At 38.1% G+C, this 72,089-nt stretch overlaps 1 protein-coding gene and 1 non-coding gene across 3 annotated transcripts; both read left to right on the forward strand.

The window, feature by feature from the left end:
* Positions 1–25,235: 25,235 nt before the first annotated feature.
* Positions 25,236–25,308, forward strand: TRNAS-AGA (transfer RNA serine (anticodon AGA)). The gene has a single exon. It is a non-coding gene; the product is annotated as a tRNA-Ser (tRNA).
* Positions 25,309–29,438: 4,130 nt separating this feature from the next.
* Positions 29,439–60,086, forward strand: PLSCR4 (phospholipid scramblase 4). Of its 2 annotated transcripts, XM_074369931.1 has the most exons (10): positions 29,439–29,592; positions 35,572–35,685; positions 42,610–42,637; positions 43,784–43,888; positions 49,071–49,306; positions 52,569–52,611; positions 53,685–53,911; positions 55,464–55,625; positions 56,971–57,129; positions 57,991–60,086. In XM_074369931.1, the coding sequence occupies exons 3-10, from the start codon at positions 42,631–42,633 to the stop codon at positions 58,045–58,047; spliced, it is 996 nt and encodes a 331-aa protein (XP_074226032.1). In that variant the 5' UTR covers positions 29,439–29,592; positions 35,572–35,685; positions 42,610–42,630; the 3' UTR covers positions 58,048–60,086. The 2 variants fall into 2 exon arrangements, with proteins under 2 accessions (XP_074226032.1, XP_074226041.1); XM_074369940.1 differs by lacking the exon at positions 35,572–35,685.
* The last annotated feature ends 12,003 nt before the right edge of the window (positions 60,087–72,089 follow it).

Genomic DNA, 72,089 nt, shown 5'->3' on the forward strand with positions numbered 1-72,089 from the left:
CTGTCCCTCCACCCCTCACTGCCCCCTCCATCAGACAAACTAAGGTTCAGGACCATGACGCCGGCCGCTGAGTGTCAGATACATCCGCACACCAGAAGAAAAAAGCCTGTTTACGAAAACTGAAAAACACAGAATTGAGTCACTTTAAAAGAAATATAATTTCATTATTAAAAATTCACATTACGTATCAAAGTGAAAAAATTCAATCATGAATAATCTAAGAAAATGGAGTTAGAGACACTTTGTTGAAATGTCTTATTTCAAATGTCAGCAATAGGAAAGAGGTAAAAACCCTAGGTAACCCCATAACTAGACACTATTAATGTCACCTGCTCTGGGCCCCGTTTTCTGGAAACTGGACATCTACCATCCATCCATATTTCATTTGGAGGCAACGAAGCTTTTATAAGATGCCCACCCACTTCTCTCCATTGTTGCTTGGTTTAGGGACCACTCTCTGCCATACAAACTCAGAAGAATAAAAAAAAAAAAGCCAGCTTATAATTAGTAAACAAATGTAATATAGAGAGGCAGAGGAAAGATATGGAGAGAGAAGATATATTTATTGGTTCTACCAAATTACTAAAGCTAGAAGCAGTACTTAGTTTCTGGGCCCTACCTCAAAACAATTAAATCCGGGTCTCTGCAGGTAGAGTCCAGATTTTTAAAAAGTTCTCCAGACTAAGGTGAAGACAGGGCTGAGAATCATGACTCTAGACAGATGCAGAGGCTCAAGTGCAACTCCCGTGTGGAGCTTAGGAGACACCCTAGTATCTACCTAATAAATTACCCTAATATAGTTTCTCTGCCAAAATTTTACAACACGTCATGTGTGCTGCAGAGAGATATCAAAGCAAACAGAAAATATATACCATTTCAATGCAATGTTACATTTTCTTAAGCTGGTTCAAAACTCAATTTGTCCTATACCTACAGTGTGATTCCTTTGACCAGAGGTTACAAAAAAAAAAAAAAAAAAAAAAAACCAAACCTAAGGAAAAGCCCTGTAGTTCTATATGAATATGCAAAATCTACATAATTGAATTGGTTTATTAGGAGTTGGAGTTTCAGGGCCCAGGCAAGCTAAATCTCATTCTATTAAAAAAAGACTTACTTGAGTTCAGAATGTAAGTCAATGGCAGAGTCCTAACAAAAACTCATTTTACTTCGCTGGCTGTTACAGCAAGCAAGCAGTTGGGGAAAGTGCTGTATTATTTTTAGTCCACATTTTTGTCTGCTTTTTTATTCACTGTCCACATTATCTTAGAGATAACGTTAAATGAGGGGAGAAAGAACCAAGAGGTGAATAAAAGGAGAAAATAAACATTTCCTTTGGTCTGCACTAACTTAACAGTGGATTCATTCAGCTTCAGATAATTCTGTGAGGAGGCCAAATTTGTCTACGTTCAATACATTTCCAAAATATATTCACATATACTATTTCACTTGATTCAAATGCTTTAATAGCAAAGTGTTTGTATACCTCTCCTTTTAAACATATTTGGAACATATGGGATCCTTAATCTATTCTTCCTTTCATCCTCCATTCTTTGCATCATCCTTGTCTGGCTGGTATTTTTCAGTTTCGAATATTTTTATTCTCATTCCTTCAGAACATCCATTCCCATGGAATTTCAGCATAGATGAGATAATCCAAGACTCTTGCCACAACAATTTACTTCTGCTTTCTCCACAAGTATAAGACAATACAATATTTTCCAGGCTTCTTCAAGAAACCAATGCCAACAGAGCTTCCAAAGTGTGATTATGTTTCCCAGATGCTGACAAAAGTGATGTTTTTTATCAAATGTACATGCCCTATATACAGGAAGCACATGTACTTTCATAGAGCATGCTCTAGGGGAAAATGAACATCAGAAATGGACACACTGTAACTGACTATACTTCAATAAAGGGAAAAAAAGAAAAAATAAAGAAAAAAAGAAATTTATTTTAAAATTTATCTTTTTTAATTCCAAAAAGAACCATTTTTCAAGCATTGAATTTGTTAGATTTGCTTGAAAACTTTTGGCTTCTTTTTCCGTTTCAAGATTAGGCCAAATTTTTCCTTTTTCTTTCTTGGATGAGCTTTTCACATTTTTCTTCTGGCGTTTACTCTAACTGCTTTATACATGTACATTAGAGGATTTAACCAGTTTTGACACAATTTTTTTACTCTTATTTTTATAAACTTCTTCTATTTAACTTGTCCCCAAATTCTCTGCATCCAAAGTAGGAAGGTGCAGTGTCCTATCACTTGGCTTTGTTATCTTTCTTCTTCCCCTGCCGAGGAAGGACTATCGGTGTGAAGGGCATCTTCACAGAATGCGTAGGTCCATCAATTTGCTTGGTCATAAAGATAATCATACTGGTAAGAGGCAATCAATCCAACATTTCCTTAATCCAAATGACAAAAAAAATCACCATGTCTCCGTGCTTTAATGAGTTAATTTTTCTCATTTTTTTTTTATGTTAACACAGAAACCAGGTACTTTCTCCTTCAAGGTCCTCTCTGACCTGTATCCGTCCATCTGCATAAGTTAACAACTTTCACTACAAACATGTTAATTAGACCTTGAAATCAGAGTCACCAGTGTTAGTAATTCTCTCTTGAAATATGGTTGGTGCACACTTTGTTTAGTTGGTTGTTTACAGTATATTTCAATTTTCTTGAATCTGCCATAAGAAACAGCAAAGGAAATTTGTTCTCTCAGTTCTTGAGATTGTTTAGAACTAATACATCATTTTACTTTTCTTGTGAAAAATTCTTTAGCATAAACACCTCAGCTTTTTCGTTTTGCTATTTTATTTCACTGCCTCCTTTTAATGCTTTATATGCCAGAATTAATGTCATTTTTCCTCTCTCTCTTAACTCTGTCCTGAATTTGCAAGAGCTGAAATTTCTCTTTTGATGCATTTTTAGTGTGTCAGAAACTTCATGGGTCTCTGCAAACCTGTATTTGTTTACAATTTGTTTACAATATGATTGCTCCAAGAGCTAGAGAAGTAAACATTGGTGGATGAAGAATTCTTTCATCTTCTTTTAGATGGATAGGTCAACTGCTTTCAAATAGGCTAGAACTTGCCCAAAATTAGTAGACAAGAAAGGTTTTAACGTACTCTCCCACTGGAGGAAAAGTATTACGTGCAAAAATTTTTCAGAAATTGTTTATTCTATCAGAACTTGATCAAAAATGACAACCAGGTAATCTAAACGAGTAAGACACAGAAGTAATGAAACTGGCAAGGTAAAAATATCCAAAAGAGAAGCGTTCTTTCCAATGTTACTTTTAAAAGCCTTTATTTGAAAAACTATTCAGTTGTGAAATACTCAGCAAGTACTTACTAACCACCTCCTGTGCCGGACTGTACTGATCCCTGGACACAGAGTTGAAGCTGCTGCCCTCATGGGGCTTGCAGTCTTTCCTCCTTAATCTTCACAACGATTTTTTGAAACATGAGTGTTGGCATTATTACACCAGTAATACAGAGATTCAGGCTCAAACTGGAACTTAAATCTCTATATTCTTTTGCCAGAGCTTTTGCAATATATAAAAATGCAATTTCATTGTCATTTAAAAAAATTGATATCAAGAATAAATCGAGGAAGAAAAGAAAATAGATGACACAACTTATTTTGCTTCTTTTTACTTGGATAATTTATACTCTGAATTAATGTAATTTGGTGGCTTATTTTGCAGCAACCTCTGCTTCAACCAAGAGATCCACTGCTTCCCACTTGGATTTAATCCTTCATTCTACAAATAATTTAGTGCCAGATATGTATCATACACTATGTTTGGCTTCACTCCAACTTCTTCCAAGATAATGAAAGAACTAGCACAGACTTTCTGGAACCCAATTGGATACTGTTTGCACCAAATCCTTCTTCCCCAGTTTTCATCTCTTGGTGCATCTGAGAGTTACATTTCATCTCACCCAAGCTGAACGGCATGAGCTCTGTTGGGTTTACCTTTATGAAGCTGCAGTGTTCCTGCTTCTGTGGCATCATCAACCTACGTCTCATGAATTAGGTGATATCTCCATTATTTGGCCCAATATAAAAGTATTATCTGCCCTCCAGTGTAAAATAGTTACCTATCAACTCCAAAGGCCTTTTCATACAATTAATGAACAGATCAAATGCCAACTTGAGACTTACTTTCATGAAACTGAGTTCCATATTTACAACTGAAATGGAAGAATCACCAGAGAGGCTTAACAGCAGATTGAAGTAAAGGTACATAACTTGAAGAGAGGTCCAAAGAAAATATCCAGTTCTAAGAAAAGAGTAAAAGAATGTGAAACAAGCAAAGCCGCAGTGATCTCTGGGACGATACCTAGAGTTCTCACATATATTCAGTTGGATTCCTAGGAATAGGGAAAAAATGGAGCAGAGAAGAAGTTTTTTAAAAATGGCTGAAATGTAACCAGATGTGGGGAAAAATATCCACTGACTTATCCAGGAAGCTCAGGGAACCCCAAGAAGGAAATATTCAAGGAAACCCACATATTATAGACTGACTGCAAGAAAGCCAAAGATATAAAGGTATCTAAAAAGGAATGGTAGCCTACTTGCCTTTAGATAAAAATGGAAGTGAAAAGTATAACATCTTTAAAGTTTTGGGAAATAAAGCACTGCCAACCCACAATTCTATATTTAGTCAAGATGAGTCTTAAAAATGAAAGCAAAATAAACATGTTTTCAGAAGCTCTTGCCAGCAGATCTACACTTCAACATACACAAAAGTAAACTCTTCAGCCTGAGGGGAGGTGATAGTATATAAAATACAAATGTCCAAGAAAGAATGAAGTGCACATGGAATTGTGTATATGTGGGTAAATATAAAAGCTATCTTTTTTACTTCTCTTATATACCTGTAAGAGACAACTGACCCTCTAAACCAAAATTATAACAATGTATATGGAGTTACCTTAGGTATGAGTGAAATACGACAAAAATGACATAAAGGATTGAGAAACCGAAACGTATTGTTGCAAATTTCTTTATTTTGTACTCAGTGATTCAATAATAATTCTAAGCAGACTGTGACAACATAAGAGCAACCAGTTAAAAATAATAACAAACACTAAAAGATGTAGCTAACAAGCATCAAGATTTAAAATAAACACTTAAAAAAAAAAGTTATCACCTGCCTTATTCAAGTTGGAACCAACATCACATCTTGACTTTGAGAAAGACTCGAGTTTGGATTGCCCGTAGTTTTGTGCCTTTTTGTTTGTTTTATACTTTGATACTATTTCTACATTTGAGAAATATCCTGTGCAAATTCTAATGAAAAACCATTTTTAAAATTTATTCTCACATGCTTACTGACAAACAGCACATATACAAAGGAAAATGGGAAGTTCCAGAACTCCACTCCCATAAGTCTTCTGATTTATCCAAACTTCTCCCATAGTGGGGTACTGCCAAATACCTTGCTCTCTGTGGGTGGCCTGGCAACTTCCCTCACTGTCTCCAGCTGCTAGAGAGCCGGCTTTTTCCAGTACATCATTAAAAAACTGGCACCAACGCTCAAAGTATCTACTCCCTAGAGGAAGATCACTGTTATGCTCTCCCTATTAAAAACAGAAAACAGCCGGAGGCAGAGTACCTCTGCCAGCGCTCAGCCCTTTACCCCAAACACATCTCTCCAGGAAGCTGTAAAAACAGGGGACTTGTGCTCCTGCTGACACTAGCCTGTGAGTTCCTGCCTGCACAGTGTGATGCTTGCTGCCACCTGCCCAGAGCCTTTGCAAGATAACCTTTAAGTCATTGTGAGATAACGGGAGCAGGAATTATTCATCTCACTTTACCAGTGAGAAACACAAAGTCAGAAGGATAGAGTGAAATATTCAAGGTCACATATCTTGATTGATGTGGCACTTGACCTTCCTATTCCAGGATAAATCATCAATGATGGAAGCTTCTTAATAATAACAGCTAACATATTACTTTGTACCAGATTGTCTCACAAGCACTTTATATTTATTGACACATTTCATCCTACAACAAATCTCTAGGACAGGAACCAGTATTACCCCATTTTTACAGAGGGAGAAACTGAGGCAAAAAAGAGTTTAGTGAGTTCCTTAAGGTCTCACTGATAGTTAAGGTGTGAAGCTGGAGTTCAAATCTAGGTGGTCTGGGTCCAGAGTCTGTGCTCTTATTCTCCAGCTGCACTTAAACTCACCTGCTATCCTAGGAACCCTTTTCCGGAGATGGGAGAGCTGTCCAACCAGCTTCCTGGGTCTCACAACCAGCTTATTCTGAGGAAAAAGGAAAGAAGGATGTCCCTGTCAGGGGTCATGTTGGGGTTCAGGGCAGCCCCAGGAGAGCACGGCAGGGTTTGCGTCCCAAGTCACTGGTTAGGGCAGGGTGTAAGGCCAAAGGCAGCAGACATATGGAGAGCTGATGAGATAAGTCAGTGGTCCTCTACCTATCAGATTCATTGAATACTTGATGACACCTATTTTTCATGTCCCCCATTAGGCATTCAAAGTCATGTAGGACACTGACAAATACTCTGTGCACAGCTGCCCTATGCACTGCAGGAGGTCCAACATCTTTGGCTCCTGTCCATTCAATGCCAGTAATGCCCCTATCAAAGTGACAACTGCAAATGCTCTCTCTCACACTCTCTCCCATTACCAGTATGAACTCTTGAGAGGTGGGTCATTCTGTGCTGAGAATCACCAATATATACCTGTGCAAAGCCTTCAAGGATGATCTAGACTCAGGAACCACAGGCAGCTCATCTGTACCCCACTGGGGTGTACCTCATATCTTTATGTACCTGGCCTAGAAGCAATTCCCAATTCCTGAGGGCATGCCCTAGACGCCTAAGCAAGAGCTCTACTTTTCCTTCACCTCTTGTTTCACAAGCCATGTATAATGAGAGATACTGGGCTCACTCCATGTTGCTGTAGCTTCACTGAAGGCTGAGTCCCAAGAAACAAAAATTGGAAGCAAAATGACCCTCTTACAGGAAGCAGGTAGCTGGCTGGAGTGCTGAGGTGGGCTGTATCCATGGACAGATTTCTGAAGAACCACTAAGGCAGGAGCACCCCCAGAGGTAACCCAAGTGAGAGAGCTGGTGAGCAGCTCTACGTCAAAGTTCTTGAAGACTGTCAGAAATCAGAGACAAAACACAAATGCTAAGTCTCCAGGGCAGAAGCAAGTGTAAAATGAGAAAAAGAATCAAAAGTCAGAAAACAGATGGAGATGGAATTTAAGAGTTAGCAGGCCAGGAACATGAGTAGGGATGGTCTGGGATGACAGCCAGACTATGGTCTGTTTGGGGCTCATTATTGCCTGGGAGTGATTACTGCGCAACTCTAAATATATCAAAAACACTAAATAGTACATTTACATTTTGAAAGGGTAAATTTTATGGTATGTGAATTATATCTGAATAAACCTGTTTTTTAGAGTTTATGGTTGAAGAAGATAAAAATAAAGAAGAATGAATGTGACAGGAACCTGTGTATCTAATAATCCTAAGATCCTTAGATGTTAACACACTATCTGTGGATGTATGGAATTGAAAGTGAAATAGCATCTCCAGCCAGGGCTTCTAGCAGCCACAGGTCAGGACATCTCAGATCCAAGCAAGGAGCAGAGGGATTAAGTGCACTAGTTTTCTTAATCTGAAAAGCATAATGTTATCAGCCTTTGGTAGGTGAAAGTAAGTTTATTTTCTAGTCTGAGGTATTCAGAGTTATCAGGAACATCAAAGAAGTATTAAAAATCTTATTTCTATGAATTTAATGATATGACTCATATAAAATGAATTCTTTAAATCATTATCTAAAAGATGTTCTTGTTCTACAATTATTTCTAAACACGTATCGTAGTTGAAGGTATGTCTCCATTTTTTTTTTCTTACCAGTATGATGTTTAGTCATGTCTCAATGTACTGAAGCCAATCATTTAAGCAAATCTCTTAAGACTTGGCTCAGGCCTAGCAGAGCACAAATAAATATTAAAATGTAAAATAAACATATAATGGATATTATTAGATCATGTTTAGCTCATGGCTAATTTTGTGGTAGATGGTATCATATTTGTTTCTGTGTCCAAGAACATTCTAAGTTTGTTGAAAATTTCTGTGGAGTAAAGGAATGGGAATGTGTAAACATAGTTAAATAAAACAGTGACTTTTATCCTCCTCTTTGGATATGTACCAAAGAAATGGAGAAAAAAAATTACACCACCAATTAGTACTGAAGCATTTAACAAATATGTAATCAGTGTACTGTTAGCTTTCAAAATGCATTTTCAAATGTTCTTGAATCTTAATATAATTAAAATGAGCTGAAAATCAGAACAATAGGACAAACAATATGTCTTTGGACACAATGCCTGAGCTATTTTCCATTTCTACTCAAGAATTCTCATAAAAGATACTATGCATTTGTCCATTAAAAATATGTAGTGAATCCAGTCACAAGCCAACCACTAAGAAGTGGCGTTATGCAGGTGCCAACTTGTGTACAGTCTTTGTCCCCACTGGGCTCAGAGTCTGCTGGGAAGATAATACATGAACCTACAAAGCTAATTGTAACACACTGTGTGAGGATGTTAAGGAGCTGCATTGGAGAATCCATAGAAAGAGAATTTAACACAGTGGGGTAAAGAAAGAATAGCCAGAAGGAGTTAGAAAGACTTTGGGAGTAAGGAAGGAGCCACGTCTCATGTAGGAGCTATCCAGGTAAAGCGCCAATATGGGAGCTGGAAGCAGAAAAGGATTCCAGAACAAGGGGATGAAACTAAACAAGGAACAGAAATGACAAACAGCATAGTGATTGGGGAGTTTGCTAGCAACTGAATTCTGATGAACACAGTGCTGGGAAATGATGGGGGAGAGGGTAACAAAGGCAGAGGGGACATGTGTGCATTCTAAGAGGTTGGGCTTTATCCTGCTTGTGTTAATGAGGCCCTGAAGGATTTCAACAATGGACTAATGGACTAAAATTTTTATGACTGTGTATAGAAAGTAGACAGTTTAAATACATTAGTAGTATTAAGGAAGAAAAAGAGGAAAATTATTTGAGAAATATTTGGAATACAAGATCTATACACAGACAACAATTAGGTTGTATGATTGTATGACAATTAGGTTGTGTGATCAGAAGTGGGTCAGTGAAAGAGATTTTTTTATCTGTAAATCATGGGTACATCTTTTTATTTTTTATTTAAATATAATTGATTTACAGTATTATATTAGTTTCAAGTATACAGCATAGTGATTTTGTATTTTTACAGATTACACTCCACTAAAAGTTATTGTAAGATAACGGCTATAATTCTCTGTGCTATACAATAAATCCTTTTTGCTTATCTATTTTATACATAGAAGTTTGTATCTCTTAATCCTATATGGCTAACTTTCCCCTTCCCTTTCCCTCTCCCCATTGGTAGCCACAAGTTTATTTTCTGTTTCTGTGAGTCTGTTTCTCTTTTGCTATACAGATTCTTTGTATTATTTTTTAAATTCCAAATGCAAGTGTTATCATCTAGTATGTGTCTTTCTCTGTCTGTGTTATTTCACTAAGCATAATATTCTCTAGATCCATCCATGTTGCTGCCAATGAGAGAATTTCATTCTATGACCGAGTTATACACACACACACACACCTTGTTAATCCATTCATCTGTTGATGAACACTTGGGTTGCTTCCGTATCGTGGCTATTGTAAATAGTGTGGAAATGAACATAGGAATGCATTTAGCTTTTCAAATTAGTGTTTTCATTATTTTTTGAATATATACCAAGGAGTGAAATTGTGGAATCATATGATAGTTCTATTTTTAGTTTTTCGAGAAACCTCCATACTGTTTTCTGTATTAGCCGCACTTATTTACATTTACAAGGGTTTCCTTTTCTTCACATCCTTGCCAGCATTTGATATTTGCAGACTTTTTAATGATAGTCATTCTGACAGATGTGAGGTGATATCTCATGGTTATTTTTATTTACATTTCTCTAATAATTAGTGTTGTTGAGCATCTTGTCATGTGTCTGTCAATCATCTGCATTTTTTTTTTTAATGTCTATTCAGGTCTTCTACCCATTTTATGATTGGGTAGGGTTTTTTTTTTTCATATTGAGTTACCTGAGCTGTTTATATATTTTGGATATTAACCCCTTCTTTTTAGTGATATCATTTGCAAATATTTTCTCCCATTCTGGAAGTTGTCTTTTCATTTTATCAATTTGTTTCCTATGCAAAGCAAAAGTGTTTAAGTTTAATCAGGTCTGATTTGCTTATTTTTACTTTTATTTCTTTTGCCTTAGGAGATAGATCCAAAAAATGATTGCCATTATTTATGTCAAAGAGTGTTCTGCCTGTGTCCTCTTCTAAGAGTTTTATGGTTTCAGGTCCTACATTTAAGTCTTTAATCCATTTTGAGCTCATTTTTGTATATGGTATGAAGAAATGTTCTAATCTCATTGTTTTACATGTGGCTGTCCACTTTATCCAGCACCACTTATTTAAGATGTCTCCCCTGAAGCTTTCCTGAATTCATTTATTAGTTCTAATATTTTTTGGTGGAGACTTCAGGATTTTCTATATAAAGTATCATGTCATCTGCAAATAGTGACAGTTTTTCTTCTTCACTTGCAATTTGGTTACCTTCCTTTCTCTTGTCTTACTGTTGTGGCTAGACTTACAATGCTATGTTAAATAGAAGTGGCAAAAGTGGACATCCTTGTCTTGTTCCTGAATTTAGACAAAAGATCTTCAGCTTTTTACGACTGAGTATGATATTAGCTGTGGGTTTGTAATAAATGGTCTTTATTAATTTGAGATATAGTCCATCTATGCCCATTTTGATGACAATTTTTATCATGAATGGATGTTTGAATTTTGTCAAATACTTTTTCAGCATCTATTGAGGTGAATGTGATTTTTATCCGTCTTTTTGTTAATGTGGTGTATCACATTAATTGATTTGCTAATATTGAATCATCTTTGCGTTCCTGGAATAAAATCAATTTCATCATGATGTATGATCCTTTTTATATATTGTTGGATTTGGTTTACTAATATTTTGTTGAGGATATTTACATTTATATTCATCAGAGATACTGGCCTATAAGTTTCTTTTTTTTTTTTTTTTGTAGTGTCTTTGTTTGGTTTTGGTATGAGGGTAGTGGTGGAATGAATTTGGGATTGTTCCATCCTCTTCAATTTGTTTCAGTTTTGGCAGGTTGCATGTTTCTAGAAATCTGTCCATTTCTTCAAGTTTGTCTAATTTGTTGGTATATAACTGCTTGTAGTATTCTCTTATGACTTTTTTGTATCTCTGGGTATCAGCTGTTATTTCTTCTCTTTCATTTCTTATTTTATTTATTTGGATCCTCTCTCTTTTCTTCATGATTAGCCTTGCTAAATGTTTATCAATTTTGTTTATCCTTTCAAAAAAATCAGCTCTTGGTTCCAGTGATCTTTTCTATTGTTTTTTAAATCTCTATTTATTTCCTCTCTGATCTTTATTATTTCCTTCCTTCTGCTGACTTTGAGCTTTGTTCTTTTTTTAATTCCTTCAGGTGGTAGTTTAGGTTATTTATTTGAGAGTTTTCTTGTTTCTTGAGGAAAATCTGTATCACTGTAAACTTCCCTCTTAGAGCTCATTTTGATGCATCTCATAGCTTTTGGAGTGTTGTGTTTCCATTTTTATTTGTCTCGAGGTATTTTCTGATTCCTCTTTGTTTCATTGCTGACCCACTGATAGCATGTTGTTTAGTCTCCAGGTGACTGGTTTTTTTCCCCCATTATTCTTCCAATAATTGATTTCTAGTTTCATACCATTGTGGTTGGAAAAATGTTTGATATAATTTCCATCCTCTTAAATTTTTGAGGCCCATTTTGTGGCCTAGTATGTGATATATCCCGGATAAGGGTCCATCTGCACTTAAAAAGAATGTCTATTCTGCTGGGTTTGGATAGAATGTCCTACAGATATCTGTTAAGTTCAGCTGGTCTATTGTGCCATTAATACCACTGTTTCCTTATTTATTTTCCATCTGGATGATCCATCCATTGATGTAACTGGGGTGTTAAAAATCCCCTACTATTATTGTATTATTGTCTCCTTTCACGTCTGTTAATATGTGCTTTACATATTTAGCTGCTTCTGTATTGGGTACATACATGTTTACAAATGTTATATACTGTATTTGTATTGATCCCTTTATCATTATATAATACCCTTCTTTGCCTTTTGTTATAGTTTTTCTGTTAAAGTCTATCTCGTCTGATAGAAGTACTGCTACCCCCACTTTCTTCTTGTTTATGTTTGCATGAAATATCTTTTTCCATCCCCTCATTTTCAGTGTGTGTGTGTCTTTAGCTCTAAAGTTAGTATCTTGTAGGCAGCTTATAGGTGGTCTTTTTTTTTTTTTTTCTTTTTCTAATCCAATCTGTCATCCTCTGTCTTTTGATTGGAGCATTTAATCATTGACATTTAAAATAATTATTGATAGGCATGTACTTAATGCCATTTTTATTACACGTTTTCTGGTTGTTTTTGTAGTTCTTCTCTGTCTATTCTTTTTTTTGTTTGTTTCTTCCTTTGTGGTTTGGTGAGTTTCTTTAGTAGTATGCTTGTGTTCTTTTCTTTTTAGTTTTTGTGTATCTACTGTAGATTTTTTATTTGTATTTACCACAGGGTTCATATATGTTGACCTATAACTATATCTACTTGTTTTAAACTGTTAGTCATTTAAGTTCAAACACACTCTAAAAGATCTACATTTTTTTACTTCTCTCACCCATATTTTGTGTTTTTGATGTTACATTTTCTATCTTCATGCCTATCCCTTAATTGTTTATTGCAGTTATAGTTACTTTTACAAATTTTTGTCTTTTAAATTCATATTGGCTTATTTAAGTAATTGATCATGGTCTTTTGAATTGGGATGTCACTGACATACTCAGATGGAAAAGTCCTGTAGGCATCTGAGTTTGTGAATCTGCAGCTGAGGAGAGAGCTTTCTGTGGGAAACAGAAGTTGGGGGATTTTGTTTATGTGAGTAATCATTGAAAACATTTTAAAAGATAAGATTATCCATCTCATCTTATCAAACAAGGATTTGCTAAGTAATGTGTCCTATGGAACATGGACATGTAAGGGTTATGTGGGAAATACCAGTTGTGAAAGAGACAAACATCTGCAAAAGTATGAAATCCAGAAGGATGTCATGTCAGGCAGCACAGAGCCACGGAGGATCAGTAAATAAAGACTGAATTGTTTCCACTGAATTTGGAAATACAGAGGTCATTGGTGGAGTATGCCAGAATCATTTCCATGGAGAGTTGTCAAGGCAAGCTAGATTGCAACTAATTGAGAAATAAATGGGAAAGAAGACAGTAGAAATGATTTTCAGTTGAGAAGAGGAGAAAAGAGACTATGGTGGATATAGGGGGAAGCAGACAACAGATGACTTCTCTGGATGAGAGGGGTAAGCTTAAAGCTTGGCTAATGGAAAGAAAACAAACAAACAGACAGACAAAAACAAAGAAGTTGAAGATATAGGACGTAAACAGGAGGGATTGGAGTGGAAAATTCAGAGCGACTGCCAGGACAAGAGAGAAAGGAGATAAGAGGACAGATGGTGTCTGGTGCATGTTCTCAATCCAAAAAGGAAATATCTGTTTGCTAAGGATCCACAGGTTGGCGCAATGTATTGACAAAGGTTGGTTAGTGAAGGTGGAGTTGGTTAGACCAGACTGCCACACCTGACTTTCCAATATCCCCAGACTTTGTGTATCACCAAGCTGTAGTTGGACTCATCACAGAGCTCTCTATGACTATGAAAACATACTTGCTTGAAACCATGAGCATGAATATAATCAAAACAACTAATATCCTTTCAGCACTTAATATTTGCTATGTATTATGCTAAATCCTTTATATGCATGGTTACCTCAATCTTTCAAACAACTTAGGGTGGTAAGATTTACTAATATTTTACTGTTACAGAGAAAGACATAAATAGGGGCACACACATGTCAAGTGGCAGAGCTGGTCTTGTCTGGGCACCTAAAATTTACTCACTGTTCACAAAACCACCCAAAAAGCTGGAAGTACAGAAATCTAAGGGATACAGAACATTTGCAAAGATGTAAAGCTGTATTACAAAATCCCTAGTTCCAGCTGACCTGTTAAGACAGCAAAGCAGACTTAGTTCAAAGTGTACCCTAATACTCAATTTGAAGATGTGTGGCACACACTCTTAATTCAACCATCAACGCAGAATGAAAGGAAGTTTTCTATGTCTTGAATATTTGTCACAAAGCAAAGATCAGAACTATCAGATAGAGCAATTAATGCTTTGTGTTTGTAAAGTTCATTTAAAAATAGTAACTTCTAAGTATTAAATGCTTATGGTATTCTTTTTCAAATTTTAAGTGACTTTATTTGGCGTTTATTTTGTGTTAATGTTCCCTTCTTTTTAATGTTTTCTGTATATAGTGTCTATATCAGGTAGAGATCATTTTTATAAGTTATTGAAATAATCTTGTCATAATATATTGGCTCATAATAATAATAAACTATGAAAATATATTTTTTACTAAAAACATCTGAAAGTTTAGTATCATATTATCACAGAAAATTATTCACTATTACTATGGTCACTTATTATTTAAAAGCATATAAATAAAATGTTATGGAAAATGTAGAATAATTTATTACTTCAGGAATTTCTGAGATTTCTTGGAAATTCCAATTTGTCATTCCTGAGTGATGAGTATTAGTATCAGTTGGGGATTAGGAAACATTATTCTGGATCATCAGCTTTCAAATCTTTTTAAGCAGCAGACCCCTTTATCAGACAAAATCCACCCTGGAAATAAGCAATAAAAAAGGAAAAATCAGGCTCTGGCTGAAGGAGACCAGAGAATAAAGAAACATGATTCTGACCTGAACTTTATGACCAAATTGCTGAGTGACTTGAGGGTCATCACTTTAGTGTCTTTAAATCTTGGTTTTCTTGTCAATAAACTGTGGTTGATATAGATGTCCTAGGCCACCAGGCTTGTGGGAGACAATTGAGATGTTGCTGCACAAGAGCTTTGCAAACCTAGGATGTCTTGTCAACTGTTAGATGCTAGGCAGACAGAGGACTTCTACACACCTGATACAACCCTTGTAATGTGACCCCCATGGGGAGAGCAAGGACTGGTACCCCAGACTCCATACCCTATCCTGACAGCTTACCTAGTCCCGCCTCCCTCCCTCCTTGCATCATGCCAGCACCTGTCCCTTTTAAGGGCTGGGGCTTCCAGATGTAAACAAGACCTTAGGTTTAAAGTGGAGTCATGCACTTTAAACATAACTAGTTCTGATCAGGCAGTAAAACACAGAAAATTTTATCCCTCACATAAAAGTTATAGATTATAAGAAGAGGAGTGTGAATTACGAGGAAGTTCAAAGTTTGCTAAAATAGGGGTCAGAAAGTTGTATTTCAGTCTGGAACTGCCATAAAACATGGAGGAACACTTCAGTTCTCGGCTCGACTTCAGAGTGCACATCTATAAAAGGCCAGGAGGGCCTGGATGACTCCACATTTCCACTTGGAGAATTCGTGCTACCTCATTCCCCAGCTGAACTCACACAGAAAAAGGAATCAATTTTGTTCATTTGTGTCTGGAGTGTTCTTGCTAAGTGGAGCTCTGACAATCCTCAGCTCAGGGAGTTCTTTTTGCGAATAACAGCTCTTTACTGAACAGTAATTGTTATTGTGTTTACTTTCCTTAACGTTTGTACCAGTTTTTTAAAAAAACATTATTACATGTAATAAAAAGCAATAAATGCTTGTTAAAATAAATGTAACTGATACGGAAGCGTATAAAGAGTAAGCTTCTTCCTCCCTACAATTCTATCCCCCTGTGGTAATCATATCATTCCAGACTTTTCTGTTTACACAAACATGAATGTGTATGTGTAATTTAGATGGGGTTTTTTTGGTTCTTGTTTTTGTTTTCTTAGAGAGAAGGGGTGTTTACTTGCTTCCCCCCTTTTTATGAGACCATTCTGTAATTTGCTGTTTCATCTCTATTTATAGGGGGCAGATTCTAAGTCAGTACATTTTTATAATGGCTGTTTTAGTTTGTGGATGTACCATAATTTGTTTATGTGTTTCTCTATTGATGAACACTTGAATCTTTATTAAACTTCTAGGGGCTGGCTAGGGGTCATGAAGGTCTGGAATTCTGTACAATGTATTTGACAGGCGCCCTTTGTGATTGCTCATGAGGCAGCCCTTTGAAGTTTCTGAAGAGTGGTAATGATTAGAAAGTGATATATTAAATAAAAATATGTTGTTCTCCCCTGAAAATTGTATTTCTTGTTTTCAGCTCTAACACATTGAGATGTAAAGTTACTTCTAAACAGTTTCAATACTTCAAGATAACTGGCCCACTATTTCCTTCCTAAATCTTCCTTTTTTCTGGAATAAATATTCCCTGCTTTTCAAATGAAGCCATATCCAGACACATTCTCACTCTGATGACTCTTCTTATTCTTCTTCTTTTTTTTTTTTGTGGTATGATAAACTTAATTTTTTCCTTTTGTTTTTTGTTTTATCTGCATTTTACAATTTTTTTGCAATGAACATATATGACATAACAGTTTTTAAAGACTATCATAAAAACAAGTAGAGATACATCTAAGAAATTGTTCTTCTGAAAATGATACTGAACTCATGTTAAAAACAAATTAACAAATATCAGAGGGGATTTTTTTTTGGAAATGAGATGGTGTGGAATTTTTTTTAATTTCTGGAGCCTCAATTCTTTCTTTTTTCAATGAAGGATTTTTTGTTTTTCATTGAAATGTAATTAACATAAATATATTAGTTTCAGGTGTACATAATAGCAATTCAATATTTATATATATTTTTAACTGATCCCCATGATAAGTCTAGTTACTATCTGTCACCAAACAAAGTTATTACTATATTCCCTATACTGTACATTATCCTCCATGGTTTATTTATTATATAGCTGGAAATTCATACCTCTAATCCCCTTCACCTATTTAGCTCCCCCACCCAACTCCCTTCCCCTCTGGAAACCACCAGTTTGTTTTCTGTATCTATTGAGTCGGTTTCTCTTTTGTTTTGTTTGTCCATTTGTTTTGTTTGTTCATTTGTTTTGTTTACAGAGTCCACATGTAAGTGAAATCATATGTAAGTGTCTTTCTTTGACTTATTTCACCCTCTAGGTCCATCCATGTTGTTGCAAATGGCAAGGTTTCATTCTTTTTTATGGCTGAGTAGTAGTCCATTGACCACACCCACACACACACACTATACATATAAACACATATATATACACACACACATATGTATCACATCTTCTTTAACCATTCATCCATTGAAAGACATTTAGGTTGTTTCCAATCTTGCCTATTGTGAATAATGCTGCAACGAACATGCAAGTGCAGATATCTCTTCAATATCCTGTTTTTCATTTCCTTTGGCTATATACCTAGAAGTAGGATTGTTGGATCAGATGGCAGTCCTATTTTTAATTTTTTGAGGACCCTCCGTACCTTTTTCCATGTGGCTGCACCAATTGACATTCCCACCAACAGCACACAAGGGTTCTTTTCTCCATATCCTCACCAACACTTGCTATTATTTGTTGTCTTTTGATTTGCTGCCATTCTGACAGGGGTGAGATGATATCTCATTGTAGTTTTGATTTGCATTTTCCTGAATACAAGATAAGGTGCTCAACATCAGGAAAGATTTTTAACGTAATCAGAGACCAAATGAGGACAAAATAGTAGGACATATACTTTTTTTCTTTCTTTTTAAATTGAAGTACAGTCGATCTACAATTGGGAGTTTAAGATTTGTAAATACTAACTACTATATATAAAATAGATAAATAACATGGGCCTACTGTATAGCACAGGAAACTATATATTCAATACCTTATAGTGGCCTATAATAAAAAGGAATCTACATATATGTATATAGATATATACACATATATAAATGAATCATTATGCTGATGACTCTTCTATAAGACACTTTCAATTCCACAATCCTATTTGAGATGAGGCTCCAAGAACTAAGTGAAACTTCAAACACATTCTGAGTATTGCAAAATACAGTAATACTAAGTGGCCTGCCTTGCTTGGACTAAACATCTCCTAATGTAGGCTGCGTTTGTGTCCAGCCACTTGAGATGGCTAAATCATACTGGGCATGGAGCCTACTGAACCACTTAGATTATTTATTTGGCATGAATGTTGGCAGCTTACTAATTAGAAGTTTGTTTTAAATGGATATCATATGATATAGTAAAAAGAGCTTTGGACTTAAAGTAAGAGTATCTGGATTGAATCCCTGCAAAAACATTCACAAACTCATTCAATAATATACAGTAAATGTATAAATTTATTATTTAACCTCTCACAGTTTAAGTTTTCTCATCTTTAAATCAGGCTTGATAAAGATTAAAGATGAAGTGTATCAAAAGGAGTTTGTAAAGACTTGTGTGATCACTAAGTATTGTTCTTTTCATTTTCATTAATTATTTTTAATTCCATCATGTGAGTTTTGCCCAACTATTTCTTTGCTAAAAGACTTCTGACAAGTGAAAGAGTTAGCAATTATATTAAAGATACATAAGCCAAAATTGTTGGACTATATTGAGAAGTAACTAGTGTCCCGTTCATGAAGAATTAAAATTGCTTTTCTTCAAACCATAATGATAACGTCATTTTTTCGATCTCATTTGGGGAAGAGAACAATTATCCTGACTCTGGGAGAAAGATGGGTACTTGACTTTCTAAGAAGAAATGCTTCAGATCCACTTAATGCTTCTTAAGCAGTGGTGGGGAGAAGGAATAATGGGTGATGCTCTTAGCTCCTCTCAGTAATTTCAGATTCTGGTAATTAGATGTACTGGTCGGGGAATACAAAACTCCCTTAAGGTCTCAGTGCAGCACAGTTGTCTTCAAAGGGCTCCGGTTCTTATCACCAATGTGTGTTGTTTACCAGACCAAACCCAGTTGTTTTGAGATGTAGAGAGTTGTTGGGGGTGCTAATATCCTGTAACATGATGGCTACTACTATGGCTTGACATAAGATGAAATGAAGCCAAGATGAGCACTTTTCTAATGTTCATGGAAAGCATGATGTGTCAGGGACACTGCTGAAACACCTCCCTCCTTTGACAGAGCCCATCAGAGGAGTGATGGATACAGACTTGTGGCTAAAGCACCCATGGCAGAAAATAAAACTGATTATGTGTGTGTGTGTGTGTGTGTGTGTTTCTAACAGGTCAAGTTGTAGCTTCAGAAGCTTTGAAAAGCCAAACTTAAATGCTTTTTAAATGGTGGGCAAAATGTAAGGAAGGACTAGTTTCAAGAACATTAGATGGGAAGGGATTATGCTTATAGTCAATTGGACCACAGTTACAAAGATGACAAAACTTTTGCTTAAAGATTAACAGATTTACTCTTACACCTTAGAAAAGCTTCGGGTGTATTTTCACCTAGGTAGTCAAAAGAGAAAAATTATATCCCTTTTTATCACCTAACGCGTCCACATTCCATATCCCCCATTCCTCCACCCTCTCTCACTGCCCCCCTAAAAGGCTATTCACCAAGTAAACTGAGGTCCAGGAACACGACAGCTGCCACTGAGCAGTGGCCATCTCTGCACCACAGAAGAAACAAGTCTATTCACAAAAAGTAATGAAGAGAACTTAACTAAAGGAAACATAATTACTTAATTAGTAAAAATTAAGTTTACCTATGAAATTGAAAATGCTTTTTCAAAAATATTACAAGGAAATGTAGTTACAAAAGTTCTGTTGAAATTTCCTATTTCACATGTCAACATAGGGAGTTAGAGATCCAAGTACCGTTAGGGTACTTGTCTCATAGAAGCTCATGGCCTCGGGAACAAGTCTGGAACTTGTTTTTTCTTTGCTGTCTCAACAGGTCAGTTGGAACTGAGGATTTTGTAATACAGCTTTTCATCTTTGCTAATTACATTAAAATGAATCTAGAACACAACTTCAGGAAAGTAAGTCTATACTTCATAAAAGTAGATCCAACAGACCTCATGACTTCACAGGTGTAAGAGATCACATGTTTCTGAATCAATCAGTTTTGTTATTTCTGGTTTTTTCTACAGGTCCAAAAAAAGTTGTGGGTTTTTTTGTTTTTTCTTAAGTTTGTGCTTTCAAATGGAGGCACTATTTCAAGACTTGCCCCGTATTTTGATTCCCCAGGAATCCAAACAAATGGCTCGAGGTAGATGTGTTAAAAATATGTGATAAATGAAATGATGACAGAACAATGACTGGACGTGTCTTACACCTTCCTTGTTCTATTCAGAGCTCTTAAGGCTAAATTTATTAGCTTTCCAAACTATGTATGAAAACATGTTGATATTTTTTGCTGTATAAATTCAAATTCAAACCTTTTTCAACTTTTCAAATTTTACGCTTTTAGATTCTTCCCCCTTGCCAAACACCCTGCAGACTCAGTTGAAATTATTGGCACCTTTTATAATTCCAACATGCCCTCTGCTTTGTGTAATATGATAACATTTCAGAGCACACCTAGTTGAAATATATACCAAGTATAAAATATTACAGATTCACACTTAATTTAAAATCTAAATAGGTAAGCCATATTTACAAAAGTAATCTGTGGAATGTAACATCATTTTGGGGATTTCCATGCCAACAGTTTGCTCTGTGGGTAAATAGGAATCACAGACTTCAATGTAAACACAAAACTATAAAACTCCTAGAAACACAGGAGAAAACCTAGATGACCTTGGGCGTGGTGATGCCTTTTTAGATGCAACATCAAAGACAAGACCCATGAAAGAAATCGTTGATAAGCTAGACTTCATTAAACTTAAAAATTTCTGCTCTGTAAAAGACAATGTCAAGAGAATGAGAAGACAAGCCACAGATAAGAAAATATTTTCAAAAGATGTATCTGATAAAGAACTGTTATGCAGGATGTACAAAGAACTCTCAAAACTTCACAATAAGAAAACAAATATCCCAATCAAAAAATGGGCCAAAGAGCTTAACGTGTATCTCACCAAAGAAGATATACACACAGCAAATAAGCATATGAAGAGATGCTCCACGTCACATGTCGTCCGGAAAAATGCAAATTAAAACAGCAATGAGGTATCACTACCCACTTACTGGTACGGCCAAAATCTAAACCACCGACAACACCAAATGCTTGGCAAGATTGTGGAACAACAGGAAAATTCATACATTTCTGGTTGAAATGCAAAATGCTACATCCACATTGGAAGACATTTTGGAGATTTCTTACAGCTTTGTGCTGATCTCAGTCTACCGTCGGTAGCAATGCCAGCAGCTAAAAATACCTGGAGACACTCACCTGGATCCCGGGTGAGCTTCCCATGGACACCTCTTCTTTCCAAACAGTGTAACAACTGGACTGACCCTTGTGATTCTTATTGCTGCAAGATTCCCTTCAGTAATAATCATTAGGATACACTGGGGAAAAAAAAAAAGAATGTATTACTCACAGGCCCTGGAGCGTACAAGGCATACCAGGGGGCACACAACGAGGTCACAGGTAGAGAGAAAGAGACAGGGAGAGTGTGGGCATGGGCCTGGGTTCTGCTTTTATTAGTGTCGTGGGTGGAGGGGTCTAGGGTTTTGATGACTCACTATTTATTGGTAAATTTAAAACATAAAGGTGAGAATTTGAAGCTCAGGAAGAGAGAAAAGGTTTGGGGTGGGGGGGAGCAGCACAAATGGCCAGTTATTTAAATCAACCCGGATCTCTAGAAAAAGGAAACCTCATGGTAGGAATGTGGGGCACATCCTGGCTCTTCATCTAGTCTTGTGGCTGGCAGTGTGATTATTTGAGATAACCTCTTTGAAGTAGATGTCTTGGCAATCAAAGCTTAAGTTAGGAACTTAACTAAGTTACGTTACAGAAAGAAAAGCCAACTCTCAGGGCTTACACTACACTTACAAAACTAAACATAATCTTCCGTACAACTATATGACACTCTGAAAGAGACAAAACTGGAGAAAGTGAAAAAGGCTAGCAGTTCCTGGAACAGGAGTGGACAGTGGGGAGAGAGAAACAGGCAGAGGCACAGAGGATTTTTAGAACAGTGAAAATACTCTATTTGATATAATAACGGATATATGTCATTATATATTTGTCCAAATGTAAGTGAGCCGGACCCCCTGGGGCCTTCCTGGATAGAGCCCTCCCCACCGTGTCCTCTGCTGCAGCTCCTCTCTGAAGTACCTAGACAACAGTATCTGAGGCACACTTCCGGAGTTCTTTTACAGATGCTAAAACCATCACCAAATGGAAGAAGTTAACTACTTGATGACCATGAGCACAGAGCCCCCCAGACCTACTGGAGCCTAAGGATTAATGCTAACCCCTGTGACATCGCCCTGTTACCTCACCATCAATCAATCAGAGAACTGTGCACAAGCTGAGCACATACCCTGAGACTCCCCTCCCCCGCCTTGCCTTTAAAAATGCCTCCTGAAACCCATGGGGAATTCTGGTGTTTTGAGCATTAGCTGCCCTGAATTCCTTGCCTTGTGCCTTGCAACAAACCCTGCACTTTCCTTCACAACCTGGTGTCAACAGATTGGCTTTACTTGAGTGGGCAAGTGGACCTAAGTTTGGTCGGTAACACAAACCTGCAGAATATATAATATCAAGAGTGAACACTAAAGTAAACTATGGAATTTGGGTGATCATGATGTGTCAATATAGGTTCATCCTTCTTAGTGAAAATATGTACCATTCTGGTGAGTGATGTTGGTAATACGGAAGGCTATGCATGTGTAGGGGCAGGAGGTGTATGGGAAATCTCTGTACCTCCCTCTTAATTTTGTTGTAAACCTAAAACTGCTCTAAAAAATAGTTCTATATATATATTTTTTAAAAAGCTCTGCAACTTACCCCACAAATTCACATTCTTCAATATATTCATAAAATGTCAGTAGCTGAGTCAGCAAAAAAATTAAATTAGCAAATAATTCACTTTGCATACAAACACTAAACAAAAAAGGGCTCCAGTAATAAGTTTTTAAATTTTTATCCACATTTAAGGATAATGATCAACTCTTAGGTCTTTAGCTACAACATTAACACTCATATCATTGAATCTAAAATCTCTTCTTCCCTGGCAAGGACACATAGCCTGTGAAAAGCCAAAGGTTTACCATAGCCCTCCAAATTTCCTTTTTCCCTCTATAAAGTATTCTCCTTCCTTTGTTGTGTGGGAACTTGCATGTGGCTCCCCATGGTAGCAGATCCCAAACTGCTGATCCAGAATAAACCCATCTTTGCTGGAGAAATACCTGAGTCTGTTTTAGTTCAACATTTATTAAGCCCACTTAGCTTCTCAGCCTTATGACTGAAATCAGATGTAGCCTATTAGGGTTAATTTTAATCTGTATTCTGTTAACCTATCATGTTACCGTTTTTTCATTGATTTTTGTCATGCAAAATTTGATAATCCTGCTCTTCTATGTCTACCTTCATGTCACTGATACAAATGTTGGGATAAATAAAGAATCCAAGAAGTCACTACCAGAGGCCAATCTCCAGGATGACAGAAATTCAATAATCAATATTTTCAGTAATTGTACCATGACAGAAATTTGGCTACCTTGGTCTCATAAAGGCAGCATTCCTTGCAGAAATATTGGCGACATGGTTACCCATATCTTTCAGAGAGTCAAGTTTAGAATGCCCATAATCTTAATAATGGCTAAAGTGGCAGGTAAAAGAATTGCATCCCAAAATTTCTGAACATATGGGCCATTTTAAATTTTATTTCTGCTGGAAGTATTGAAGCCACATTGCTTCCACAATATCCCAAATGATGAAATACTCCAAAAGCACATCTACTCTCAGTACAAACACTGGTAATTTCACCCTTGGCTAAAGTACAAGCCCCTATAAGAGTGTATAGTTTAGCCTGTTGGGCTGAAGTAGCCATAGATAAAGATGCTGCCTCAACCATATCAAGAGGAGTTGCAATGTCATACCTAGCACAATATTTGCCATTGTCACCTTTTAATAAAGTACCATCAGCAAACCATGAGAAGTCAGCCTTACTCAAAGGAATTTCCTGCAGATCATGATGAGGAGTCAGGAGGTGGTCCATCGGCATTAAGGGACACTGCCAGTGATGGAGGGGGAAATAGTAGCAGGGTTAAGGTTACTGCACCATAAAAGAGTTAAGTGAGGAGCAGCCAACAACAGAATTTTAATGGAGGTGAGGTAGTTGACTGAGAAATGTTGAGTGTAATGAGATTTCAGGAGAGGTTCTACTGCATGAAGTACAAAAATGATTATAGAGGATCTCACAGTGATTTTTCTTGGTGATCTTAACCAAAAGGGCAATGGTAGCAATGTCTCTAAGGCAAGGGGGTATCTGCATGCTACAGGGTCCAGTTGCTGGCTATGAGCTCCTATGGGTCAATGATAGTCCCTATGCTTTTGGGTGAGTACCCCAAGGGTATTCCCTCCTTTTCATATACGAAAAGGAAAAAGGAATCTGATAATTGGGGTGCCCTAGGGCAGGTAGGTTCATGTAATTCTCCTTTAAGGCCTGGAAGGCTAAGCTGTTTGGTTCCTCCCCAAAAATTGGGTCAGGGTTATTATTTTTCACTAAAGCATACAGAGGATTGGCCACAAGGAAAAATTTGGAATCCAATTTTGACAATATCCAACTATCCCAAGAAAACCTCACAGTTGGTATTTCATTTTGGGTTGGGGAATCTTAGGACACCACGAAGTCTACTTGAATCTAGGTGTAACCATTATTCAAGACACCCTAAATATCAAACCTGGGTTTGGGCAAATTGCAATTTTTCTTTGGAAATCTTATGTCCCTTTGGGGCTAAAAGCTTTAGCAAGTGGATGCTGTCTTCTTGTGAAAAGGCTTGAGATGGAGAGCGAAGAAGCAAATCATCCACATATTGCAACAAAGAAGAAACTCTAAGAAACTTTACGTCATCCAGATAAGCCTTTGGGATTTGAGAGAAATAACAAGGACTCTCTATATAACCCTGAGGTATTCATGTACAGGTGAACTGTTTTTCTTCCCAAGTAAAGGTAAAATGTAATGGCTAGCTTCATTAACTGAAATATTAAAGAATGCTCTGCATAAATCAATTTCAGTAAAAATTTACTTCAGGGGGGAGGGTATAGCTCAGTGGTAGAGTGTCTGCCTAGAATGCATGAGGTCCTGGGTTCAATTCCCAATACCTCCATTAAAAAAAAAAAAAACTTAATTACCTCCCCCCAAAATAAAAATTTTAAAAATATAAAAAGAATTAAAACAAACAAACAAACAAAAAAGAATTTACTTCAGGTGGGAATACTAAGGTAACACCTTGGTCCTAGAGAATCCAGGCGAAGGCTTTTCCAGCCACTTTCCAAAGAACAGCCCCTATTCCAAAGGATGGCTGAAGTGGCAAAGTTTCAGTGAAGCAGTTCCTGTTCCTGAAGGAATGGGCTGATACCTTCTCAGCCAGCCTTGGTTGAGACAGTTTGATCTCAAAATCAGATCCAAGTGCGAAATACATACAGATGTTTACATACAGAATAGGCCTTAGTGAGAAGGCAAAACCTTAAAATAGATCCTAAATAAAGCCTAAAGAGCTTTAAATGCAAAGAAGGCTTGAGTTCAGATCCAGGATAAAGGCGGACCTTCAAATTTCAGGGTTGGCGAGAACAGCAGCAAGCTCAGTAGGCTTAATGGTGGGTATCACACCTGTTTAATCACAAGACCCAGAGCCTTGGGGTTCTTCTCTGGTCCCCATAGGGACCACCAAAATGTTGACCTAAAAAAGACACACTGCCAGGTAGTTCTCTAGCAACTACTGGTTTATGTGGGATCAGCAGGGAATTGCATTTCAGGGTCAGGCAAGCCATGTGCAAGTCCCTGCACGACAAGGGGTGCAGAAAACTTTTACAGAGAGAAAAAGGAAGTGGGGAGGGCTACAGTAAACAAAGTGTCCGTGGCTTTTCATTGGCTTGGTCCTTGCCGGGAAAGAAGGGGAGTCTTTCTTCTTGTTGGGCTTTGCTATAGTCACAGGGCACAAGAGCTCCCTGTTCTTCTCTCCTGACTCTACTTAACTGAGGTTTCTGTTTGGTTCCTTTTTTTGTCTGTCTGTCTGTCTTTCTTTCTTTCTTTCTCTCTTTTTTAACATGAAGATGATTAAATTATATAGTCACAATGTGAGTTTGTGTTTCTAAATTCAAAAATCAGTTGCCCGTACAGACACCGTATCTGTAGCTTTAAAGAGCTGGCTTGATGATATTCCTATACATGTCTACTCAGATTGTATTGTAAATTGCCATGGAATGTGTTCCTGGGTGAGGCTCCCCTGAATTAGCCCTACACCAGCCAGGAGCATTCCTAAGAGAGTAAAAGACTTTCATTATAGGGGCTCTAGAAAGAAACAATTTTATTACAAAGATCTTTGTTTTCACTGATGATTCCTGGACAATGTGCCAGAGAAGCTAGTTCAAAATATAATAACACTTGAGTCAAGTCCATCCATAAGGAGAAATATGAGAATGAGAAACTTCACCCTAAAACATATTATTGCTGCCATCCTGTTCATATCTAATGCTGCCCAGAAACAGAAATGTTTCCCACCATCCAAATACTGTCCTCACATTAATTAGCTGGAAGGAAAGTTTATCATCTTGGTCTGTATTAAAATCCATAAACACTGTGGAAGCCATCAAGTTCTTTGACTACAAAAATATTGAAGGGAATCAGCATTTAAAACTGTGGACAATTCACCTTACATTGTTTGCTGGCAAAACTTCAAGCCATTACTTTAGTTGCTTGAAAGAGCCTCTCTCCTACCATCTCATTTCTCTCTACCCCCACCTTCAACCTGCTCTCACTTATTATCTTTGTGTGCTCCTTTGTTAAAATTCTTTGGGTTTCATTTCCCTTAACCTTTAAACATAGACCTTACTGGACTAAAGAATTGAGGTCAGGAAATAAAAGGTCATATACCAAATTCTAACAATTATAATAATTTCCCTAATATACAGTGGAAAAAACTGACTCCATGGTAACTAATTTTGGGGTTTAATTACCACAAATATAAGTGATTGATACGCCAATAAAGCTACTAAAATTGGGCCTCATTAGTAGAGCCCTATGGATTTCACTGTATTGTATAAATATCAGACCAAATACTAGAAGGTAATGAAACATTCTAAGGAAGGTAATCTCAGTGTAAGGAATCTGCAATCACGGCAGACAGAAATAGCAAAGAGAAAGAAGGGTGTTCAGTCTTAGGAATAAAATATGTGAGGAAAAGTGGAGAACTACTTACATGAACTTACAGGATTACTAATTAAAGTAAGAAATATATTCCTCTTTGGAACATAGAATCAAAGATATCCTATGGATATATATTTTGTTTAATAAAAAGAGCTTTCTGACAGTTTGGCTTACGTAGCAATGAACTCCTTTAAAATGCTATGAGCGTGTGATAATTAGGCTTTCAATAATGCTAAGGTAGCCTACATTGGAATAACTCTCCCACAGATAACTATGGAAGAAATATGTAAACAACTATTTGAAGACACTAGAGAGCAGTAAAAATCAAACAGAAACTGTAGGGATTTGACCAGTTTAAAGAAATGAATGATAATCACTGAGTGAGATCCACGTTTACAGCCTTGCCCCTGTGGGCATTCCCCAGTCCTCAGGGGCAGGGCAGGTAGAATTCAAGCAAAATACGCTCTCACATTCACTCGCGATGTCAGTGAAGAGATTTCAGGCTGCCAGGTTCGCTGTACATTGAGGGTAATCTCAGAAAGTAGGGTGAAGAACATTAATACCTACCTACAAACAGCCCTCAAATCCCTGACTGACGGGAACTATGCACGTGCTAGGGAGGCTCCAATGACGCCAGCAGAAAGTAGCAGGTGAAAGGACTGAACAGAGATTTCAGTTGCTGTGCACTGCAAGGAAATAGAGGTTGGAATTTGAGTACTGCCAAGGACATACAGCTTTGGTAAAATCTTCATGCATGTGATAGACTGGCCTTAACAAAGTATCAACCAAAGTTTCCAGAGGTTAAAGATAATCAGCCTTCAACTGCTTGCCAGAAAATAATGAATCTTCTTTCAGAGGAAGACAGAATTTAGAATCTCTACAATGTATTATCCACAATATCTCCAAAGCATAATGTTTCACAAGACATGTTTCACTCTTGAATTACTGGGGATCATTCATGTGACCATTGTGTATGTTTGCATTCATAAACTCAATGTCTGAATCACCTTCATTAATTTAAAACAAAGCTGATATTGTACAGAAACCACAATAAAGGTGTTAAAAAATTAAAAATAAAGTTTGGTGGAATTCAACACACAAAAAAGGTAATAAATAGTATATTTAGCTGTAGTTTGGGCGCCACTTTGTTTTATGCTTTCAGTACATTATTTCGGTATTTGGGTAATGTCCTGTGTAATTACTACTGAGAAATACAATATGAATTTTTAAAATTTGTTTCACATGCATACTAGCAAATAGCATACGTACAAAGGAAAATAGAAAGTTCCAGAACTCCACTCCCATAAGCCTTCTGATTTATCCAAACTTCCATAGTGGGGCACTGCCAAATACTCTTCCAATCTTAATGTAATTTACCTCTGTCCAGTTCTTAGTCTTTAAAAGGTAGGTACATCTAGATTCTCCCAGTTCCTGTCAGTGGATTGTGCTCCTCCCCATGGACCACAGACCTGAACCACATTAGTCTGAAAACACCATTAGTGTCTAATAACGGAACCTACCAAATGGCATTTTCTCCTAATGTCAGAAAACACTGGTAACATTGTTCCCGCGCCCCTCTTTCCTGGCGTGCTCCCTCCATCCCCCCAACATCAAATTGGCTCCTCCAATCCTGTGGAAAAGAAAACCGCCTGGGCCCCGCGCCCGAGTGTTTCCAGCCAGCACCGCCTCGCCAAGGCCAGCTCTCCGAGCCAAGGGCCTGGGGGAGGGACAGATGCAAATTATCAGGGCTCTTACGAGAGAGGTTTCTTCGTTTCCTTTCCTCTCCTGAAATCTCCCCAAAGCCCTGCCTCACAGGCTCTAGAACGTGCCTCTCTGATTAGAAGCAACCGCTGGCTTGCTCTCTTTCTTCACCTCACCTGAGAGCTGTGACAACTTGCTTTTCCTCATCTCCGGTCCTCGGAGTTCTTCACCTGGGAGCCGGCTCCAGAGGCGGCCCGCGCCTCCCCCTCAGCTCGACCCGCGGCCTGGAGCTCGGCGCGCGGGGGCGGGGCGAGGCGGGGGCCGGCGTCCCCGGGAGGGTCCGAGCCCTCGGGACCACGCCCCCGACCCCGCGCGCCCCTCCCCCTCGGGCTCTATTTTGTTTTTAATTTCAAAATCCTCCTCTTCCTTTCCTTTCCTCACCCTCCCCTTCCCTTTCCTCTCTCTTCCCCTTTCGGCTTCTCCGCGGATAAAATCAGACCCCAGGCCTGGCGTCGTGGGTGCCGAGCTGACGGCAGGCTGGGCGGTGAGTGGGGCCGGGCGGGGAGGGGTCCCGAGGAGATACCTCGGCCGGCGGGCGAGGGGCGCGCGGCGTCCTGGGCTGGCAGACCCCAGCCCGCCTCGCTCCCCGCGCTGCATCCTCAGGTGGTTGCCGAAGTCCCCGGGCGCCCAGTGCACGTCTACCCGGGGACGAGGCGGGCCCGGCAGCGAGCGGCCTCCGGGGCTGGGTCGAAGTCGGGGCCTCGTGGATCTGGAGTCGGCGGCTGAGGCCCCGGGACCCAGGCCGTGTTGGTGAGACGGTTCCGCCGGCGCAGAAGCGCGCTCCGCAGCACTGGCTGCGCTGCGCCTCTTTCCCGCGTCTCCTGCACGCGGAAGGCGCGTCTCCCGGGGTCGCCCGCCACCCGCGCGTTTCTGCCCCGCAGGCCGGGTCTCTGGCGGGCGCTCCCTCCGCGCTGCTCTCAGGGACCCGGGCCAGGCCGACTCAGGGCCAGGTAAAAGGGTTTGATATCACTGTACGAGTCTGGCGAGCGGAGGGGCGGGGGTAACTGGAGAGAGCCCGTCTCTCACTTGAACCTTCAGCAATCACACCTGGGTGTGATTTATTTCGGGGTGCAGTTGCTTTGTTTTTATAAAATAAAACGTTTATATTTCAAGACAGAATTTTCTTTCATTTAATTTTTGGTCTTCCCTTACGGTCTACAGTTTAGTTGAGTTCTAAATGTTATGTTGCACATATAAAATGTAGCCACCCAGACTAGTACGGATGAAGATATGATGCACTAAGGCTGGTTTCCCACCTACTTAAAGGGGTATGGCTTCAATATTTTAAATTGGGTGTTAACTACTTGAGGAGTAGAAAGATAACCTACATCTATCTCGCTATCACGGGCATCATTTCCGTACTCTGACACTGTTGAGTGGTATAGGCCAGAGGCATCAGACAGGAGAACACGTTAACATTCTGATTAGGAAAGAAAACAGCATTTTCACAATTTTGCTCATGGAGTGATTGTGTAACTTGAATACTTAACAGAAAACAACTGAAAATCTCACAGAAGCAGTAAGAAAATTTAGTGAAGTGTCAAATTGCGTCTAACCGTAATTTACAGATATTCATAGATGTTATTTATATAAATACGACTAGAAAATAGAAAATAAACCATTCGATTTAGCATGAAATAATACAAAATTGAAAAACCTATTTTTAAAAAAGACATAAAACATTAGGGACCTATTGAAAATGTATTAAATGTGTGTATGGGAATGTATAGGTAAAAGTATAATAAAACACGTAACATTTTTCTAGACGAAAATTTCTCTGAAAGAACATATAAATTAAATAGTTCTATCCGAATTTGTTTTTAAAGCAACTGTTTAGCTCAAGTGGAAAAACACGCTTGCCAGGAAGCTTTCAATTCAAAGAAAAATGTACATATATATGGAGATTTTACTATATAATGAAAGATATTATGAAACTATAGTGATTAAAAGGCCGTATTATAGGGAATAGGGTACTACCAGAATTGAGGAAACTGAAGAGACATTTAAGAATAAAAGGAAAGCAGACATTTGGTAAGCATACATTTTAAATCAGAGAATGGGGAAGAAATAACATTAAATTGATCTTGTTTGGACAATCAGGTATTCATTTGAAAAACCTAATAGTAAAACTTGAACTTTCCCTCACTATTAACATACAAGTGAAATCTAGATGGTTTACTAAGTTAAATCTTAATATATGAAACCTGAAAGTAAAAGAACACTTGAATGAACATTTGTGAGCATGGCATGTGGGAAAGCACTTTTGAGACTGATAAAAAAAAAACCTAGACCCCATTTAGATAGGGACATGATTCTCAATATTTGCATGAAAACAAAACCAAACATACAAATGGAAATTGTTAACAGAAAAAGAGCTAACTATACTAATATGCCTAGAACTCTCATTAAGAACTTCTACAATCAACAATCCAATTTGAGAAAAAAGTCAATTCAAAGTAAGAAAAATGCAAAGTATAAGTAATATGAAGATTGTCAGCCACACAAATTATCAAAAAAATGCAATTAAAGTAAGATTGTTTTGCCTGTTTTACTGATATTGAAAGTCTGTTAATACTCAGTATTGTTGGTAATTGATGAGAGAAATAATACTCTTAACAATCTCTTAGTGGGTATGTATTAGTAAAACATTTTATAGTGATAACTATTAAAATTTTCAAATATTCATTCACTAATTGGAGCATAGAATTCATCACGCTCCTTAGTGTGTAAAGATAGTCACAATAAGATTGTAATATAGAAAACTTGGCACAGTTCTATAACCATTGATTGGAATTTGATTACATAATTGTGCATCCAAAGGTGGAATAATAATAGTCTAAAACATATTTCATTATTATATTTGTTACAGACATCAGGGATCTTTGATGTTACACTACAATGTGCTGAAGGCTCAAATGATGGTTAGCATTTTTCAGCACTAAATTATTTTTTAATTAAGGTATGTTCCTTTTTTTAGACATAATGATATTGCACACTTGGTAGACTGCAGTATAATGTAAACATAACTCTTACACTCAGAAGCCAAAAAATTTGTGTGAGTTGCTTTGTTGTGATATTGGCTTTACTTTGATGGTCTGGAACTGAAACTGCAATGTCTCTGAGGTGTGGTATATTATTAGGTATGTTCATATTCCATTACATGGTTCTGTAATGTATGCATGTTTATAAGTAACAAGTGATGATGTCATAAGAGGAAAAAGTAAAATAATAAACAGTAAAGCTGCTGAGAGTGTAATTAGTAACATACAGAAGAATCACTTTATGAATAATAGAAGAAATACATGTTCTTTCACATAGCTTTTCATATTGTTCGCTCCATTTGCTTTCTCTTTCAGGTTCTTTCTTTGAAAATCCCTTTCTTTAGTATTGATTGCTGTTACCTTTCCTATAGGCACACAGTTGAAAAGTTTTGCCTGAGGGTTTTCACAACCTGTTAACTTTTTTATAAACAGAAAATAACAGTAATTTTCACACTCTATGTATTTCAGCAACATTGTACTAAAACCTCTTGCATCCTTCAGGATGGTGGAAATGCTATCTTTTAAAAAGGAAAATATCTGAAATTGGATTATAAAAAATAAAGAATGCATGGCAAAAAATGTAGTAGAAATTAATGACAGATTTTGAGAAAATATTCTTAACAGAAAATAAAATTTTAATACCATTCTTATAAGCAACAGGAAAAGAAAATTTCTTTAAAAACTAGCAAAGAGAAAAATGGGCACATGCCAGACAGGCATTTCACAGGAGATGAAAATAACTTTTAAGCATATAATAAAAACTGGTCAAGATGCGGACAATAAAACTGAAATGTTTTCACCTTTCAGATTGGCAGTGACAAAAATTTTGATTAAACATTGTGTGAGAAATGTAACACCTTTTTGTCTTATGGGTGAATTGATTCAGATTCTTAGTGTATACTTTGACTGTATACATTAAAATAAAATTGCTCAAAACTAGGATCCAGCAATTCAACTTTTAAGAATTTAATACACATGTATACAAAGAAGTAATATATAAGCTTATTTCAGCATTGTTTGTAATAGCATACATTTGGGGAACAGTTTAAATTTTCATCAAGCAGCCAGTTGAATTGGTGCAGCCATTAAAAAGAATAAGGTTATATTTATACAATGGAATACTACTCAGCCATAAAAACCGACAACATAATGCCATTTGCAGCAACATGGATGCTCCTGGAGAATGTCATTCTAAGTGAAGTAAGCCAGAAAGAGAAAGAAAAATACCATATGAGATGGCTCATATGTGGAATCTAAAAAACAAAAACAAACAAACAAACAAAAACAAAGCGTAAATAAAGGACAGAAATAGACTCACAGACAGAGAATACAGACTATTGTTACCAGGGGGGCGGAGGGTGGGAAGGGATAGACTGGGATTTCAAAATTGTAGAATAAAAAAAAAAAAAAAAAGAATAAGGTTATGGGAACTGAAATGTAATCAACATCAGGACAATTTTAATAAAGAACAAGGTATAGAATGGTATATAGAAGGCTGCCATTTGTGTTAAAAGGCATAAATATATTTTGTGTCTGCTTAGAAAACTTCTTGGAAGACAAAAACTAGTGTCTGGTTGCCTTTGAGATGGGAGAGGGGGATCTGTGTAGAAGGGGTCCTTTTGTGATACAAATCTATGTACTTTTCCAGATAACACATATTTAAAATGACTTTTTATACATGTAAAGCTTCTTATCAAAATGGTTTAATTGTAGGTCACACGACATCCTGTTTTGTTACAGATTTTAATACTGGAAGACTAGTCAGAAAATGACACAATAAAGCATTATCTGGTAATCTTCCAGAAACCATGATCGGCATGGTAATGTTTTTTTAATTGCATTATATAAAGATCATGATATTATTCTTCTGGTATTTTTTGTACTCCAAGTAACAAAAACATGCCCCCTCTGAAAGCTAAAATAGACCTGATATTCTCTATGTTTAATAAAAGTTATCAACTGTGACTATCAGTTTGCTCCCATTTAATCTCATTCTTTTATTTTAAAATAAAGCCAAATAACCAACTTTCAAGATTCTTCACGTGCTAAAAAGGGGAATATCCTACCATAGACATTTTGTTCGGCAAGAATAATGGTGTGACTAAACTAAGAAAAATGTTTGTATAAATTGTAAAAACATAATATAGATTAACTAGAATTTTCCAATATTTTAATTTTTCATAATGAAAATTAATCAGTTTCTTTCAAGTTTCTTGTAGGATTGATTTCATGCAAACGTAATGGAATCTATAAGATATTATATTCAAAGGAAACAAAAATATACCCCGTGATGTGGAGGAATAATTTAAGCTTTATAGGAGAAATTTCCTTAAAGGATGTAGCAGAGGATTTTACAGAGTGAAAAGCTTCATTTAAACAATATTTTTTGGATGCCTACCATGTGCAGCCACTGCTGTATGTACTGAGAGTACAAGAATAATATATTTTTTTAAGTTAAACATCTTTCTTTAGGAAGTTTACCTTCTAGTTGGGGGGGATTCCACCAAATTTAATCCTCTTTAAGGCTCTCATTTCAAACCTGTTTACTGCACCAGCTGCTGATTTCCTCTCTCCCGACTCTCTGTCTCCCTCCCAGGAGCCTCCCTCCACACTGCTCTGCTGACTTTTCTCCACTCTCTGCACTACGTGGCACCACCTCTAGGCCAGAAAGGGGTTTTCTTTTTGCCCCAGTGGCTTATTTGGCCATAATAGGCAGAGACCCCAGTCCTCTCTTTCATAAACATGATCTGCTTTGGGGCCAGCTTCCCAGAGAGAAAGGTTGGGGAAGTCCATGAAAAGCTTCCTCCTGAGCTCTGTTTATATCATGAGAAATCTAGCTGCAGGTATTTTTGTGAAATGCATTCCTCACCTACCTCATTACATTTACTAAAATACATAAACTGACTTAGTTTAAACCTTACAGCTAATGTTTCTGTTATCCATGTTAATGTCACATGTGAATTAGTCTAAAATCCACAAAACTTTTGCTGAGCCAAAACCGATTAATGTAAATGTCTCACCATTACTGTAAAAACATTTCAAACAGACCTACCCAATTATTCAGCAAATTCATATTCAAAGAGTAACATATCTGAACTAGTTGTTTCTGTTTTTTTGATTTTACCAAGTCTACGTCAGAATTGCTGTGCCTTACAGAGACAAGAAAAAGTAGCTCATTAAACTGTATATACAGTGGACCCTTGCACAACACAGGTTTGACCTGTGAGGGTCCCCTTATATGTGGATTTTCTTCACTAGATAGGAACTGTAGGACTGCATGATCCTCAGTCAGCTGAACCCTTGGATGCGGAGCTGAGGATAAGAGGACTGACTGTAAAGTTATACGTGGATTTTAGGCTGCTGGGGGTGAGCATCTTGATTCCTGCATTGTTCAAGGTCAACTGTGTTTTTCTATCTTACAGCTCTCCCCTACTTCAAAGGTAAACATTGAAGAGTTCTGGTGTGGCCAAAAGGATAAAAGGAAAGCCCAGGCAAGGTAGCAACGTGAAATAGCCTTGGGGAGCTGGATCGCCCTGGTAAATGCTGCCAGAGTTTCTCACTAACTGCATGCAGCCTTGGAGGCGAGCCTTTTAATAACTTGTCTGTGCCTCAGTTTCCACCTCTATTATAGTGTCTTTTACAAAGCTTCTTATGAAATTAATATTTGTAAACTGCCTAGGAAGATGTTTAGAAAGTGTCTTTGTTGAATACAATTGAAAGATAGGAGATCATCAATCCTGGGAGCTCTGATTTGATACATTAGCCACAAAAATAATAATCAGTTCTTGGACATCCAGCTTTTTTCATCCATCAGTATAAAGCTAAGAAATGTAAAAAGAAAAGGAAGCAAAAGAACACAATTGTGTAGTAAACTTACTGCAGAAATCTAGTTAGACCCTTAATGTGCAAGATTTGTGTGGGATCAGAGGCCATATTTCTGGATACCACTGTCAAATCTGATCTGAGCTAGTTTGTTCTTCAGCAGTGATTTCAAATAGGTGACCCTTGAACAACCTGACTATTTTAATATTCAATCCAGAATCCACAGGCAAGCTAAATAGAAACATAATGCATCTGTTGCTTGTAAACCTGCAATTTTAGGGTCTATTTCCCTAGGCAGCCATTAAATTTCCATTTGTCTTGATCTTGGTTCCTGTGAAGAAATGAATAAAAGTATCATATATTTTAACTAGCAGTAGGTATTTAAAGTGTCATCCTAAATTAGAAATAAATCCCTGGAAAGAATCAGGGTTATCTTGAAACAAAAGGACAGCTTTATTGTTCAAAACATTTGCAGACTGGGGATACACAGCCTTTGGGTGTAACAAAGTATGTTTTGGGGGGCGAAGTACTTTTAAAAGCAAAAACCTCAGAAGCCACCATTGGGAGACTTGTATGGGAATTGGATGACCCTTGCAGCCTGACCACAAATTTTTGTGATTAACTGGTGTCAGAGCTTCTCCTTAGGAACATTCTAGGAAAGACAGCAAAATCAGAAGTTCTTATAGTTGTCCCTGGTTTTTCTAAGAACTGAGCCCCAAGTCTGTCATGGCTGTATGGGTCCATTTTATTTGGGGTCCCTCTTAGCCACACCCAGTCCGTTTTCTATGTTCTTTCTTCAAACAATTTATCTGATTTTTTACTTTTCCTGAGGGGATTTTATTTTATTTTTACATTTAAACCTCCAATTTTAGGGTCTGTTTCCCTAGGCAGCCATTACATTTCCATTTGCCTTTATCTTCATGTGAAGATATGAATAAAAGTTTTATATGTTTTAATTAGCAAAAGGTATTTAAAGGGTCACTTATAAAAAGAATGAACAGTTCTTTCAAATGTAAGTCCTGAGTATCTACTATTTTGTAACATTTTTGCATTAGTAATTCTCAGAAATCTGTTACATCACCATATCAGCTAACTTCTTTTTCAGAAAATACATGATTATTTTTAATATTTAAGGAATTAAGAATTATATTTGGTGGCATGGTAATACAAGAATACCAATTCCTTGGTATGTGGCAAAATTTAAAGAAAGATAATATTTGATATTGAGATGGTCACAGTCAGATATGATTTAGATTTAAACTGAAAAGCCTTGCTAGAAAAAAAATAACTTGACAAAATGTTCCCTAAACTATAAAACCATTCACTTGTAGAACATGAATCCTTTGTAAATTATTTTCTCATAAGTGAATGGCTAGAAGTATATGCAAATATTTATGTAAATGAAAATTTTATAGCACAGATCATAATATCAAAAAGCTGTAAACAACAAAAATGGAATAGTTCAAATAAGTTAAGGTATAGTCTTTGGTACCTTACATTTAAATATATTTATTTATTGTATGTATTTATTTAGTTTCACAGTATTTCTGTAATAAGAGACAAAGAGATGATGTCTTTAATGTAATTTTAATTGTCTACTCTTTCTAAAGCCTGTTACTAGATAAATCAATTCATCTTAATAATATAACATAATAAATGTCACTATCCTAAATTAGAAGCAAATCCTGTAGACACTTAAGCTGTGCTTACCTCTTTCATTTAGCTACAAGTAGGAAAAAGCCCTCAGCAATGTCTCTGTTTTCTCCTAGCTTTTTCCAATTTGAAACTCAGTACAAACAATGCTCATAAAATCACATCTGCTAGGACCATACTTGCTGATGGTAGGAGATGGAAATTTTTGGTATCAGCTTGGAACCCAGCATTAAGTCTTGCACACTGATGCTCAGTAATACATGTTAAATGGCTAAATGGCAGACAGCTTTTTTTTTTTTAATATACTACGTTTGAATACGGACGTTTATTCTTGGTCTCCTCACCAGTTCGTTTATTTTACCTAGTGAAATTGTAGTAGTAATGTATATTTGTCGAGGATTTGCTATGTACCGGATGCTGTGTTAAGTGCTATCCAGGGGAAACCGTTTTAGTCTTCACAGTAGTTCTGTGAGGTGGATTCAGCTATCATTGTGCCCATGACACACAAGATAACTGAAGAACAGAATGGTCACTCAAGGTAGCTGTAGGATGCCATTTAAGATATCAGGGCTGCCTTACACAACTAGTAGAGGTAGACCTGGGAGCTACCTGTCTGCACCACTGTCCATACTGTCTGAAATGTGCTGGCATACACCACTTACCATCTACCCAGTCTTCTGCCCTCCACCAAGTGTCCTACCCTGTGTACAAAGGATATCACTTCCTAACAGTTACATATTAAACCCAAATGGGGAACTGTGGTAGATGGACTAGGACTTTGCGAGGACTAGCTGTATTTCCTGCTGCTGCTAAGAAGCTGAAGGAATTGTGCAGACAGGGACCTACTGCTTTCTTTTCTCTCTGCTTAGAGCTGAAGGCAGTGGAGACAGGCAGAGCCCAAGGTTTTAGATTTCATAGGCAGGTTTCCAAGCCCTGTGCCTAGAGAATTGCAAAATTCTCACGTGCCCAGAGGCTCTCTTACCAAGACCAAGACAGATTCCAGTAAATGCTCAGCTGCAAAGAGCTTTGTCATCTTCAGTTTTGCGTTTGAAGTTTCAAATATCCATGGCGTGGCTCTAGAACTTGTGGTTTTATTGGACTTTGCTAGTGTGTCACTGTTTACAGAGGTGAAATTGAAGAGTGAGCATATAACACAGCTGCAGAGTTTGCTGCAGCCAGAGGTATCCAGCTAAATGCTCTCTAGCTTTTACCACCAGTTAAATGGCATTTCTAGGATGCCGTTTAAGATATCAGAGCTGCCTCACAGATCAGCCAACCACAGCTTCGCCTGCCTCATCCTGTGTCGCCTGTGTCTCCTTTCCCTCTTTACTCTTCCATTGGCTTAGATTTCCCTGTATGCAGCCTAAGCCTTGAAAATGCCAAGGCCTCTGCACTTGAGTTCTCTGGGCCGTGTAATGCCAACTTATTATGGAGACGCAGCTCAGTTTTCTGTCTGATTTCTGTTTGCTAAAAAGCCAGAAGTCAGTCTCTCCGTAATGTATGGCACTTGCTGGCCTCGCTGAGTGAGCGGGAAATCTGCGACAATCCACTGCGTGTTAAGGGAGGGTTACATGCACAACATGTACCAACTGGAAATTATCATTGTACCAAGTGGAAATTACCCCGCCTTATATAACATTTTTGATAAACTATATTGTAAAATTTTAAAGAAAAGGATGAGAATTTAGGGTGGTTAAAAAAAAAAAAAAAGAAACTAGTGGCTCAAAGGAGGGAGGAGATAAATGCTTTGAGCACCTGCAGCTTATGAAGCAATGCTTAGGTGTATTTTTGTTAAAATTCATTGATACTAGTTTCTAAAACATTTCTATAGATTTAAAATTTTTTCAGAATTGTTTTATTTTTTCAAGGTGTTTTTCAGTAACTTGAATCACATTGGAATTTTAATTTTTGCCTGGCATGGTTGAGAAATGTTGTTTTTCTTTATACTCCGTCAGCCTCAAACATGCCTGATGAAAAGCATCACCTGGGACTGTGTTCAAAGTACAGATTTCCAGACCTGGACCCCAGAGATGCTGCTTCACTTTTGGGGTCCAGAGTGGTGTATTTTTCCTTCAGGTTTCTTTTTGGTAATAAAAATATTCAAATATTTTTCAATATTCAAAAATATTCAAATATTCAGCAATCATTAACATTTGCCACCATTGCACTATGCTATATACCATGTGCCACCATAGGTAGTTGGATGGATGGATGGCTGAATAGACAGATGGACAGATAGATGGATAATTTTCCCCTTTTTACTAAGGCACTCAATATTCTGTTCTGATTAGTTTCCATTACAGTTCCTTGACAGTGTGCAATCCCCAGGTTTAGTATAGAAAGGAACAGGAGATGTTTAGTTAGAAAGTTACACTCAACACAGAACTGTCAGATGGTTCTTTTTATTGGGAAACAATGTCATACATATAAATGTGCATATTTAAACATACACGCTGCTCTTTAAAAGCTAGTAACAACCCATTGCCTCTGTTGCCACTGCCCTGTTAGAACATTAGCAGGAACTTCAAGCCCCTTGAAGGCCAGCACTAAAAACTCTTGCCCCAAGTCACTTCTCCATATATGACAATTTTCCTGAATTTTGTGTTATTAATTCCCTGACTTTTCTCCTATACATTTATCAGAAAAGAAAATGTTTTGTTTCATTTTCCTGCTTTTGAACATTCTTAAGGGATTCAAATGTATTCTCCTATGAATTGCTTTTATTTTTTTGTTGTTGTAGTTTTGAGATTTATCTTGGTTGATATGAGTAGCTGTAGTTTTTTCTTTTCACTACAGTATACTATTGTGTTATATGAATGTATCAGAATTTATTTATCCAGTGTACCATTGATGGGCGTGGGAAGTGTTTTCAGTTTCTTTTAATATGAACAGGTTGTCAAAAACATTCTCATCTATAACCTGTGTGTACAAGTGTGGGAGTCCTAGGAATGTTCAGAATTTAAGGTTCTGGAAAGGTGTGGGCATTTTCCTAAACACCAGAGTATCATCATTAAAGGAATAGGATCAAATCCTGGAATTCTTTTGGTTGGCCTGCAGTTGGGTCTGGATTTGGGGTATGCCTCAGGAAACTGTTTTTACTTTTAAGACTCATAGGACACTGTACAATTAACTCCAGCTCCAAAGAGGTTAGTGAAAGTGGCCCAAGACTGGTGGAATTCTGAACCAGGTGTGGTGAGAGCTGGGAATCCTCACGCTGGCTTATGCCATGGTGGCATTCACCGGATCAATTCAGTATCCGTGTTGACCACTCACTCCTATGGTGTTCTAGTGCTTCTTCAGTAAATCTATTCTGTACCTGTGACTTTCTTTCTTTTTAATTTGTACTTTTTATTACAGTATAGGTGATTTACAGTGTTAATTTCAGGTGTACAGTAAAGCAATTCAGTTGTCCATATACACATATGTATATATATTTACTTCCTACTCAAACAGCACAAATGACCACATTCTGTACTCTGACAACCAGGATGACTCATTGGAAAAACGGACTTTGGATTTAGAAGTTCTTGAGTTTAGCAGCGTTGGCTATTTACATATCAGAGAGATCTTATAATTGGAGATAACATGAAAAGTGCTTGGCCATTTCCTGACATTTCATAAGCATTCAGTATATTATAGCATTTGTTAATGTTTTCTCCTTGTTGTTTGTCATTACCCAGAACTCAGAAACCTGAAATACTGAAATTCCTTTCTCTAATAATAATCTTTTTTCCCCTTGATTGGATTAATGAAATTTCTCCCTGGATCCTGCCCCCTTGTTTCAAATATCACCTGAACTTCTAGTTTACTTCTCTGAGTTATTCTCAGGATGTTCACATATACAAAAATTTTCCCCTTTACAGAGGCACTAAGAATTGAACACAGGACCTCTTGCATGCCAGGCACCCACTTTACCACTGAGCTATACCCCATCCCACCCCCACATATTTTTATTTAAATGTTTAACATGTTTTCTTTCAGCTTCTTAAACACAGCAGATCCCAATTTGAACATCTGATTCCTGCCCTCCCCAGTCTCAACACTCCAGTCCCCAACATTTTCCCCACCATCTTCCTCTTAAGTTCGGTTGGTGGCATCACCATCAATTTAGACACCCTGGCTTTAAAAAGCGAGGCTCATCCTTGATGCTTGTCCTTGCTTAGTCCATCAGCAGCTCTTGTAGGTTCTGCTTCCAAATCTTGTTGTGCATTTGACCCTCTCCCCTGTTACCTCCCAGGTCTAAGCCAGCATCAGCTCTCACCTGGATTACTGCCTCCATCCCTCCCTCACTGCTTCTACTCCTGCCCTATCAAGATAAAGTTTAAGTCAGATCTGATCACTGATTAGAGACCTCCCCACTGCAATTCCAACAGATTCCAAACATTGTGCCATGAGTTTCAGGCAGACCTCTGTCTCCACCTCTTACCTTGGTTCTCTTCTTCCCTTGTGTCCCAGTCACACCTGACATCTTTCCCTCCCTTGAATATTCCAAGCTCTTTGCCATTTCAGGACTTTGCAATTACTTTCTTGTCTTTCTGAAACTGTCTTCATACTTGTTTTTAGTATAATGCCTCCTTTCATAGCTCAGATAGCTGAAAGGTCACCTCCTGAATGAGGCTTTCCTAGCCCCTGGAACTCCCCAACGTGTTTTTCTTAGATCTTTTACTCTGTTTTCTTCCTAACTCTTCTATCTAAGTTTCCTAACTCTTCTATCTAAGTTTAATCTTAAGTATTCGCTGACATGTTTCACTCCACTGGAATATAATCTCCAGCAGTGTCCATCTGGTTTACTGCTTTATTTTCAACACCTGTAGTAGTGCCTAGTCATAATAGGTGCTCTGTAAATATTTGTTGAATTAAAAGAAAGAATGAAAGAAAGATAACTAGAGGCTGAAAGAATCACAAGACTTGTTACGTGTATCACTAAACAATGATAGTAACTATATATATATATTTTTAAGGTATAAAAATGTTTTGTTTTTCAGGATTCATTGGAATTCTTCAAAATGTCAGGTAAGTCTCTGAATAAATTTTAATCTGCTTTATTTTCAAATGTGAATTGTGTGATTCTCTTCCTTTAAAAATTGGAGATTATTTCATTTTGAAGTTACTTGTTTAATATTTGGAGAATATATATAAAATATATTAATTTCTTTATACATGTGAACACTCCTATTTATCTTTGACAGAAAGGGATTAAAAGGAATTTATATTGGCATATAGGTACTGAAAAACCTCTAACGTATGTGGGGGGAAATTAGGTAAAGGAAAAATACAAGTAAGAAAATAAGTCTGCAAAGAGAGGTGGTAGTGATAAAAATGATGACAGCTTGCCTTCATAGAAGAAGGCTCAAAAGTAGGCCCTGCTTTTTCAAGCAACGTAGGAGTTGATATAAGGAGAGAAACACCCCATCAATGGGATTTGTGTTTCTTATGAGAGAAAAGTCAACTGGTTAAAAAACTCAGGACTGTTCCTTATAGTGAATCCAGGGAGAAATTTCTCTAATTTCAACAAGAGGCCAAGCTGTCATGAAAGCGACTTCAGTACCTCCCCTGCAGCAATTCGTGACCTCAGTTACCATCAGGCAGAATACGGTAAAAGTATGAGTCACTGGAAATGTGGACTAAACCACCTCTAATTGAGTTGTGTGGTTCTTAAACCAGTAACTATCCATCATGGTATGTTTTGAATTTATTAAGTATTTATCGTGTTATGTTTTGATTTTATTTAAACACAGCCGTTTTCCAAAAAGGATTCTGGGAGAAAACCGTATTCACTCTGTATATGACTGTACACTCTCTAGTATATAGCAGGTAAAAAGAATTTTTGCTACTGTGCAAGGAATTTGTGTAGGTGGGGATCAGCATCAGGTGCGCTGAGCCACTAGCATGAAAGCTTTTTGCTTTGCTCACAGCACAATGTAATTGTCTACTTTTATTTTTAAATCCATATTCAGGCTAAAAATCCATCAAATATATTAACAGGTTGATGTCTCATGTACATAATAACTTGCTTCTAATATGAAATAAGAGTGTATTTATTTCATATTGGTTATAGTCATTGATTTGTACCAACAAGAAAAAAATGACTATGTTCTGTAATCATATATTATCATTCCCATTGTAAATCGTGACCCCTCTCTCTCCCCCAAAATATAGTTCCCACAGCACCTGAGCAACCTGCAGATGAAGTGGAGAATCAAATAAAACCACCTGATCCAAGGCCCGGTACCCCTCCTGAGTACAGTTCCCATTTTATACCGGGTAGGTTAAGTATTCAGAAAGAATCTCTCCCCTCTCCAGAAAACCATACTAATACTTAAGGTTGCTTTTTTAATTAATTACTTAAGTGATTCAATAAATAAATATTGAATGCCTTCAGGGTGCCAGGTAGTTTACTAGATGTTAATTAGAGTTATATTCTCGTCTCCATAGGATTTACACTGGGGAAAGAAGTTGTACAAGATTGATGGCATTCTCTTTGCCTGACTATGAAAAGAATGTTGCAGAAGCACAGAAGGCAGTAACTGACTCTCCCAGGGATTTGAGGGAAGCCCTAACTAAGGAGTCAAGTTTTGCTGGCCCAGTGAGGAATTTCTCAAAGAAAAGGGGGAAGGGGCCATACCTGGCAGAAAGAACAATATGTCCCAAAGCACAAGGTCATGAAGGTCTAGTATAAGTCATGCATGGGACAAGTGGCAGGAAAAGTACAGAAAACTGGAGGTAAATAGCTTTGAATTCTGATCAAGGACCTGGTAATATTCTCTAGTTCTGCAAATATTTTTATAAGTCTGAATACATGCCACACTGTACTCAGGGACTCAGGAAAACGGATATTCATGGGTATTTGGGCAGTATGTCACACTTTTTAAATTGAGAATACACTCACTTTTGACTAAGGAAATAGTTTTATCAGGATTGTATTCAAATACATTTTAATGACTTAGAAAATTATAAAGTATAGTAATATTTCTTTAACTATTAAGTGTGTATGTAGAGGTAGAAACCAGTAAGTTAGGCTGTTAAAAGGGGGAAAGAAACCCCACTATCCACAGGATGATGGCAAGGATATGGTTTTGGCTCCAGTCATATGACCCATGGAGCACAGGTAGCCTTTGCCTCTGCATTGTTTTCTGAGAAAAGCAGGGCTTCCTTTTCCCCTTTCCCTCACCTGTATGCATGTTGTGTGGATCTGATCCAGTGTAACCCCTCATTATGGCTTAACTCCTGCTAAAATCAAGGTTTTGACAATCCTATTTTATAATCTTGCTATATCTGACCATTTCTCTGTGTTTTACTTCATTGACTACCAACATGATCTACATACCGTACCTTATATTCACCAGTCACTCTATATCCAAGAATCTGGGTTCCACTAGAGCAGACTCTCCACCATTTTGAAGAAGTAAACATTCATTATATAATCATGTTCTGCTCATTTGTGAAAGTGTCTGTCCATTCCTTTTTGTATCAAAAAATTAGCAGGTTACAGCCATCAAATTAAATGGCTAGGTACGTTGAAAAATAATATGATGCAGAGCATACAGCTAATGAATTTTCAGTTGTGAAATACAGTAACAAAAATTCACTGTGCTCGCCATCTAGTGGCTGAACTATGTACTTCATACTGATGCAAATTCTCTCCCCTTAATTCACATTAAGGAACTTGAAATAACTGTACTTGAAATATTTAGCTTTAATGAATTCCTTTAAATTCAATTATATAATTTCCATTTGCATTATACTGCCAGCTGTTTGTCCCCACTGAACATAATTTTGCCCCAAACATGTTTAAAAGAATAGTTAATACAAACATTTGTTACATGTAGTCAATTTAAAAGAGAAAATGACTTACTGTTTTAAAATAAAAAAGGATAATAATATTCCATATAACTAAGAAAACACAAATCCCTAAAGCAGTATTTCTCACGCTTGTATTGGTAAGACAATACTCCATAATAAAGTTATTTATTTAAATAGATGTGGGATACTATAGTTACACAAAGTTAAACATGTTTTGTTTTGCTGTGTTTGCCTGCAGAACAATCAAAGCCCTTAATGGCAATTTTAAACCTTAAAAGGGAATATAAAAGATACCATTTCCCACAAATAATTAGATTTGTTTTTCTTCACTTCTCTTAACATCTCTGAATAATACATTATTTTAACAAAAGTCATTTGATTACATATATTTGTATTTAATTTTTCCTAGAAATATAATCTCTATACTGAATAGCCCTATAATCTAAACTGTAATTTTACCCCTGATTTATTGAGCTTCAAATTTTATTCCATGAGGTACTTTTAAGTTAAAAATCACACCGTTAATATCACCAGAGTTAATCATCAACTCACCGAAATGATATAACAATATTTTTGAGACAGTTTATATGATTTTTAGACGCATCTTTGTTTTTTTAATAATAGTTCTAAAAAAGAGAGATGGATACTGAATTTCCAGTCCTATTTGGGTACTCTTAAACACAATTATTAAAGGAATTAAAGTATATTCTTCACAACAAACTGAAATATGTAATTTCCTCCATTTTTTCTAAAAACATTAGATCTTTTTTCTCACTTAGCTCTAATTTGACATTGTTTCTAGTTATCATTATTTTTCCTTTAGTCTCTTCTGACTTGCAGTCTCTATCAAGAGCTCAGTGTCTTCTACCCTTAAAAACTGGTCTTCCCCGGAGTTCCTTGGGCCACTCCCCTGTCCTGCCCTGCCCTGCCCTGTCCCCTCTCTCACGTCTTCCATTCATACCTGTCCTTTTACACTCTCCTAAGTAATCTTGATAATGCCCATGGCTTCAGTTGTCTTTAACCACTTATGAATCCCTTATCCCCCACCCCATATCAATCTCCTCTTCTCTGAACTTACTTCCACCTGCCTGTGGACCACTTCCCCTTGGTGACCCAGGATCTCAAACTCAATGATCCTCAATCCAACTTCGACATCCTCCTTCCAAACACATACTCTCTATTCTTTTTCTACACTGAAGGTCTGCAGGAACCCAACTCAGAAAACTGAGAATCTTTTCTCATATCCAGTCTATTACCAAGGCAACATGTCTCTTTTAAATGTCAATTATTATTTCTCCACTTTCTACTCCTTTCATCACAACTTCCTTGCCTCCCATCTGGACTCCTGCAGGCACTTCCTGCCTAATCTAATCTTCTCATGTATAAAGGTTCTAAATGGAAAACTAATCACTCCACTTTCCATTTTATCAGCATAAAGTTCACGCTCTTTGTGCAGATTGTACATAGGTCTTCCATGATCTTCACTTCCTCCTCAGTTCCCTTTCTGCTTTGTCCACTGGGTCTCCATACTTGACCTTTACTCCTGCGGCACTGAGCCTCCCCTGGGCAACTGTGCAATTTGTACCTGCTCTATCTGTAAAACCTCTGCCCCTCGTGGAGGGGCTGGCTGGGTCTGCTGTGTCAGCACTTACGTCACAAGGGATCTCCTCCGCCTAGGTTATTTGCCTCCTCTCTGATCTTTTCACACACTATGTGGCTACCTAGGAGTATGTTACCCAGCCGGGTCCTTGGACCGTTCAATCAGTAGAAATTGATAAGAGGCCAGACGAGAAATTCAGACCAGGCTTTTTTGGGACTCAGGCTGCAGCACGAGGGAGCAAAAACAAGAAACATGTGCCCTTGCTCACTCCCCGTGTCGGGGCAAGCTGATTCCTTAAATGGGGTGAGGGTAGGGACAGATTGGTGATTCATGCAGGAGGCGTAGCTTAGGGGGTCTGCCCACCCCCCTTGGGGGTGCTGTGAGCATAGTACCCTGATTTTGCACACAACTGTTTGTAATATTTCCTTATGATACACTTTAATTTCTTTAAGGTTTTAGTAATGTCCCCATTTTCGTTCCTGATTTTAATAATTGAACTCTATTTTTTGACTTGGTCAGTCTGTCATAAGGTTTTTCAATTTTGTTGATCTTTTAAAAGAACCTACTTTTGGTTTTGCTGATTTGTCTTTTTTCTTTTTTTTAATTTCATTTACTTCTACTTTAATCTTTATTATTTCCTCCTCCTTCCTTTGGATTTGGTTTATTGCTAAGTTGGGAAAGTTAGGTTACTGATTTGAGATATTTCTTTTTTAATGTAGGTGTTTATAGCTATGAATTTCCCTCTAAGCATTGTTTAAGCTGCATCCCATAAGCTTTGGCATACTGTGGTTTTGTTTCATTCATCTCAAAATAGTTTCTGATTTCTCTCATGATTATTTTTTGTCCCTTTGATTATTTAGGAGTATGTCATTAAGTTTCCTCAAATTTGTGATTTCCCAAATTTCCTTCTATTATTATTGATTTCTGATTTTATTCCATTGTACTAGAATATACTCTGTATGATTTCAGTTGTCTTAAATTTATTGAGACTTGTCTTATGGCCTTGTTTTATGGGAGGTCTGTCCTGGAGAATGCTCTCTGTGTGCTTGAGAAGAGCATTTATTCTGTTGTTGCGGGGAGGGTATTCTATACATGCCTGGTTTCATTTACAGTGTTGTTCATGCTTCTCTTTCCTTTTTGACCTTCTGCTTACGTGTTCTGTCCTTCATTGTGAGTGGGGTATTGCAGTTTCCAACTATTTGTTAAATTGCCTGTTTCACTTTTTAGTTCTGTCAGTTTTGCTTCATGTATTTTGAAGCTCTGTTTTTATATCTTCTTGATGAATTGACACTTCTTTTATTACAAAATGTCCTTTACTTCTAGTAACAATTTTTGTCTTAAAGGATATTTTGTCTGACATGAGTGTTGTTATTTTATTAATTTTTATTAAGTACTAATGCATGCTACAACATGCATGAACCTTGAAAACATGCTAAGTAAAGGAAACCATACACAAAGGCTACATGTTACATGATTTTATGTATATGAAATATTCAGATTAGACAAATCTGTAGAGATAGGGTCTGCCTGGAAAGGTGGGGAATGACTGCTAATGGGTATGGGCTTTTTTTCTGGGCTGGAATTAGAGTGGTCATTGGAAGAACCCCTTTGAAGTTAGATAAACCTTACTATCTTTCTGACCTTAAACATTAGTAACAATAAACACAGTAACAAGTGTTTACGGTGCTAGTTACATGCTAGGGCTTGTGCTAATCCTACCACAACCTAATGAAGTAGGTATGTTACTATCCTCAAAGAAGGAACCTAATGCATAGAGGCTAACATATTGCTTGATATTTAAACTTCATTTTTATACCTCTGAAATGGAAATAATTATCTCATAAGGTTTAACTGGATTAGATGAGTTAATGTGTAAATCCCCTGAGTGCATTTTTGTACATTCTACACCCTTGTAAAATGGAACATCTTGTTTTTAAGTGGAGGTCATGTGATCCATATCATCTTCGTGTGAAAAGTCATGCTAACTTCCAATATATTGTAGTGTTAACAATGTATAACACTTGCATTTATTTTTGAACTCAGGGCCTCCTGGACCAGCCCTCCCTCCACCTGTAGGCTACCCAGGAGGCTTGCCTGTGGGATACTACGGTCCACAGCAGCCTGGTACCTTCCCCTTGTACCTGCCAAGTAGTGGTACCCATCCTATCCAGTACCAGCCTGGAAAATATCCTGTGCCACAATCTTCTGCTCCAGTAGCATGGATGCCAGTGCCAACTCCCATGCCAAACTGTCCTCCAGGTCTAGAGTACTTAGCCCAGGTACTGTATACAAATCCAAATTACTTTTTTACAAAGCATGATTGGAGATCCAATAAGAAGAGAGAAAAGGCTAGATACAATAGATAAAGGCGATGGGTCATTGATGACAGATGTCTAGTTTGTGAGACTATAGGTGTGGTGGTACTAATTTCATAAAAGTGAAGGGATTTTTTTGGTGGGATGAATATGGTTTTTGTGAAGGATTGTATGTTGAATTTTGAGACATTCAAGATGTCCTGTTGAAGGCTATTTAAAAATAAAATTAGGAATAGAAGAAAAAAACTATCAAAGATGGTATTTGGGTATTGTTTGCTTAGAAATAAAGAGTTAACATCAAGAAAAGCAACATTATAAAGAGCAGGGTGGTAGACAGTGAGTGAATCACTTACTGCCGCAGCCCATTGGCTTTTCTAACCACGTATAGTTTTCATTAACCAGCTCTGCCACCTCCCTGCCACCAAAAAAAATTTTTTTTAAATACAATGTAAATAAAAAGAGAGGACCTACCAAATACATTGTTTCAGGCCAAGTTCCAGAGAACCCCTTTCCACAACAGAGTGACTTCCTGGTTTCCTTCTATATAGGCGTCCGAAGCCCAGGACACCCATTTCAGAAACTGGGACAATATGCCAAGTTTATGTAGCAAATGGTACTGTTTAAAAACCCATGTCAGAAACAAACAAAAAAAGTTGCTTAATGAAAACAAGATCAACCTAGTGTTGAAAATCGCTTAGAAACTACTAAATCATGTTTTGTTTTTAGGTAAAAGGAAGTGTTGAAATACATTACAAGCAAGGGACTTGTCAATTCAATACATGTCACGCCACATAGTCAATCAGATGTTCCTCGAAATTGATGTGTTTCTCTTCTCAATTTTACATGCTGACTGTTAATCCTATGCGTTGAAAACCATTGGTATGATATTATAGTGTTGATCTTTGGACATAAATACAGGTGGATCAGGACATTTTGGATTTTACATGAACCAAAAATTTTATTAAATTGTTGTTTGGCAAAATATTGACAAAATACACCACCAGTCATTCAGATAAAGTTCTAGAATACATCTTCACATTATTTTGGAAGCTTATAAAATGTTTATAAGGTAATCAGGTTTAGAAAGTTTCTTTTTGATACTTAATGATAAATACAGAAATTGTCCTTGGAAATCCAATATCTGGAGTCATTTCTTTTTAAAAAATGTGTAGCTTTAATATTGTTCATTTAACAATTTAAAAATTCTTCACTTCTTCTATTACTCTGAAAGAAGTTGAATGAAGATATTTTATAAATTCTGTTTTCCCTCTTAGGGATGTTTTTAGTTAAAAAAAAATGAAAAAGAAACAAATAAACAGGTTTAGAACCAGACAAACCTGGCTTTGAATTCTGGTTCTACTTCCTCTTCACTCCACCACCTTGAGTAACTTTTCTAACCTTTTGGTCCTTGAATTTCATCATCTATAAAGTAGTACGAGTGATACCTATCCTACTGGGTTGTTAGGAGAATTATTAATGAGAAAGTTTGTAATGTGCCTAATATTTTTGGCACGCAGGACCAACCCAATGAATGATAGCTGTGTGGATGTTATTAGTCGAAATACCTTGTTGTGTGAGTGGAGAACACAGAGCCAGGCATTTTCTTTCTCTTAGTCTTTTTGCCATCTTGTGTGCAAGTTACATGAATCCTTATCAGGACTATCCTGACACTTCAGTATATAGAATAGCAGGTTTGTATTATTTCTAGAGTGTTGGCTTGGCAGTGACTCTACACTTTGTTAGAACTGCCTCTTAACAACCGTAGTATCTTATTGGACAAAATTCTTTCACATTAACGGGCATCAGTACTTAGGATATTTTGTTCAACAGTGGAAGCTTTTACCAAGCAATGAATATTTTTGCTTTTTAGTTATAGATTTTAACACCTTAAATTTTTAAAACGGACTGTAATAAACCCTAGTGGACACTTCTTTTTAATTGAAGTATAGTCAGTTTATAATATTGTGTCAATTTCTGGTGTACAGCATAATGTTTCAATCATACATATATCATTTACATATTCTTTTTCACTATAGGTTACTACAAGGTATTGAATATAGTTCCCTGTGCTGTACAGTGGAAACTTGTTGTTTAGGGGCCACTTTTGATATTTTATTCTAAGACATGTTTAGACCCTCTCTCCTGATTGTGTTCTCATACGAGAAAAAAATTTTAATGAAGGAAGGAATGTATCCTTTCTATAAATCTCCTGTAGTCAGTCAAACCACAGAACATTCATGTCCAGTTACATTATTGTAAATTTTATTTATTATCACATTCATGTATCATACATTAATTAATTTATTCAAATATTTGGTAAAATATGGTATTTCAGGCAGTGTTCTGGGCTCAGGGATTAGGAGTGATCTAATGATCTAAATTATCTAAAATTATATTGATATGATTAATCTGTCCCTCAGGAGGCTTCTTTTCTGCTAGAATGTTCTCAAGTATAACAGATAATTACTATCCAACTGTCTATCTTTGCAGTGATTCCTAAGTAAAATTAAGGTAGAAGTTACTCTGATGGTATTCCCAGCCTCTCTTTTCGAGGGATCCCATCCCTGAATGTTGCCTCGCCTTTGCTCTAATCCTTTTCACATGCTTCCAGCTTCTTGGACCCTCCCCTATTAAAGCACACACTGAGGGAAGACCCAGGTATTAGCAGCTCAAGTGAATGGCAGTCAGTGTGTTAACCTCTTTCAGAAGCACCTGTAAGATAATGTAAGACTGGACTGTCCTGTGTAGGGGCCACCCTAGCTGATTCATTCTCCCTAAGCCACTGAGACAGTTGCTTTCTCTGTGGCTGGTCGACATTAAACTGTCTTGAACTTCCTGACAACTGCAGTCAGGAGGTGACACAGCAGAGACACCAATGAGTAGGAATCGAGATGGGAGCCATCTTTGTCAACGTAGCTTCTTCTAGACGCTGTGACTGTCATGGGAAGGTGCTTTCCTTGTATTTTAGACAAATGTCTCAATAGTTTACAGTGAAACTGGACGAAAGTGTTCTATCTGGACAGCTCTGCGAATAGCCCTCTGATTGGGTGCAGATAGGCTGATTTTGCTTGATTAAAAAAAATGGTTTTGATTCCATTCAGCTTCAGAAAAGATCTTTGTGTAAATGGATACAGTTTAATATCTGTCTCATCAGTCTCTTTTCTAATGCTGGTCTGATTTAATTCTGTTGTTTTTATCTCCTAATTGTTTTGTTCTGTCCCAACAGTTGGACAACATACACGTTCTTCAGCACTTTGAACCCCTGGAAAGTATGTATAATTTTGTAGTGTCCAGCAATATTTGAATCAGGTGGAAATATGCATTATCCAATATCTAGTTCCTTATTTATATTGGTTATTTTTTAGTGGTTCCAAGAGAAAAGACTGTCCTCTACTATGCTGTCTTCAAGAAAGTAATAAAGGGACCTACTTTGTATTATTTTATCTATTTACACAACATTAATAAGCTTTTGGACTTGAACAGGACTTACGTTTTATCTGGTCGACTCCCCTACCCTTTACCCATCTCAACTCCTCCATATTAGCTTTTCATGGGCAAGAAAAAGAAGGAGCCAAGAGGCTAGATGAGTTAGCCAAGGGCATCCTTGTCAGCTAATCAGTGGCAGAACTGGAAATAGAATCTCAGTTTCCTGAATTCTAAGCCCAATGCTATGGAAGTAAGAAGAAACATGATGCCTGTTCACAGTTCATCCTCACAAGATCCCTGACCCTCTCTGTAGCAGACCTACACCTTCCTTTCCTTCATTTGACCACCACATAGAGCCTTTGACTCTGCTTGGTTCTTTTTCTTATTTGTAATTACTAATGACACTGATCATCTTGGTATATTCCATGAACCAATTAATTTATGATCTAATGCATAATTGCATTTAAATGGTTTTATAATTTAAGTTTTGTTTTGTTTTGTTTTTTAACCTCACCCAAGATACATCTAAAAAGCAATGGAGTCAGGATTTGAACTCATGTCTGTCTGACTCCAGCCAGGCTCTTAACCACTGTGCTGGGATCATTAGTGCCTTAATTAAAGTTTTCTGAATTCAGGTACTCTAGGAATATTGTTTCAATCTTGGCTTTTATGTGGAAAAGTTTTAAAAATCATTTTGTACTGAACTTCTTAAAAGAAATGTTTTAAATTTTGAGTTACGTAAATTTTTATAGGACATACGAATTATCTTCATGTTCTAATAATTGCGTATTTTCCACCTGAAATTTTTTTAAAAAGCCATTTTGCTTTAAGCCCCTGTGAAATTACTACAGAAGGACTTCTTGAGGCCCATTTTACCTGCCTCTTAAATAAGACAGTTCTCTCATTTTACTTTTAGTGATAACACATTTTGAAACTAATAACAGATATGATATTAAAAACAACCTGGGCCAGATGGTTTACTTTGTGGCTGAAGACACAGATGACTACACCAGGAATGCTTATCGGACACTGAGGCCCTTCGTGCTGCGGGTCACTGACTGCCTGGGCCAAGAGATCATGACACTGCAGAGACCTTTCAGATGCACCTGCTGCTGCTTCTGTTGTCCCTCCGCCAGGCAAGAGGTCAGAGAACGGCAGCCCTATCCATTGCTTCTTCCTGGTCCAACTCTGCACTGCACGGTTGTGCTCCTGCCAGCACCGCACAGGAGGGGACTTGCACTGGCTCTGCCAGTCGGAATGGAAGAGGCAGTGGGGAGTGGGGAGTCAAATAGCCTCACGATGGAAAATCACGAAGGCATTTTTCTTGGGGGTCCGTGTCTTCAGGTGCTAGTTGGTGGATCAACACAAATTAGGGTTATTTCGTCAGTGATCACAATCTGTCAGTTGTGTCCACGGACTTAGAAATTAGCCTGTTACCTAGAACAGCAGCCACACACATTTGTCTCCGTGTTCCTCCATAGCCCCAAGTAAGGTAACACTAAACATAAACGTGCTTTTAGAGTCGGAAGGAGCTTCAGATAACTTTTTCTCTGTCCATCATCATCATCTACGTCTTCTACAGATAAAGAAAGGGTGGCTCAAAGAGATTGTCTGAGGGTGATGTCATACTTGGTAGATGCTGGAAGTGGAAAGCAGATGTGCCAAGTTACAGTTCAGTTACGCTTCTATAACTTGAGTAGCCAGAGGAAAAGTTTTCGCTAAGGAAAAGAAAAGCAGTTTTAGGGAGAGATTCCAAAAGAATTTGAATTTCAGATATGCCACCAACTTAAACTTGGGCAATTTATTTTACTTAACCTCTTTGAGCCTCAGTGTTCTTAATACACAAACGGGACAGAATAATACCCCATAGGATTCCTGGGATATTTAAATTGTATGTTAAGTACCAGCATTTACAGTAGTGATTTATTTACAGTCCTCTCTGGGCCTTGATGTATTCATCTGTAAAATGGAGATATTAATAGGACCTGTCTTACAGGATGGTTGTTTTGAGGACTACATAGTAAATAAACATCAATTGTGTTAGCACAGTGTCTGGAAAACAGTATAGTGCTCAGTGGACATTAGCAGTTGTCAGGTAGCTTTCTGCTTTGTCAGTATTGTCTTTGTAATCACAGTCTTATACCTGAGGTCAATCTCCACCTCATCCTATGCTTATCCATACATTCTCTTGTTTTCACAACATACAATTTTCAGAATGCCTCTTGTCTCTTGTTTTCTATTATAAATGTCGTGACTGAGATGTAAATCAAAGAAGCTAGCTTGTTACTTTCTGGTGGATTGTGCCAGGAGACATGAGACACCTAGGTCAGGGTCAGAGAACTTCATTACAGCCCAGTAAACAGCGAGAGCGCCAGCCTGTGTGCGTGGGTCCCCTTGTTCTACAGGCATGACTTGGAGGATCCCAAAGAGATGCCGTATCTACAGCTGAGGAACACTGAGCTTGCAGAACTGACCATTTTATAACAAGCAGTCATTTTGTCCCAAAGGGGATATGACCTCATCTCAAAGCTGTTCACTGAATTGTAACCCTAAGAAATAACCCAGGGGAAACGGACGACTTTCTCCCAGCAGCAGCTTCCCTGGTCCTTGAATGCATTGAGAACCCATCTAGGCAGTGTGTACATGTATATGTATAAATGCAGCATCTTTGCCTCTATCACTGCTTCACTTCTAGCTGGAGGTGCAGTGTCCTCCTGGCGTCACCATTGGCTTTGTTGCCGAACACTGGAACCTGTGCAGGGCAGTTTACAGCATCCAGAACGAGAAGAAAGAAGATATGATGGGAGTGCGTGGACCGTGCTCAACCTATGGCTGTGGTTCTGATTCTGTTTTTGAGGTAACCTAATGTTAAAGTGATGTCTCCACTGTATTTTTTACGTGTCATAATAGACCTCAGGATGATCTGATTTTAGATGATTTTTGTTGGTGAATGAATAAAGCAGTGTGCGGAAAGAGTTAACTAACCAGCTGACAATAAAAAGTTTTTCAGATTAATCTTAGGTGATTGCTGAAGGTTTTCCAAAATGTGAGCTCCTTTTTTATGATTTCAGTGTTTGATAAAGATAAGAGGAAACCATTTCAAACACTAAACCTGAGAGTAAATAGGCTGACCTAATCCATTTACTTTATTCTTGGCTGTATTTCGTTCACCGCTTTTACCAAAGATGTCCAGGATCAGAATATAGGTCCTGAGTAACAGAAGTCCCCAACACATCAGGAAACAAATGGAGCACCCTGAGGTTGCACAAATTGCTTATTTGCAAAATGGAAGCCTGTCTGCATCCTCAAGAAACAGGACAACACTGATAACATGGATAAAACTCATAGCAGGCTATAACATTTTCTGGAAAAAGGAAAATCCTTTTGTTTTACCTTTATCCCAATGGCTACAAGATGATTCTTTATTACCTTAACAATTCTGACATAGGGGATTCCTGGGCTTCTTAAAGCATTCTTTCTAAATGACTTGAAATTCAACAAGACTCAATTGCTCATTCAGATATTTTCTGTGACACCCAATAAACTTTCTTTAGTTCTCGTTTTATGTAACCATATCACCAAGTATGACTTATTTATTAAAAGACCATTGTAGATACATAGAAAATGTAGATAAGCCAGACTTCGGGGTCAGGGTGTGTAGAGATTATTATTTTCCTTGTGGCAGGTGTCAAGGTCCCTCTTTTAGAAGCTGAAGCCCTTTGGGATCCTGACACACTTTAAGAAGACAGGGTTCATTTGGCCCACAGAAGCCTGAGTGGTTGTGTGGAGTTTGTGAAGTGCAAAGAACCTTGTCCCTGTACTTTTGTTCACATGTTTCCCTAGACTGGAAAAACACTCCCTCCCAGACCCCAGTTCTCTCCTTTTGTGATATGGAAAAGAATTTCAAAGTAAATTCTAATCATACATCCTCTGACAGGCTTTCCTAGTAACTCATTTGAGGGTGAAGAAAGAACCCTGGCCTGAGAATTGTGAGATACACCCCAGCTCAGTTATTAATCAGTTGCAAGGCACTTAACCCTACTTGGCCATCATTTCTTGTCTGAAATTGCACGATTACTGTATTCATTCCCTGCACTCTATTTATGCGACCTCAGTGTAAACTGCTTATAAACAGAAGAACAAAGCATGAATTTTAATACTTTCAATCATCATAAAGTCACACTCTGGTCTGGTCCTTCCAGGTCAAATCCCTCGACGGTGTGTCCAGTATCGGCAGTATTACTAGGAAGTGGAATGGTATGTTATCAACCATGAGTGATGCTGACCACTTTGAAATTCACTTCCCATTAGACCTGGATGTGAAGATGAAAGCCATGATTTTTGGAGCTTGCTTCCTTATTGTAAGTCTTTTGCTTTTGAGTTATCTTGAGAAAATTATTTTCCCCGATGAGAAGCAGTGTCATGTAATAGAAAGGCAGTAAGGTTGGAAACTATCTGTCACTTACTAGTTACATGTGTTGCAGTGTGTAGCATTTGCAAGCCTCAGTCTCCTCATCTGTAAAATGAAAATAAAAATACTTATATATTTTTTTCTTAGGGTTATGAATAGTAGGCTATCATATGAGTAAACGGGCCAGAAGAGTGCTTGAAAGATGGTAGGCATCCACTGGGTGTAATTGTCATTATTGCGTGTTACTTACTGTGCTCACCAGTTAAAGACGCCTGTCCTATGATTTCTTAGTGAAATAAAATAACTCTAAAGCTGATGTTCTTTCCCTTCACCTACTGCCTCTCATCAGTGTCCTCCTCGGCGTTGGACCCTCCTAACTGACTGGGTACAATCCCCTTGCTGTGCTCATAATTCATCGTTAAGATTCATGAGAAAAACATAGAAATAAAATTGATAGCATTTACCTTAAAAACCTGATTAACGTATTGCAATTGGTATATTTAACATGTTTAATGTTGATTATCAAGCTTTTCTACCTCCCAACAGTGAAAATTTACTTAACTGGTCCCCCAAATGGAAAGCTTACTGCCTTCCCACAATTTGCAATCACTGTTCTTCATCTTAGGTTCTCTTCATGCAGATGTCATTACACTGATATGTTCCTAAACTGGAATGAGAGGATCACCTGATAAAGGATAACACGTTGTGCATTGCACCTAATTATTGACCTATTCACTTTCTTTATTTATATAATTATCTATCTATCTAATTTTATATCTAACTATACATATAATTCTTTTTCCAATTTCAGGACTTCATGTATTTTGAAAGCTCTCCACCACAACGTTCATCCCCTCATCATGATTGATGGACACCGCAAATCAGCAATTATGATTAATTAAAAAAATTTGGAAAAGTTGATTGGGTTTACAGTCAGCCCTCAATTATTTGCAAATATATTTATCGGCTTTTGCAGATTATTGTTATTGGGTGTAGCTTTGTTTGACAGGCAGGCTGAGAGCGTAAGTTTAAGAACACAATCCAAATATGTGTTTTGATTGAGTATCTCCCTGTCTCCTTGGTAGACTTGGAGTTTACCCTGAAAAAGCTATGACTCAGTAACCAAGTAAACATCTGTGCAGTGAGCTTGAAACACTTCAGCATGAACCAAGGGCAAGTGAATCCCAAAGCGCTCACGCTGACTCATAGTGAAATGACAGGCTTTCGACAGCAGTCTTTGTTGAGATAGAGAAATACAGCTTCTGTCTCTAACCCTCCCCTCTCCATCATCATGTCCAGTTACTGTGGACAAATTGGATTCCAGGTTGGAAGAACGATACACTTCATTGTTAAAAATGAAAAGAAAGTATTATGTTTTATTGCACAAGGAAAATTTTACTTGTGCATGTGTGCTAAAACCTCATTATGCAAAGTTCATAAAAGTTTCAATGGAAAATTTTATTTTACTACGTGATAAAACGTGTTTTTTATATCGTAAGGTTATATTTTCCTTGCCTGTTCCCTCACTTACTGGCACAGACAATCTGGAGCTGCCTCTATTTGAAAGTAAGGTTAGACTGTCAGGAAAAGAGGTGACCAGTGCATAACCCATCTAGATCTCTGGGCAGTTTAGACACATCAGTGTCCTTAGGAGCTTGCCTTTAATGTGTCTAACCTCTCTTGGTCATAGATGCCTTATGTATAAAATATGTTTGGCCAAATCACTGAGATTGCCTACTGAACCTTAGTTATCTATTTAATGGGGCACAGAGGAGATGATTGTTGGGTTGTTTTTTTTTTCTTACAAGAAGATTCCTGATGATTACCATGCTGTTCTGATTGCAAGAGTTGTTGTTTCATTCTTAAATTTTGAAATGTGACATTCTGTTACCCTGTAAAATTGTGTAAAAGCAAAACTACAAACACAGATGTGGCTTAGTATGGCTTTGCGTTTTTTACTTAAATGATAGACAAATCTGTATCCATGCCAAGAGAATGATAAAACACAGCAAACATGCTACCTATCTGGGATCTGCTAGCTTATCAGTAAAGATAATTTGGATCAACATAGGTAAAGTATAAATTGGACTTGTCTGTGTTAACTGGTTCAAAGCACAGAGTATATTAGTGCATACACTCTGATAAATCAGCTTGCCTCTACTGCACTTCCGCTTTTTATCTGGATATGAACTGTGTTCTTTCAACACAGCCAGTACATAGAATGGAATGTATCCTTCTGTTGCTCCTTATTAAATAAAGCAAGTGTTATTAGGTATAAGGTAAAGGCCTTCACCCTCAGTTCTTATTGAAGTGAAAGGTGCCTCATTTTTAAATTACATTCATCTTTTCATGGTAAATGTTGTTTTACTCAGTTTCTTGTAATGTTCATTTTTATGTGCCACTACTAGCTTTTTTTAAAAAATGGTAAAAGCTACTGCTTTCTAAAATAATAATTACCCTACATTTGAAAAGGCAATTGTAGCCTTAAATGGACAGCTATATTGTTTCTTATAATGAAGTCTGACATTTTATATAGGAAATCAGACAATAGTATTCAGAAAGTTTATCTATATAAACGTTACATTTTATCTTGCCTACATCCCTCCATTCTAATGCCAAATGCATACTACTAAGAAAAAATTATTTTTAGCATATGACATTTTAAATTTCTGTTCAAAGTTTTTGTGGTATTAACATGTCTTTTGCAGTTACAGTTTCTTTAAAAATACCATGTTTCTTATATTTTTATATTTACAGCGCATATCGTTTTTATATTTCTTAACATTTCATCCTTTAGAAGTGATCAGATTGATTAAAAAAACAAGCATTCTCTGAAACCTGTGTGTTTTCTTGCTTCATCATACTGTTTTTGGCTTTTAAATAAATATGATATGACTTGTAGTAAAATACTGTTCTATTTTTGATTTGTGGGTTGAGTCTTTGCTATAGACCGAATGCTTGTATCTCTCCCCTGCCAAAGCTTGTGAATTACCCAGCATGGTGGCTTTGGAGTGGGGCCTTTGTGGGGTGATAGGTCAGGTGGGACCCTCATGAGTGGAATTAGTGCCCTTAGCATCTGCCAGTGTTGATCATGGACTTCTCAGCCTCCAAAGCTATCAGAAATAAGTGTTTGTTAAAAGAAAGGAAGGAAGGAAGAAAAGAAAAGAAAAAGGAAGGAAGGAAGAAAAGAAAAGGAAGAAAGAAAGAAAAAGAAATAAGTGTTTGTTGTTTAAGCCACTCAGTCTACAGTATTTTTGTCATAGCAGCCAAAACAGACAAGGACAAAAGTTGGTACAGAGAAGTGAGGATGCTGCGTAACAAACACGTAAACATGTAGCAGTGACTTTGGCACTGGGTCAGGAGTGGAGGCTGGAAGTTTTAAGGTTCATGCTAGAAAACACCTTGAGTGCCGTGAGCAGAATTGTAAAGATGATTCTACTGAGACCTCAGAAAAGAGGAGAGCTGTAGAGGAAGCCTCGGTCTTCTTAGAGAGTACCTAAGTAGCCATGAACAGAAAGTTGGTAGAAATATGGACAAAAAGGCCATTTTGATGAGAGATCTCAGGCAGAAATGAGGAACATGTTATTGAAAACCGTAGGAGAGGCGAGCCTTATTATAAAGTGGCAAACAACTTGGCTGAGTTGTATTCATGTTCTAGTGTTTGGTGGAAGATAGAGCTTGCAAGTGGTGAACTGGGATACTTAGCCGAAGCAATTGCTAAGAAAAGCGCTGAAGGCACAGCTTGGCTCCTCCAGACTGCTTCTGGTAAAATTCAAGCCGAGAGAATTGACTTAAAGATAGAATTGTTAAGCAAAAAGGAAGAAAAATGCAAAGATTAGGAAAATTCTCAGCCTATCCAGATTGCAAAAAGTTAGAACACTGAGGGTGTGTTCAAGTGACCGCAGGGAATAGTGGGTCTGGGCCATCTGAACAGAAACCAGACGCTACTCTCGAAGACAATGAAGCATGACCCCCAAAGGGGACTCAGAGATCAGCAGAGCTGCCACTCGCATCACAAGCCCCAAGTACAAGGGCCTGGGGAGCAAAGGGGTTCAAAGAAGGGACCCCAGCAGCCGTGGGACCTATGTGCCAGCTGTCTGGTGCCACCTCACTCCTTGGGCTCCGACCTCTGCACTCTGGTGCCACGCTCCTCTGCCACCAGGCACAGCGGCTCTGGTGGATCCTGGTGTGGCGCAGGCCTCAGTGGCTGCCCCTCCAAGGGCCGTAGGCACCGAATTTTGATATTGTTCCTGTGACCCTGTCTCCCCCGGCACAGGCTTAGGAGGCTGCCTCCACCTAGAATTCAAAGGACTCAGCTACCTGGGAGAGTCATGGGCTGAGGACCCCAGACCCAGAGAGCCACGGAGCCCAGGCAGCTTCTGCAGGCCTTCCTGCTGTGCCCTGGGCTGACACTGCCACTCCAGTGAGTCTAGAAGGTAGAGTTTTGAGGCAAAGGTCATTCTTGAGCCTTAAGATTTAGTGTTGTTTGTCCTGTTTGGTCTTAGACTTACCTGGGACCTGTCCCTCCTTTCTTCTTCCCTGTTTTATCCTCTTGGAATGGAAATGACCGCCTGCTGTGATTTGCAAACACTTAACTTGCTTGGCTTCACGGGTTCCCAGCGGAGAGCACTTTCCCTCAGGATGAGTCACACCTTGAGTCTCACCCGTATCTGACTTGGGTGACTTTGACTTGGACTTTGCAGTAGTGATGAGAAGCAGTAGCTATCTGATATAATGAAGTCATTTATAAATGCTTATTTCTAATTCACTTATTTAGGACGCATTTAAACTTCAAGTATGATTCGAATGCCAATATGTCATGCAGAAAACTGCTAGAATTTGTCACTGTCAGAGAAGGATGCATTTTAAAACATTTTTTTCTTAATGACCAGATGTCCCAGAAATTTTACAAAAAGCTAATTACCAGACTAATTTACTAGCTGGATTTTCCAATTAACTAGATGTTAAATTAAGTTCAAGTATAGGATAAGCCATGATTTCAGGGAATGGCATTTTGCCTCTGTTGGGACAGCTGGTCCCTTTTCTGTCTTTTCCCCTCAGTGTTCAACATTTAATGTAATTTATATTGAAAGATGCAAGCTTGGGAAACCCGTAGGTCTGGATTTAATAAACTCTAATACCAAATTCAGCTTTCTGGCTGGTGATAGCTAATATTTAAAATGGATCTATTCCCCTAATTTGGTTGACCTTCACAGAAAGCATTTCCCATTTGACTTCAGGCCTCCTAAATCATAAATCCCAGAAAAGAGAAAGAATGATACATTCCAAATGTAGTCAGAGTGATGTAGCCCAGAGCGCTACTTTATACGTAACGCGGTTAATAATAGTGCACGGTAGGCATTCACCTCTGCCTAACAAAGAACAATAAACTCAGTGGATGTATTTTTGAAATACTTGTTACAGTAGCCAGTAAAAAGTTTTAACATCCTCTCTACTATTTCACTCTATCAATAATTACTTCATTCTAAATTCACAGACGCTGAGCTATTTGTAAAGGCAGAGGGAACTGCAAAAGAACACAGTTAGTATTCTCGGGCTCACAGGCTAGTGGATGAGACAGATTTTTAAACAAAACACACACCTTTGAGGATCACAATGGATACATGTTCAACGGAATGTGGGCACATTCCGTAGAGGCCATGTGGCTGGCATGATCTCAGGTGTTGTCTGATGTATTTCTGTGGCATTTAATCAGACAGTTCAGGCAGGCTGGTTGTGTCATATGCCCCGGTCTACTTCCTGGCACTGCTAGAGGTGAGTAAGATGCATTTTACAGCGTATTGGCAAGCTGAATACATGGTAGACGTAACTAAGAAGTCAACTTAGCAAATTTTCATCAAGCAAAGCAGGGGTTGATGGTTTATTACAGTAAATACAGAGCCCAGGACAGTGGTACATCCTACTTGTTCAATGAACATTCGTTATTTTTTTTAATTATTGAGATATAATTGCCATATAACATTATATTGGTTTCGGGTGGACACATAATAATTTGTTATTTGTATACATTGCAAAATGACCACCACAGTAAGTCTATAGGCATACCTTGGAGGTATGGCAGGTTCCAGACCACTACAATAAACCAAATACTGCAATAAAGTGGGTCACACAAATTTTTTAGTTTCCCAGTGCACATAAACGTTATGTTTATGCTTACTGTAGTCTATTAAGTGTGAAATAGCATTATGTCTAAAAAAAACAAAGGACAGACTTCAATTTTAAAAGTTTTCTGCTAAAAAGTGCAAACCATCATTTAAGCTTTTAACAAGTTGTAGTAACATCAAAGATCACTGATCACAGATCATAATAAAAAGTGTAATAGTGATGAAAAAGTTTTAAATATTGCAAGAATTACCAAAATGGAACACAGAGACATGAAGTGAGCAAATGCTGTTGGAAAAAAAACGGTGCTGATAGATTCACTCTACACAAGGTTGCCATAAAACTTCAATTTGTAAAAAATGCAGTGTCTGCAAAGCGTAATAAAGTGAAGTGAAATGAAAGGAGGGAGGCCTGTAGTTACCATCTGTCACCACACAAAATTAACTTTCAGGATTTACTCCCTTGGCAACTTTGAAGTATGCTCTACAACGTTACTGACTATAGGCACCGTGCGGCGCACCAAATCCCCATGACTTACTTATTTTATGACTGGAAGTCTGTACCCCTTGACCCCTTTCACCCATCTTGCCCACCCCAAACACAATGTTCCAAGTGTAGGGATCTCACTTAATACCTAGTTTCAGGCTGAGGGGAAGCCAGACCCTCATGTGGCAGTACTGTGAATGTACACAGTCTCGCGAGGCTGCAGTCGTAAACCCTGCTGGCCTCCAGACCAGGAGATCTGGAAGCGATCTCTGGGCAACAGTTGCAAAAATCAGTGCTCCAGACAAGAGTATAGGCGCTTTTCATGAGGTATCGTCAAGCTATAGCACGCGCCCTAGGAACAAAGTTGGTGTCGCACTGCTTGTGCTCCCGGAGAGCACACCCATAGCTCCTAGATGTGTGGCAGACTTGAAGCCTGCCCCTCAGGCTGAAGCTCCAGCGTGAGTAAATAGGCCTTTTTCACAGAAGACTGGGATGTGTTTCAGTCGGCCGTCTGTGAGGTGCCCCGGGGGTGGCAGCCTGCCAAGAACTGTTTTTCCGATTCTTACAGTCCCATGGAGCCCGGGAATGCAGGCCCCCTTGGCCACAAGGGCCAGATGATGAAGAAGCATTCTCTGGCTGGGTTGAGTGCACCTGCTGGGCTTTAGCAAGGCAGGGGAGATTCCTGGACTTTGCGTGCCAGCCGGCTTCAGTGATGCAGCAGGAGAGGGCCTTTTGTGTGCCTGCCTGCCGGATTTAGCAAGAGAGTGGAAGCATGATGTGACAAATTGTGCTCACTGGCCTGAGCCAGGGATCAGGGGAGTGCTCCGCCTTGCCCCTGCCGTCCTGAGCAAGGCTAGTGAGGGCCTTCTGCATGTCACACCTGCATAGGCCCACCTGTACTCTCGGGAGAGAGAAGGCAAAAATGGTGTCAGCCATCACCTTTGTGTCTGGAGAGAGTCCCAGCTGCGCCTCCCCTCCAGATGATGCTTAAAGGTTAGCAAGTGAGTCTCTTTCACTCCTCCTGGCACTATTCAAAATGCTGCTTTTGCTCTGGGTCCTGGGGCCAGTGAGACCACATGCAAGCCCTTTAAAAGGAGAATCTCAGTTCCCTATGGCCCTTTGGGTTCCTTGGACAGAAGCCCCATTAGTTTTCTCAGCCAGACCTTTGGGGTCTTATATCTCGGGTGTGGGTCCCATGTTTTGGGGTCCTTGATGTGGGGACAAAGCCCTCTCTCCCACAGGAGAAGCTCCAAACTTGTGAGACCTCCGGATTGTGGGTTTCCACACCAGGGTGGGGTTTTTGATGACAGCGAAGATCTCTGCTCCTACCAGTCTTGATGTGTTCCTTTTCTCTTTTGTGGAGGAACAGTTCAGCTAGTTTCCAGGTTCTTTCCAGATGGACTGTTTCCATATGTAGCTGTAGATCTGGTGTGTCTGTGGGAGGAGATGAGTTCAGGATCTTTCTACACTCAGCAAATACTTGTGGAATGAGTGAATAAAAGTCCTAATAGGTGTATGACACTGTGCTAGGTTTTCAAAGAGACAGAAATAAAAGGTCGTTCTCTGTCAGCAAGCATAAAGCAAGTAAATACATAACTGCTGACAAAGCTGAAGAATTATTGCAGAAAATCGAAATCATTTTTGTTTGAAAATGTATATCATTCGATTCTCACAATGATGTAAATGTCAAAACCGTTTTTCAGAGGAAGAAACAAGCTGCATCAAGAGGTAATAGAAGACGGTGGAGTGCTAGGCAGTTATCTCCTCATGTTATAACTGTAATGAAGGAAAGCTGAAGAGGTGGATGAAAGGTGAGAAACATGAAAGCTCCTAGGAGAAAGGGGGAGGAACACGTGGAGTTTAGCTAATGCACAAGCTTGTAGAGCTGCTTAGTCTCAAGGTTCCACCTGGAAATCTAGTCAGGCAGCCTACCGTCCTAACCGCGTTTTCCCGGTTTCTAGAGTGTGTGTGTGGTAAGTGTTCCCTGGTGTGTGTTGGGGGGGGGGTGCTAAGGCTGGAGTGAGGGTGGGGCCTCTGCACATAATATCTGAACAAAAAGTAAACAGCAAATTCTAAAAACATATTGTGTACTTGGCTGGCTTCGTGGTTGCCTATTTGATTTTCCTGCCGTTAGTTCTTCTGCTTCTCAACAAAGGAGCCAGTCATGTGAAATCACATAATTTTGAGATGTGGAGTTGCTAGGTTTACTTAAGATGTAATTTCAGTCCAAATGACTATGCATCTGGGCACCCACGGAGGAAAACCAACCTAATTATGAGATAAGCAGTGTCATGTGACCAACTACCTTTAATAACAGTAATGGTGGTGGTGATACCAGCTAACTGTTTTTGGTGCTTTCTGTAAGCCAAGAAGGGTTCTGCTGCTGAGGACTTTCCATATATATTAACTCATCTAATTCCCTTAACCTTAGGAAACAGATCACTGTAATAGTTCCCATTTTACAGATGAAGAAATGGAGATTTACGAAGCTTGCACAAGTTTACCCAGCTAGTTAAATGTCCATAAAGCCATGATTTGAAGCTAGCTGCAGAAGCTACACCCTCAGTCACTATGCCCTGTGCTCCCTTCATCTCTATGTGATACGTGATTTCTTTGTGTGATACACAGAAATACAGGGAAACAGAGAGAGAGAGGAATGGTGGCATGTTACCTCGTGTGTCCTCAAGTTTAGGACTATGACTGGAGAACCCATGAGGCTCCGAGGAGGTCTTGTCTGAGGGTTTTGCTCTCTGAGAGGTTTGTTTTCCTTTCTGCTGATACCCCGGCATTTGTAACCACTGAAGACCGCTCTTTATGTTATTCTGTCAGTTTGGTGTTTCCCGTGTCATCTGTGTATTTTAAATATCAACCTCTCCACAATGAACACAGATCTTGATTATGAATTCTCAGCAAACAGTTTTTTCTCTACCTCAAGTACAGCCCGGAACAGTCAAGGTGAGTGAAGTTTCTTCCAACTTATTCTTTACAGCTGAGTGTGTCTCTTGGAGGGTTCCTATCTTATTGGGAGTGTCTGTTTCAATACCACACCTTGCTTAAGCCCTGGGGGCCTCATCTCCTGCCCCATCTTGGTAGGTGGACCCTTAGTCCCTTGCTAATGAAGCCTGGTGACTCCTTCCCTCTGGGATGCCAAAGAGAGAGTCAGCCTGTGCTTCACAGTCAGATATTTCAGATTGTTCCCAACTTTAATCTCTACAAAATTCTCTTACTCTCCTAATGCCTACACTTTACATTTCAGTGGCTTTTGGTTTTGCTTTAGCCCAACTTTCTAGGTGTTAGCAAGAGGGTTTTAAGATGATCTAACTTGCGATCCTGCCAAGAATGGCAGTGATCCAGGTTTTTTGAAACAGCACATAATTTTTTTATGAAATATTAAGGGGATAACTTTAACACAAATATAACAATTATAAAGCATTTTTGAACTTGAAAAATATTACTAGTTGTTAGATCTAATTCACAACTAAATAGTTCCTGTTGGAGATGACATATATTGTCTTTCTATCATCACATTATTGCAGATTCTCTTAAAATATGTTTAATGTTTCTAATATTGTTGTTAAGTAAAAAGACATTCATTTAAAATGGCACCAGGCTGTAATCCAGGCTCAGATAAGTTTATTTCAGGAAATTACAGGAACATTCTTTTCCTTTAACAGTTTAAAAAAAAAAGTTTGTTCAAACTGTTTTAGCTAATAGCCACTAAACATAATTTGATTTTTTTTTTCATTATAACAGATAAAAACAGAGCTAGAAATTAGATAGTTTTCAAAATTCTTGATTTTGCAGCAATAGGCACACAGAGGGTGCCAGAGAGAAGCAATTAGAGTGACTAAATATTTATCTGGTTTTGCAGCATCTCCTCTGCCTTGTCAGTCTGCTATAGGGGGCAGCACCAGCTCATAGATTTCCTTAAGTAAACTGTTTCAGCCAAGAATATATTGGTGCTAATCTATAACTTTCAATGAATAGAATAAAAAGATTTTAGAGTTAGAGGGGCATTAAGGACGATCTGCTCTACATTCTAATATACAAACAAAGAGACTGAGAGAGGACCAGGTCATATGTCCAGTTATGCCAGGAGTTAGTAGTGGTAGAACCAGAAGTAAAAGTACAGATCATAGTCCTTTGCTCCAGCTTCCTTCCACTGTACCAAAAATGTAGCAGCGATTTAAAACATTTTTTTAATGCAACATCTTTCATATCACTGGAATTTTAAGCAATGAAAAAATTAAAACCCATTTTTAAATTGTTCTAATATTCTAAATCATTCTTAAGCCCATGCTTATAGAGCCTACCTCAATACACCAGCCTAATTTCACAGAGGTCTAACTACAAAGGGGAAAGTCAATTACAATGTTGCAACAACAAAAACACTTAAAATGGCTATGCCATGGGTAACATAAAGGTTTACTTTGTATATCCATGCATCCACTGAGGCAATATCTTCTGTAATCATCACTCACATCTGAGTTCAATTTCTTTATTAAAAAATGTATATGTATATTTAGGTTTATTTCTGTAGAAGTCTATTATTCGTTGTTTCATAGAGTTTCTTGCTTTAAAGAAATATAATTATTGGCTCAAAATGGAGTATCAGCTGTGCAAAGACAATCGCATCATTACCGTGAGAAGAGAAAGGGAAACTCAGACAAATGGGCTGTTGAACACAACTCTTACTTAGATGTGCCCTAGTCTGCCTGCTGGCCCGACATGACGTGGAAGAGCTGACGTGGCTGGGGATGTGGGAACACTTTATTCAGGGATTTGGTGGATGGAGTGACAGTGATGATGATTATTCCTGGCAATGCTCAGTGTCTATTTTATCCCCTTGAGTTGCTTTGCTCTCACGATTTTTTCTACTAGTTTGGCCATTTCTATTTTTCTCTGTGTTTCCTGTGTTTGTCTTTCTCTCCCCATTCCATATGGCTGTGTGTATTTATTCTGTTTACAACATGTTCATGACACTTGTTTGAAATATGGCCACAGGACTTGCCTGTACACAGAAATCTGGGAGTACTTATGCCATTTTTTTTTTAACCGATAACTTTGTAATTTTCAAAGGGAAACTCTATTTCTCTTGCTGGTAATTTGAGAGATTTACCGTGTGAATGAAATCAGCTGCATGTGGGATTGCAAAGAGATGGGAGCACAAATTATTTTTATCCTCACAGGCTGTTTCAAGGATAGACAGTGTTTTCTGGCAACAGAAAGTTTACAGAGTGCTGTAGAATCAGTTATCCTCCCTGTCTCAGGCAGAGCTGGAAAACCCAAGGGTCCCTGGTGGACACTTGTCCCTATAAAGCTTAGCCCAGGGAAGAGCTGGGCATGTGTGCTTCCTGCAGACAGGCTGCCTCCCTGAAGGGAGACAAAAAGAAGGAACTCCTCATGTCCAGTTCCTTCTTTCAAACTCACCAGCAGGATACCATCTCTGCTCCCTGAGGCTAGTAAATGAGGGGATGGAGGATGGCCAGGTGTGCTCTCTAGAGCCACTGCCGTCACATGGAACTTCAGGACTGGAGAATGATCATGGTCGAGCTGGTTCTGTCCCCTCAAGTCTCTTCTCACTTTCTTCTCTTATGTTTTAGCTTCTGATTTCACTGATTCACAGTGAAGCTTGGAATACGTACAATATTTCCTGGACATGGTGATGTGGCAAAGTTCTGGTCCTTTAAATGTGAAGTCTGGCAACTTCTTTAAAAGATAACTGACACATGTCATTTGCCTCTCCTTGATTCCTTCTCCCCATGTGCTCGGCATATGAACACAGATCAAGGTTTTGATAGTGGATACCTCGAGGAAGTAGAATTGGGAAAGTTCATCTTTATTTTAGATGCTCTTTTATTGCTTGGATTTATTATAATGAATATTAATTTCATAATTTAAAAATTAGCATAACAGCACTGTTTACAATAGTCCATACAAGGAAGAAACCTGAATGTACATCAACAGATGACTGGAATATTACTCAGCCATAAAAAGAATAAAATAATGCAATTTGCATGCAGTTTGCTGTAACATGGATGACCTGGAGACTGTCTTACTAAGTGAAGTAAGCTAGAGAGAGAGAAAAATACCACTTGCTATCCCTTATATGTGAAATCCAAAATAATGACACAAATGAATTTATTTACAAAACAGAAACAGACTCACAGACATAGAAAACAAACATGATTACCGGGGAAAAGAGGGTGGGGCAGGACAAATTGGGAGTTCAGGATTTGCAGATACTAACTGCTGTATATAAAATGGATAAGCAACAAGATCCTACTGTATAGCACAGGGAACTTATATTCAATACTTTGTAATAGCCTATAATAAAAAAAAATAGGAAAAGAAATATATATATGTATATAAAACTAAATCACTATGCTGCACACCAGAAATTAACACATTATAAATTGACTACACTTTGATTAAAAAAGGTGAAGATAAACTTCTAGAATTTTCCTATAGCTGGCTCTCCATAGGATGCCATATTTTAGGCTATAATTCAGGGCTTCCTAATCCTGGAGGAACATTGAAATTTACTGGAGCTTTTCCTTAATTGCAGTGTAAGGGGCCTGCCTCCCAGACACCGATTTAATTGCTCTGGGGTAGGATCTGGGCATGGCTGCTTTAAAAAAGTAGTCCTAGTCCCTTAGGTCTCTGTTTTGCTATACAAAACAGAGAACCACTGGGCATCAGTCACCAGCTCCTTGCTGTTCCAGTGTCACCCGGAATGCTTTGAAAAATCCCACACCCTGACTGAATCGCAGAGAAACAGCACCAGAATCTGCAGTTCCTTGAGCAATTCTGCCAAGCTTGGAAACAGCTGTTACTGCCTGAGAGCCTCTGGGAAACTTCTCTTCAATTTGCATGGAAGCTGACAAAGTAAACTTTCTTGCTTGTATCCAGGCCTTAGTGAAATGAATAGTGTTGCTAGATAAAATACAGGATGCTCAATAAAATGTGAATTGCAAATACCAATTTTTAGTAAAAGATTATCCCATGCAATATTTGAGACTTGAACACACACACACAAATTATTCAGTGGTTCTGTGAAAGTCACATTTAACTGGGCTTTCTGTATTTTCACTTGCGAAATCTGGCAATCCTACAAACAAAACAAACACCACTCCAAAAATCACAGAAGAGTAACGTTGATCTTCTCTGTACGTAAAGGAGCTTTAAGGAGACTGAATCCTTGAGGAGGAAGCAAAGAGAGATCATATTGCTAATGCCCAGTAAAACAACCCCAAAATCCTTTTTATTCACCCCGCTTCCCCAATAGTCCTAGGTTTTGTAACAACTGGCTTGATTCCCCACTCAACTCAATAAATAAACAAATCACTCTGAAACTCTCCTCCTTATCACCCCCACCCTCAATCCTTCCTCCTCTTAACTGACTAAATCAATCTACTTTCAGATTTTTTTCGCTAAATTTTTTGCTGAACCACCCAGAAAAGATCCTAAACCAAGAAAACATCTGATGAGTTGGCCAATGTGTGTGTGTGTGTGTGTGTGTGTGTGTGTGTGTGTGTGTGTGTGTGTGTGTGTGTGTGTGTGTGTAGAACTATTAGAAACCTCTCTTCAGGTAGCATCCTGCTTTTATTCATGCAGAAATGTAAGCTTCAGGGTATAGCCTGTCAGTGTTAAACTAGGAATTTAGGTAAATTTATCCCCTAACTGCAGCTTTCAGTGTCACTTTCAAATGTAAACCACAGAGTCACCTTAAGTAAATGGTCTGTTGAGGGAAAAGAAAGGCTATTGTCTTTGCCAACTTGTAAATGTCATCGTCTAGCTTCTCCATTAACCACACAAATCCCTACTCTAAGTCACAAATATTCGGTAAAAGAACAAGAGTGTTTAAATTGTACACGGTGCCTAATACTCCATGGGGGGTGGGGGAGTATGTGCCAGGTAAGTTTCGGATGCTTTCTGCGGAGATATGTGATGTACCAGAAAGAATGTTCTAGACTCAGTGGGGCCCAGGCTTTGTTCTGAGCCCAGCAGCCATCTTTGCTAAGAGACCCTAGGCTAGAAATGAAGCTCTTGGCCCCTCCACTTCTGCATCTGTAAAATTAAAACCAACAATGTTTGACTCGTTTTGATAACAGTGTCATTGTGAGAATTCCAGTGAGATAATTTATGTGCATAAGATTGGACTAGTTCAAACATCAGCATTTTTACTAGGTACATGAAAAGAAGAAAAAGCAGGACCAGGGTTTGTTTTGCTGTTAGGTTGTTTATGAGGAAACTTAGCCAGCCTCTTGTATAGTCTTTGATGAGATACCAAAGCAAACC

This window comes from Camelus bactrianus, chromosome 1 (genome assembly GCF_048773025.1).
Source record: "Camelus bactrianus isolate YW-2024 breed Bactrian camel chromosome 1, ASM4877302v1, whole genome shotgun sequence".
Lineage (NCBI taxonomy): Eukaryota > Metazoa > Chordata > Mammalia > Artiodactyla > Camelidae > Camelus > Camelus bactrianus.

Excerpts from the sequence above, each read along its gene's own strand:
- PLSCR4 (XM_074369931.1), top strand. Across the intron at positions 43,889-49,070 it reads CAGTTCCCATTTTATACCGG|GGCCTCCTGGACCAGCCCTC; the intron begins GTAGGTTAAGTA and ends TTTTGAACTCAG. Across the intron at positions 53,912-55,463 it reads GTCCCTCCGCCAGGCAAGAG|CTGGAGGTGCAGTGTCCTCC; the intron begins GTCAGAGAACGG and ends CTTCACTTCTAG.